Source organism: Drosophila santomea, chromosome 3R, assembly GCF_016746245.2.
Source record: "Drosophila santomea strain STO CAGO 1482 chromosome 3R, Prin_Dsan_1.1, whole genome shotgun sequence".
NCBI lineage: Eukaryota > Metazoa > Arthropoda > Insecta > Diptera > Drosophilidae > Drosophila > Drosophila santomea.
Window position 1 is genome coordinate 563,462 of NC_053019.2, and position 72,089 is coordinate 635,550.

Consider the following 72,089-nt stretch of genomic DNA (forward strand, 5'->3'; position numbering starts at 1 on the left):
ATCAATGCCACGGAAGAATTAGTAAGAGCAACTACGATAGAAGCAAACCGGAATTTGGGAAAACTTACCCAACAAGTCAATATTATTGCAGAAACCATGAAGGAGCACTTTATGGTATATAAGGAGTCAATTAAATTCCTTATGTTATCAAATCAAGTGCGAAACTGGATTGAAGAGGCAGAAAGCCTACAAGCAACAGCGATCTCAATGGTAACGGACATTAGTGAAGGAAGAATTCATCCTACACTAATTGCGCCTAACAAAATGCTGGAGGAGCTCGAAAAAGTTAAGCAAAAATTAGGACGAAAACAAATGCTACCGGGTGGAAATTCAGTTATACAATTACCACTGATCTATAAACTGATGAAGGCACAAGCTATGTTGAAGGATAATGTCCTATTCATTGAAGCAAAATTGCCGATATACAACAATCAGGAAACGGATCTCTTTGAAGTAATCCCAATACCACTGTGGACAAACGGAACAAAGCTTATTCGGAAATTGAATTCTAAATATTTTGCGTTCAATACAGACATAAACGCATATCACCTGTCTGAAATGGAAATTAACCAATGCAGACAAGAGGATTCGACAACATGGCTTTGCGAAAATAATTGGGCATGGAAAAACGCGGATGATCACTCTTGCGAAATATCTCCATTGAAACCAAGCAAGGCACACTCATGCGAAATGATGGAATTCCAAGGCAATTCGTTCATCAAAGAGATAAGTGGATCCAACCGTTGGCTATTTAGACTGTTTCGGAATAAAACAGCTAATATAAGATGCAACGAACAGCATCAAGTTATAAGACTGCCCAATCAAGGCATTATACAACTACCTGCAGGATGCACAATAATTACTCCTCAAAAAGTAATTTCGACAGCGTCTGAAATGTCTATCTTTCCCAGTTTACGAATTATAGATTACAAGGAGACATGGAACGTGGTCCCGCTGAAGCACTTGATTGTCAACAACACTAATGAACTACAAAATCTTCAAATGCGCATCAAGACTCTGAAAAATAACAAAGTAAACATTGATGACTTGATTTTCCACACGGCAAACGGACACTCGGCTCTAGCGTTGACAACGATTATCATAATTATAATGGTCATTTATATCCGGAGGCAACGCATAAATGAGAGACAACTACTGGCCGTACACTTTTCCCCCCCGGAGAATGTCTAAAGATGGGTTTAGACATGATAAGTAGACAAACTATAAATATGTTCTATTTATGGGCTGCAATAAACATGGCAGGGGACAACATAAGTGGCAACCACAGATAAGTACGATTGCAGTGGTCTATTGCCGAAGTGTTAAGAGATATGATCACGCGGGAGGTGATTAGCGCAGTCATAGGTCACAAATATAGATTTAAGATAAATCTCAGCTGCATTGACCAACGCAGACTGCAGCGTCTTACAAGCGCTGCATTATATAATTAGATGATAAGAACCTATGTAAGAATGAATAAAAGGCGATGCCCTCGCAGTAGCGAGTCAGTTAGATTCAAACACCCGAATTGAACTCATTAAGTGTACGCATTAGTTTATAGTGTGAACAACTTGCGACAACGATATGTCGAGCAAGCCGACAATAAAATCATGCTGTGCTATAGGCAGGAGAATATTCGACTGTTCTTCTGTGGACCACTTAGTGCCTGGTATATTAAAGTCACCTAGAACAACTAGTTGGTCCCTATGGGACAGTCTGTTTGAATAATATATTCAGGAAATTCAGAAGACGGCGGAATGTACGAGCACGTAATATAAACATAGCTATCAGAAAATGACAGCTTTACGCATAAGAATTCTAAGTTACGGAACTCATCCAAAAGTACCTCCTCTGACGTGAGGGTAGACCTAACAGCAATTAGGACTCCACTTCCCCGCTTGGAGGGACGATCATGCCTGTATACTGTGTATATACCTGGGAAAACTTCGGAGTTAAGTATCTCCGGTTTTAATCAAGTCTCTGTAAACACAATAATATGGGATGCAAAGGAAAGGCTATTAGAATAAAAATGTATTAGCTTACTACACAAGCCTCTTACATTTTGATAACAGATAGTGAGACTAGATTTTAGTTTTTTGAAGATAAAGAAGTAGAAGTAGTAGAGGAGGATGTTGCTCAAGCAAAGCCAGTAAAACAAATACACTTCGCCGCGCTAGCCTCTTCAAATTCGGATACCCTTAAAAATAGACGGAGATTTGTTTGGACCAAGGAAGCTCAGGAAGCCTTTGAGGGGCTAAAGAAAAAAATGTGCACTGCCCCAGTCTTACACAGCCCGAATTTTGACGCACCTTTTTCCATTCATTGCGATGCAAGCAATTCAGGAGTTGGTGCAGTCCTAATGCAGCAAGACTCGGAAGGAAACAAGGTTCCGATCTCCTTTATGTCTCGGAAGCTGAACAGGTGCCAATCAAATTACACGGTGACTGAAAAGGAGTGTTTGGCAGCCGTGTTGGCAGTAAAAAAATTCAGGGCATATGTAGAGGGTCACCGCTTTCGAAGTAGCAAGTTTAATGGATATGGAGGCCAAAGCATTCAGGGGAATAGAGTACGAGAATTTAAAGTCAGCTGTCTCTTCAGGAACACCAAGATTGTTGGATGTCAGGATCAGCAACGGGTACTTGTATCGCCGCGCGGAACGCGCTGCAGACGAAAAGGTTGGAGATGAGTCTTTGGCTTCCCAAAGATTTAGTTCCCGACTTGCTATAAAGAGCTCATGAAGATCCCATGGCAGCCCACTGCGGAGTAGCTAAAATGTTGGAAAAACTAAGAAGATATTTTTATTGGCCAAATTTAGCAGCAGATGTCAAGCCATTTGTCAACAAGTGTGAGGTGTGTAAAATTACTAAACACCCCAGTCAGATCTTAAGGGCACCCTTAGGAAATACTGGTCATTCAGACAGGATTTTTTAAAGACTTTATGTCGATTTTTTAGGACCATATCCGCGTAGCACAGAAGGGAATATAGGAATATTCATAGTCGTTGATCATGCTTTGAAATTCCCCTTTCTTAAAGCAGTAAAGGAGTTCACAACGGAGGCTATCCTTCCCTTCCTGGAAAAGGAAATCTTCCACTGTTTTGGCGTTCCGGAAACCATCATTTGCGACAATGCGGTACAATTTAAATCAGTGGCTTTCAATTCCCTGTTAGAGAAATATGGCGTGGCGCATTCTTATACTGCTATTTACGCACCGCAAGCCAACGCTTCGGAAAGAGTCAACAGATCCGTTTTAGCTGCTATTAAAGCTTACATAGACCCAAACCAAAAGAACTGGGATACTAGGCTCAGTAGCATCTGTTTCGCGTTGAGATCGAGTTTGCACTCAACCATAAAAAAAACTCCCACAGAATGGTGTTTGGGCAACACATGATAGTAGACGGGAAGTCGTATAGAGTTATTAGAGAACTAGGACTGCTGGAAGATAGAACGGTGCAGTTTGATAAGGACGACTCGAGGGATATAATCATGCGTACTGCCCAGGAGGCGATGGACGTCCAAAGGCAAAGGAACGAGCGGTCCTACAATTTGAGAAGCCGAGAGATATCGTATAGACCTGGACAGGAAATGTACCGACGGAACTTCCAGCAAAGCAATTTTTGCAAAGGGTTCAGCTTAACACTGGCTCCGGTCTTTATAAAATCAACAGTTCGGAAGAAGCTAGGAGCGGCGTATTACGAGATCGAGGATCTCCAGGGGAAAGTTGTAAGCAAATACCATGCTAAAGACCTACGGCAATAGCAAGTATCCGCCCGACAAGCTTGAATCTTCCTTGTGGCAATATCTTACCCCAAGTGAGATTTTGGTAGGGGGGAATTGTAAGGTAGCTTGTCTTCGATCTCGGCCTAAAAGTAGGCACATATTTAGACCGTTCTTAAGGTCGTGGAAAATGTTAATTAGGTCGTCATGTAGAACATTTCTCCAACTGCATTTTTGGAGTTCAGACTCGGGGTCCCGACCCGAAGCGGTAGCCACTGGGCATTAATTGAGTTTAAGCCAGCGAGCAAGAAAGTGCGTCCGGTCTGTCCAAAAAGAAAACACAGTGATCTCTGAAAATCAAAAAAAAAAAGAGAAATTTACAATTCAACCAAAATCCGCAAATTTCGATCCAGACGCAGAATACCCAGTGAATTAGCAGTGAACAATTTATATTTCGTTAATATTAGTGCCAACTCCTAAGTTTTGTGCGTGTGTTGTGGTTAATTTTTTTGTTAAGGGTCTTAAATTACAGGTGGCACCTAGGGATAATTTATTTCAAAATTTAACCAGTGAGGCCACTGAGACCAGTGAGGGATGCACACATTGTCCGACCAGGAGGTCTTCTTCCTGGATTTCATCAGTTAAGCGCAAAAGATTTAATTGAATTTACCAGCTTTACTTTATCTACATTTTATACATATTCTACACATTCTTCTTACACCGCTTTACACCTTAACGACTGCTTGTTAAGCAGAGCGGCAACCAGCCAAGCAGATCAGTAAAGTTATTTCGATCGGAAAATAAATTCCGCCTTATGTTAGGAAATTAATTTAAATTATTTTGTAAGAGAAATATAATTCATATAGGGCAATTCCTTTCTTTTCTTTCCTTTCCTTTCCTTCTCCCTTTATTCCATTTTCCTTCCTCTTCCCACATAAGCAAAAGCCCGCCTAAACTGGCGTGAGAAAATAGAATGAAGTAAAAAGAAGAAAGAGTACCGCAGTAGGAGAGCGGCTCAAAAGAGCAGATCAAAAAGAAATAGCTCTCTTAGAATTAAAAGGCGGTGTAAGCTGATTTCTCTTTCACAGGCAACCACTTGAAGCGCTTCATCGTGGGAAATCCAGAGTGAGTAATATAAATGGTTTTATTTAAATGATAAAGCAGCTGCCGGAAGAAAAATCAAATAATTATCTACTGCGGCGCTACTTTTTTTCCCAACCCATTGTTTATCAATAATAAATTCGAGAAAAAGAGAAATCTAAAATTGAAATAAAAATTGCTCATGTATAAAATTACTCTTGTCCCAATCTCTGTTTTCCCAAACTCTTAAAAGAATAAAAACTAGAAAAAATTAAATTAAATTATCTACCTTACCCATAATGCCCTGCCTAGCATAAATAGTCCTTTTTTTTAAATAAATAAAAACTTTACATTTTTATATATCTGTTGCGATAATATCTACATAAACGCCACAGTCAAAAAATTCTTTTAGCAATTTAAATTTTGATGTTTGAAATTTGTATCTTAGGGTAATCATTTAGGATAAGTTGTCTAATCCTGTTCCAAGCAAAATTTTGTCAAGTTTTAAGTTTATTTTATGTTAAAAATTAAAGTTTTTAATGTTTAAATCCGAGTAATTCTCTCTAGGTGTGCCATGCGTCGTCGGAAGGTGTATATCGTGTAAAATGTAGCATACTTGTAGGGATCACCGATTATGTCAAATGGTTAGCGGTGGTCAAGGTAGGGTGGGCGTCGACAGCTTAACAGCTGCTGTCGTACGAGTGTGCTATGTCCTTGTTTGTCCTTAGTCCTGTCGTCCGTTAGTCCTTTAGTAGTTTTTTTGTGGAGATCATTTCAAAAGCACGCGATATAGATAAGAGTGTGATACGAGACGAGCAAGCAGTCGCGATGCCAAATATTCCCCCCTTTACTCAACCGAGAATTGGTAGCCGGAACCAGCGCGTGCATGATCGCCCAACTGCAATTTACCTACTGCTCGGTTAAGCTATACTCGTAGTTCGCTACACCTAACAGCAGAAGCTTGACTTGACCGACGCACAGCAGTTTGTAAAAGAGATGGTTGAGACACATACCAGCTGCAAATGTCAACGATAAATCTGGGTAAGATTGTAGGAAATATCCAGTATTGATGGCGGTCAAGTTTTGAGACTTCGAATTATTACTGACCGACTATCTGCCTAAAACTTGAATATGTCTCATTTGCGAAGCTGGCATTACTGGCCAGCAATCAAGGTTTTATCCGAACATGTATACAACACCTGATGCACTTGCTTACTGCTTCGCTTAAAGTTTTCCTCCCCCAATAGGCTAAAATTGGGATCAAACCATCCTATAATGACCATAGTAACTGGGTTATTCTTTGGCGCGTGGATTGCATAGCGGTCCTTGAAATTCAATGAAGAGTTCTTCATGTGTTTTTTAACTATTATCTAACACAGAAGTCGTAGCGACTTAAAAGTAGACCACCGAAAGCCGCAGCCAGCGTATGACCGCTGCAATGAATGGACCGGCAATTTAAACTACCAAGCACAGTGCAACCAAATTACGATTTACGAACCAAACTTATCGTCTTAGGCAGAACAGATGGAGACAGATTTGAAAAAGTTTTCCCATTCGTGATTAAAAACGTCATAGAATTCACTTGCGGTAGCGAAGTGGTGTATTGCCAAAAAAGTCGACCTGGGACATTACTAGTCAAAACTAAAGGGGTGTACCAACCCTTTCCATAATTCCACAGTAAATGCATCAGAACGCAACAGGATGAACGCATCCAGGAAGAAGAAACCCTACAGGAACTGACTCCTTAAAAAGTTATCAAGGTGGAAAAGATACTAAGATTTACTGACAACATGCCATCGTAATCAGGTATGATAAAATTTACGTTCAATACCACCATCCTTTCAGCGACCCTGAAAATTGGCTACGGGAGTGCTAAGGCTCGACCCTACATCCCTTAACCCCTTAAATGCAGTTATTGCCACCGACTAAGACAGATCACAAAAGCCTGTAAGAGTCCAGAACTTTGCTCGAACTGCTCTTCACCTTAAAACACCAGCACAACCACATACCAGTAGAAAAATCATGTCGTTTTCTCAAGAAAAAAAAATATAAAAGTCTGAGCGAGTGGATTTTAAAGAAGCCACCAAAATGTACCACACCCGCCATACCCATCAACCCACATCATACGCAAAAATATATTAAACAAAAAACGCATCCAATACAAGCAGCCAAATGGAGAATACTGCAACTTCGCACCAACTCCCGATTGAAAGCGAATAGGATCGAAGCCTACATTCAAAAAATCAACAAAAAAACCCATCAGAATCGAACCACGACATGAGAAGTCAAACAAGAGAGAACGCTATAGTCGAGTTCCCCGACTATCTGATACCCGTTACTCAGCCAGTGGAAGTGCGAAGGAGAGTCTTCAACACTGACAGTTTTTGGCGGTTTGTGGGCGTGGCAAAAAGGTTTTTGGCAAATCGATAGAAATTTACAAGACTAATACAAAAATGAAAAAATATCAACACATTTTTCAAAAGTGTGGGTGTGACAGCTTTGGGCGGTTTGTGGGCGTTAGAGTGGGCGTGGCAAAAAGTTTTTTGACAAATAGATAGAAATTTACAAGACCAATACAAAAATGAAAAAATATTAAAACATTTTCAAAAGTGTGGACGTGGCAGTTTTGGGCGGTTTGTGGGCGTTAGAGTAGGCGTGGCAGAAAGTTTTTTGGCAAATCGATAGAAATTTACAAGACCAATACAAAAATGAAAAAATATCAAAACATTTTTCAAAAGTGTGGGCGTGGCAGTTTTGGGCGGTTTGTGGGCGTTTGAGTGGGCGTGGCAACATGAATCGACAAACTTGCGCTGCGTCTATGTCTCTGGAGTCTGTATGCCTAATCTCAGCTTTCTAGCTTTTGTAGTTCCTGAGATCTCGACGTTCATACGGACAGACAGACGGACAGACGGACGGACAGACGGACATGGCCAGATCGACTCGGCTATTGATCCTGATCAAGAATATATATACTTTATATGGTCGGAAACGCTTATTTTCTGCCTGTTACATACTTTTCAACGAATCTAGTATAGCCTTTTACTCTACGAGTAACGGGTATAACAAGAGAGATCACTATAGACTTTCAGATACCTGTTACTAAACAAGTGGGCGTGCACTAGACATGTCACTGGAAACTGACATGGGCTTATGGGCGAAAGGTAGTGTAGGCGTGCCCAAAAACTGTCAGTGCTAAAATTTCTTCTTCGCACTTTCAAGAGCTGAATAACGGGTATCAGATTGTCGGGGGACTAAACTATGGCATTCTCTCTTGTTTTAAGTTCTGAACATTGATAAGCTGAGAACCCTCCTTTCCGCATATTTGCAATAGTTCATTATTGACCAATAGTATCAATTTCTGAAGACCATACCAATCTTTAAAAGCTTAATTGACTGGCCGCGCATCGCCATAAACATGCCAACTTTGTAAGCACAACATTGTATCTTTTAATACCCCTTACTCGTAGCGTAAAAGGGTATACTAGATTCGTGGAAAAGTATGTAACAGGCAGAATTAGGCGTTTCCGTCCATATAAAGTATATATATTCTTGATCAGGATCAATAGCCGAGTCGATCTGGCCGTGTCCGTCTGTCCGTCCGCCTGTCTGTCCGTCCGTATGAACGCTGAGATCTCAGGAACTACAAAAGATACAATGTTGAGACTCATCATGCAGACTCCAGGGTAATAGACGCAGCGCAAGTTTGTCGATTCATGTTGCCACGCCCACTTTAACGCCCACAAACCGCCTAAAACTGCCACACCCACACTTTTGAAAAATGTTTTGATATTTTTTAATTTTTGTATTTGTCTTGTAAATTTCTATCGATTTGCCTAAAAACTTTTTGCCACGCCCACTATACCGCCCACAAACCGCCCAAAGCTGCCACGCCCACACTTTTGAAAAATGTTTTGATATTTTTTCATTTTTATATTGGTCTTTTAAATTTCTATCGATTTGCCAAAAAACTTTTTGCCACGCCCACTCTAACACCCACAAACCGCCCATAGCTGCTACACCCACACTTTTGAAAAATGTTTTGATATTCATACCCGTTACTCGTAGAGTAAAAGGGTATACTAGATTCGTTGAAAAGTATGTAACAGGCAGAAGGAAGCGTTCCCGACCATATAAAGTATATATATTCTTGATCAGGATCAATAGCCGAGTCGATTTGGCCATGTCCGTCTGTCCGTCCGTCTGTCCGTCCGTCTGTCCGTCCGTATGAACGCTGAGATCTCAGGAACTACAAAAGCTAGAAAGTTGAGATTAAGCATACAGACTCCAGAGACATAGAAGCAGCGCAAGTTTGTCGAATCATGCTGCCACGCCCACTCTACGCACACGCACTTTCACTAGCTGAGTAACGGGTATCAGATAGTCGAGGAACTCGACTATAGCGTTCTTTCTTGTTTTTATTTAAGATCTGTTTTAAGTGGACAATAATTAAATATTGTGGTACATTCACTTAAGGGATACAGTTAGTAGTTGTGTGGTGAACATTTATATGAGGGGAGTGCCAGTTAAGAATGGAGTTTCATTATTCAGCCAGTGTGAGATCCGGTTGGTGTGTTCTTCTCAGGCGCCTGACGGTTTGACCATTGTTCATTGACTACCTTTTGTGACGGCAGATTCCAGCAGATCGGGAGTCTTTAGGGGCTCGCCTGTGGAGTAACAGTCCAGTCCATTGCACTGCCGGTATCCGTGGAGAGCTCTTCCTTTAGGGTTGTTAGAAAGAACTCCTGCTGCAATAAAAGGGGATCCGAGGGACACCAAAAACTTTCGTAGGTTCCTTACAGTTAGCGAATTTCTGGGAGGAAAATAGACTGCTCTGATGGTAATGTCTCCCTTCAGACTGGTGACACTGAGCCCATTCCTCCTGAAACGCTGGTAGCTCCGTATAAAAAAAATGAGTACAGCAGCTCCCCCTCTGGCTTTGCAGCTTTCGAGGCGATGATTAGGTCGACTTTGTGTATCTTGATGTGGTGCTCCACTTCGGTCTTACGTTTTTGCAGGACGTTTGCTTTTCAAACGGAGTTTTACAATTTGGAGTTTTACTTGCATGTCTTGCTGTTTAGTATGATAGCAAGTAGCTGTGTCATTTGCAAGAACATTTTCTCCATCATGCTTTCAAGGCGAAAAACATTGGCTCTAATTGGATGGGTTGTGGGGCTTATGGGGGTCTATTGGGGTGTATGGGGTTAGTCTGCGACTCCTTGGTTGCGATGAGCGGCTAGGATGGGCGAGGGCTTCTTGTTGTTCGCAACAGGCCTGACTTTGGGTGCAGCTTGAGCCTTGGCCTTTTTGTGGTCTGGGCATCCTCTATATGACGCGGGGTGATCGGCTTGGCGATTGGTGATCGCTGGGTATGTCCATATCCTTGATCGATGCGATATATGAAACAGTACAGACAGATTGCTTTAAGAGCGGCAGATGGTCAGAACTGGAGGTACTGTAGTCAGAACGTAAAACTCTGTAGGGGTCATGCAAGTGATTGTAATACACGTTACTCATAGAGAAAAAGGGTATAGCAGAATGAAGCGTTTCCAAACATATAAAGTATATATATTATAGATCAGGATCAATAGCCAAGTCGGTCTGGCCATGTCCGTCCGTCTGCCCGTCCGTATGAGCGTCGAGATCTCAATAACTTTAAAGCAAGAAAATTGAAATTAAGCATGCAGATTCCAAATACATAGACGCAGTGCAAGTTTGTTGACCCATGATACCACGCCCACTTTGACGCCCACAAACCGCAAAAAACTGCTGCGTCCACACTTTTGATATGTTTTGATATTATATCACATTTTTGTTACTCTTGTAAATTGATTTGCCCTCTCTAACGTCCACAAACCGCCAAAAACTGTCAGTGTTGAAATTTCTTCTTCGCACTTCCACGAGCTGACGAAACCGATGTTAAGCGGGCAAGTCACTAGTCTATAGATTTTGTAAGCGATATTAAAACTGCAAAACTTCTTATTTATTTCCAAATCGAAAATAAGAGATAAAATTGGCAAAGTATTAGAAAAATTTGCAGATTTACTGGATCTACTGGATCTACTACTTTACAATGCATTGAAAAAACAAGCATAGTCTAAGCAAATATTATTGCTGGAAGTAATAGTCTCAAGCACCTTATTAAGTATATGAGCCAAAGAAGGAAATAGTATGCAAAATGGTTGACGAGTTGTTGGAGCAAAATATCATAAAATCATTTACATCTGAAAATGCCAGCCCAGTGGTGCTTAACAAGAAATCAAACGGTTGTGATCAAATGTGTGTCTATTACCGCCGCCTAAATAAGCTGATTCTTACACAGGAAAACTCCCCGGTACCAAATATTGAAGAGCGTCTGCAGGAGGTAAAACGATTTAAATACTCTTCTTCCCTGGATTTCAACAGTGGATACTATCAGATTGAGGTAGCACCCAAAAGCAGAAAGTTCACAGCATTAATCACCATAGATGGACTGTTTGAGATAGTTCTTTAACTTTTCTTTAGTTCTTTTTAACGAGAATGAAAAGCGTTGGGATGAACAAATGCGCTTGATCCAGTGGAATATGAGAACCACTAAATGTTCTTGTTTTTAGCTTCTGTTTATTTATGAGCCCGAGATGTTCTTAAGAATATCTTGACAGCCGTAATTCAAAGTCAGGACCAAAAGATGCGAACAGATGTTAAACTGACTAAACTGAGAGCAGACGCCACCGTAACAGGCTATGATCATCAAGCTGCTGCCAAGAAACGTTACAATGACAGACATTCTAAGCCAACCGCTTATAGCCTAGAACCAAGAGCTGGAAAACATCGATGAACATCTATGCTTACCTACATCGATGTTTCGATGTTTTCCTCTTTCAAAGCCTTCTCTATTTCCGAGCGCCGCCAACACCAATATTAATCACAATCTATCAAAATCTGTTAATTTATTTTAGTTTATTTTATTGAATTTATAAAAAAAAACGTGTTTAGTAGGAGGAGCTGGAAGAAACATCGGCGATGGTAAACATCGAGGTTTTTTCTGCTCTAGACTTGGTGATTGTGTGGAACATTACGAAAACTGGAGTCCTGCTGCAAGGGACGTTTTATTATTACCAAGGTGAAGCCGCACGACAGATATCTAGTAGATGATATCCCAAACTATTAAGCGAATCAACGATACTACAAGTCGGTGTACTCGGCCGATAAAATGAAGCGCAGGTGGAAATTACCACCAGATGATCTCTCGAGGACGCAGAGTTTTGACAGGAGAGGCCGGATGTACATAAAACAAGAGAGAACTCTATAGTCGAGTTCCCCGACTATCTGATACCCGTTACTCAGCTAGTGGAAGGGAGAAGGAGAGTCTTAAACACAATTTTTGGCGGTTTGTAGGCGTTATAGTGGGCGTGACAGAAAGTTTTTTGGCAAATCGATAGAAATTTACAAGACCAATATAAAAATGAAAAAATATCAAAACATTTTTCAAAAGTGTGGGCGTAGCAGCTTTGGGCGGTTTGAGGGCGTTAGAGTGGGCGTGGCAAAAAGTTTTTTGGTAAATCGATAGAAAATTACAAGACTAATACAAAACTGAAAAAATTTCAAAACATTTTTCAAAAGTGTGGGCGTGGCAGTTTTGGGCGGTTTGTGGGCGTTAGAGTGGGCGTGGCAACATGAATCGACAAACTTGCGCTGCTTCTATGTCTCTGGAGTCTGTCTGCTTAATCTCAATTTTCTAGCTTTTGTAGTTCCTGAGATCTCGACGTTCATACGGACGGACAGACGGAAGGACAGACGGACATGGCCAGATCGACTCGGCTATTGACCCTGATCAAAAATAAATATACATTATATGGACGGAAACACTTCCTTCTGCCTGTTACATACTTTTCAACGAATCTAGTATACCCTTTTACTCTACGAGTAACGGGTATAAACATATATAGTTCTAGACATACACTTTAAAAAAAACAACAAAACAAGAAGTTTATGTTGTAGCAAAACAAATATGATGGTTTATACAAATTATGCCTACAAATGACCATTTCACAGAAGTTTAATTAAATGTTTGAAATATTCAGGTGTGGGGATTTTAAAGCTGTCTGTAAGGTTTGAATTTCGGTTTCTTGTTCTATGTGTTTGGAAGACGATGAAGTCGTTTAGGATATGGGGAATTGATATGGTGTCACTATAAAGCACGTTCTAACAGCCGAGTGAGGCTCGGGAACGTAGAACTTACGAGTACATACTATCGGGGACATTTGACAATAACAATACTTCTGGTGGTCCTTGTCTCTCCAGTTTCTCAATTCAATTATCTGAAATTTCATTTCTACCTTTCTATTGGCTTTGGACTTTATGTTTTCAGATTTTATGTTCTAAATGGTGTTCATGTTTTTTTATACCCGTTACTCGTAGAGTAAAAGCGTATACTAGATTCGTTAAAAAGTATGTAACAGGCAGAAGGAAGCGTTTCCGACCATAAACGTCGAGATCTTAAGAACTATAAAGGCTAGAAAGTTGAGAAACTTTTTGCCACTCCCACTCTAACGCCCACAAATCGCCCAAAACTACCACGTCTACACTTAAAAAAAAAAATGTTGATATTCTTTCACTTTTTCGTCCGACTTGTAAATTTCTCTCGATTTTCCAAATATCCTTTTGCCACGCCCACTAACCGAAAAAAACAGTCCGTTTTGAAATTTCTCCTTCGCACTTTCACTAGCTGAGTAACGGGTATCAGATAGTCGGGTAACTCGACTATAGCGTTTTTTTTTCATTTCAATGATCAAGCGCCCCCAACATCGATGCATTGCCTAACATCGGGGTCAACAAATCATTGACCTGTATCGGAAAACAACGACCAAATATTTAAATATTTATGTTATGTTCAGCAAATTTATTAAATTTAACTTTTTTCTTTGGAGTGTGTTTCTTTCTTTGATGTAATTACATAGTTGCTTAAAATTAAAACAACTTTTGTTTTCTAAGCAGGCTTTTAAAGAAATACCAAGAGAGAACGCTATAGTCGAGTTCCCCGAGTTCCCTTCAGCTAGTGGAAGGGAGAAGGAGAGTCTTGAACACAGTTTTTGGCGGTTTGTAGGCGTTATAGTGGGCGTGGCAAAAAGTTTTTGCCAAATCGATAGAAATTTACAAAACTAATACAAAAATGAAAAAATATCAAAACATTTTTTAAAAGTGTGGGCGTAGCAGCTTTGGGCGGTTTGTAGGCGTTAGAGTGGGCGTGGCAAAAAGTTTTTTGGCAAATCAATAGAAATTTACAAGACCAATACAAAAATGAAAAAATATCAAAACATTTCTCTAAAGTGTGGGCGTGGTCGTTTTTGGCGGTTTGTGGGCGTTAGAGTGGGCGTGGCAACATAAATCGACAAACCTGCGCTGCTTCAATGTCTCTAGAGTCTTTGTGCCTAATCTCGACTTCCTAGCTTCTGTAGTTCCTGAGATATCGACGTTCATACGGACGGACAGACGGTCGGACAGACGGACGGACAAACGGACATGGCCAGATCGACTCGGCTATTGATCCTGATCAATAATATATATACTTTATATGGTCGGAAACGCTTCTCTCTGGCTGTTACATAATTTTCAACAAATCTAGTATACCATTTTATTCTACGAGTAACGGTAACGGGTAAAATAGAATAAAAGTAGAATTTTAAATTATAAACATTTTAGTCGTTACACTCAAATAATATGCTTAAATATTTTTAACATACATGTAAAAATTATTAGATTCAAAATGATCTCCACTATCAAAGAAAATGGAAACAAAAATAAATGTATTGGTCTTTTTCGCTTTTAAAATAATATGCACAATCAAGATTGTATTCTTATGTATATTTCTCACTTATCGTAAATTTGATAAGCAGTAACATTGCACCCCACATTCCTACTTCCACGCCGACACTTAAAAACTTGTTTACTCTTTCTTGTTTTCCGTTTGGATGTCTGACGTGGTTCAAAGACCCAAAAAAAGGTATGTATAACTGAAAATATTTAAGAATTGCAGTTGTTACGCCAGTGCAGTGTTCCGTGTTCATTTATTGTAGTAATGGTTAAGTGGCAATTTGTCTGACTCATGCTGAAATGTAAAAGGCCGCTTCAAATGCAAGGCAAACCAAACTAGTTAGAATTCTGGTAACCAACAGTATTTTCGTCGTGAGCTCTTTATATTGAATATTTTTCTTGGAATTTTACCGAATTCGTACGATATTATTAAGAGCTTTACCGCATTGTGTTCTCTGTCCATCCTTGAGGTGCTCCGGAAACCGCTTTGGCTAATTCAGTAATCTGACTACTAACTGGACCCAGGACTGGTTTCCAGACTGACCCTAGCGCTTCACTTTTCCTTTCGTATGGAAGTCAAGGTCACATAATTACGACTGAAGCGGTATCTAGCTGGAGAATTGGATAACAGCATCGCCAAACTCGAAACTGGTTTTATGTGGACCACTTACATGCAAGCTAGAAGCTAATGGAGTGGGTAAGGAAAAGAAATCATTAATTTCGTTTCATTATTTATATTATACTATTGCCTCTATAAAATCGGCAACAGAGGCACAACGCCGCGTCGGTTTCGAACCGGTTTGCATTTAGCAACTTTTGATGCGGGACAGTCAGTGTACGGACTTTTTCACCTGCGTTCAGCTGGAGGAACCATTGTTTGTCTGCAGTATGTTCGCTTTATTATTTTTAACACACAATCCGATTTTCAGGATTTATTTTAAATGATTCGTAATTTCATTTTGTAAATTATACAGGATCCAGCGCAACATTTTTACGAATATACTTAGCCCATAAGTAATGGAAGCAAAAATACGCCATAAGCTATGAGCAACGCACTATAAAATCAGGGTAAAGCTTTATAAATGCTAGGCAAGGTTCAATGAAATTTTAGTTAAGTATGCTTTTAGATAGTGTGTAATGAATTTGTTACAACCATTTTCCAGGTGCTAGGGAAATGTTATCTAAAAAACAATAGAGAACGCCATAGTGAAGGGTTTTTGACAAACCGATGGAAATTGAACAGATGAATAATAAAATAAAACAAGAGAGAACGTATAGTCGAGTTCCCCGACTATCTGATACCCGTTACTCAGCTAGTGGAAGTACGAAGGAGAGTCTTCAACACTGACAGTTTTTGACGGTTTGTGGGCGTTAGAGTGGGCGTGGCAAAAACTTTTTTGGCAAATCGATAGAAATTTACAAGACCACAACAAACATGAAAAAATACCAAATTATTTTTCAAAAGTGTGGGCGTGCCCGTTTTGGGCGGTTTGTGGGCGTTAGAGTGGGCGTGGCAACATAGATATCGAGAAATATCGACGTTCATACGGACGGACAGACGGACATGGCCAGATCGACTCGGCTATTGATCCTGATCAAGAATATATATACTTTATATGGTCGGAAACGCTTCTTTCTGCCTGTTACATACTTATCAACGTATCTAGTATACCCTTTTACTCTACGAGTAACGGGTATAAATTTATCAACACATTTTTCAAAAGTGTGAGCGTGACATATTTGGGAGGCTTGTGTGTGTTGGAGTGGGCGTGGCAAAAACCTTTTTGACATACTGAAAGAAATAAGCAAAAAATTAAAACATTTTTCAATAATTTGGGCGCTGAGGCTTGTGGGCGTAGCCACATTAAGAACCAAACTTGCGATCCGTCTTTGTCTCTGGTATCTGCACGCCTAATGTCAACTTTCTAGCTTTTATAGTTCCTAAGATCTCGTCGACCATGGATCACCGACATGGCCAGATCGACTTGTCTACTACGCCTTTTTCATACCTGTTACATACCTTTCAGCGAATCTACTCTCTACTATCTACTCTCTTACTCTACGCATGTAAAAACAAAGTGTTTTAATTGGACTTGCAGCTCCTCTTTTTCTCTGGAATTAGCTTAGTCAATATTTCTTTTAAAACTGTGAGCATATGTAACATTTAAGCATTCAAATACATATTTTAAATAAATTTGACTGATTTTATCTCATGAAGATACAAAGCTTCATTCGCATAATACACATATCAAATAACTTTTGAGGATATTTATTTACGTGTATAAAGCTCATGCACTTGTGAGCAAAAAATTTTTTATTGATTTACTATGTAAAACTAATATTTTGCCGGAAAGAAATCGAAAGAAATTTACAAGACTAACAAATATGTAAAAATATAAAAAGATTTTTCCAAAGTGTGGGCGTGGGAGTTTTGGGCGGCTTGTAGGCCGTGGGGTGAAAAAAAGTTTTTCTGCAGATCGATAGAAACTTACAACACAAATAAACAAATGAAAAAATATTAAAACATTTTTCAAAAGTGTGGGCGTGGCAGTTTTGGGCAGTTTGTGGGCGTGGCAAAATGAATCGACAAACTTTTGCTGCGTCTTTGTCACCTGAGTCTGGATGCTGAATCTCAACATTCTAGATCTCGACGTTCATACGGACGGACAGACGGACAGACAGACGTACGAACAGACGGACATGGCCAGATCGACTCGGCTTTTGATCCTGATCAAGAATATATATACTTTATATGGTCGGAAATGCTTCCTTCTGCCTGTTACATACTTTTCAACTCTACGAGTAACGGGTATAAAAATGTAGATTATTGTAAATATTGGCGTATTTCTCAATTTCTTCCCACAAATTTCATTCAATTTATAAATGTGGAAACATTTATGAAACTTAATAAAAACTTTAACAAATAACTCGTTCTGAACGGCATAAGGCAGGCGCTATTAATATGGCGTCCATTTTTCTATAACATTTTTTGGCACATTCTTGCCGGACTTCGGACCAAGCTACATATGTTCACGTGGCGTATGCGCGACTTACCAATTTTACCAGGGTACAGTGGGCTCTTGACGAACCCAACCTTGCTAAAGTTTCTAATTTAAGAGCGCAGTTGGCTCCCAAAGAGCACCTAAGCCGTCGCTTTATCGCCCAAAGAGTCGGTAACCACCTGTGCACACCTTGGGTTTTTGACATTAACGATCGTTGCGGATCGGGCTGTCGGTGGACCCAGCGGGGCAGGGGAGCAACGACGGTGCTCCGCCAGCTATAAAAGAGGCACATTTAGTGCGCGCTGCTTTTTGAAGTAAACTCAGTGTTATTTAAACAGCGTAGTTGGCCAGTGTGAGAGCTGTCTGTGCCTGTTCGAGACCAAACCCAGCAACAACCAGCTAGACAGCGACGACCCGGTACTGCAGCCCAGCGAATTAGGTAAATCAAGTGAGTCCGGGTCAAGAGAATAAACCGGAAAGTCGGGATCCGCAGAATGTGCTGCTTTCAAAAAGACTAAACAGCTGTGTTGGGCATTAGACATTTACAAGAAACATTTCAGTTCTGAGACCCTGTTTCGCGATGTTGTGCGCATTTCAGTGCGGTTTCATCGATGCCAGCGCAGCAAACTTTAACTGAACTAAATTGAATAACAAACCTGCTCAAAACTCGAATCAGCAGCCAAAAGTCGATGGTGCGTCTTACATAAAATACCTGTTCGCCCCTCATGCATTTTGGATGTAAGCAGCCCTACATAAGAGTCTTCGAAAATTAACTAGTGAACTTCGCTTTAAAAAGTACATACAGCTGTGTAACCAGATAAAATGTGCTGCCTACGCCACCAGCATAAGCATATCTGGTGTGTTTTCCCCACAGTGAAAACCACTTACTTAGATTTTAATCTTGTGAGAAAACGGATTAAGTTTTCGAACGATATATTTAGCCACACTGCTCAATCAATACCGCAGATGCACATATGCACCGCAAGGTTATATATGTATATAGTGTCTCTGCTTGACGGGCAAAAAGTAGGGAGGTGATAACAGTTTGCATGTTATAAATTTGAAGATATTATTTCCGCGAATTGACATGATAAAGTAGTTTACGTTCACTTGGGTAATATTTTTGATGACATTTATGGCGAAGACCAAATCTTGTTTGTATTTAAGTTTTCCCTTTTATTTGTTCAGTAAATCATTATTTACAACAACGTACAGCCTTTTTGTAAACCGGCTACTTACAAGGCATAGGGGTATACTAAATTCATATTTAATTTAATTTAAACTATGAAAGCAAATAAAATGCCTCTTTGTTGAATATCCCTTAACCCGTTACTTAGCTGAGTATTTCAAAATTTTGTTGGCTTAGCTTTTTAAGTTGGCAAAGAAAATAGTAAAATTAAAAATAAAAAACAACATTTTTTAAAGATGAGCGAACAAATTGATAATTGACAATAGACAACTCTTAAAATAAACAAGACAGAAGTTCCTAGACTATCAGATTCCCTTTACTCAGATAATGACGTGCGAACGACAAAGTTCACCATTCTTTTGCCATACCCATGAAAAATGGAAAAAAAAATGTAATATGTATAAATAAATGACTAAAGGATGGGCGTGTCTGTAAGCGTTGGGGTAGACGTGGCCAAAATAGAATATCGATAGAAATTTTAAACATTAATAATAAAAAGAAATAGTAGAAGTACTACCATTAAACTCTTCGAGTAAAGGGTACAAACAAATTTATCAAAGTGTTGGCGTGACAGTTTTGGTCGGCTTGTGGCAGTGGATACAAATTTGCACAGCGTAGGCGCCAGAATCTGTATATCTGATCTCAGTCTCTTGATTTTCCCGAGATCTCGACTTTCTTTCGGGAGGACAGAAGTAGACGGCTAGATCGGTTAGGCTTGTGAGCCTGAACAACTTATCAGGTCGGAATTGCTACCTTCTACCTGTTCGTACTTTTTAACACACCTAATATTTCCTTTTACTTTACGAGTACTCGGTATCTTGTAGACATTGAATTGTGACATAAATGAATATAATCCTGTAGCTGATATATATAATATATATATGTATATATACATATATTTATACTAGATAATTTTGCATCCACTTTACCGCTTTAAGAAACACAAACTTTTTGAATCGGTTTTGGTCAATGCCAACTCTATGCAAGCCGACATTGTAGAATCGCACATTTTTATACCCGTACTCGGAAAATAAAAGGTTATATGATCTGGTTGAAAATATATATGAAAATGTTTAAATTTTATTGAATCGAACTAAGTCCCGTCAGTTGACTAAGGACAACGCTAAGAATAAAAATCTTGGATAAATAGTTTCCACGTCTTTACTTCTTTGATCTCAGCTTAAGACTAAACTTTTGTGACTAAAATCTTACTTGTACTGTTTATATTATTTCGGGATCAAGGTCACTCGCTTGGAATATTGATTGTACACCATAATTACATTGCGTGCACACTTTGCTTATTCTTAAACAGTACTAGGTATGTGAATTGTCACTTCCCGCCCCCTTAAAGGCTGGTATTACAGGGTCCAATACAGGCAGCTGTTTACTGATTATTATACTAGATTGGTTGAAAAGTATGTAACAGGCAGAAGGAAGCGTTTCCAACCATATAAAGTATATATATATTCTTGGTCAGGATTAATAGCCGAGTCGATCTGGCCATGTGCGTCTGTCCGTATGAACGTCGAGATTAAGCATGCAGACTCCAAATGTTGGCACTCCCACTCTAACGCTTACAAAAACTTCCACGCCCAAAATTTTTAAAAAATGTATTGACATTTTTTCATTTCTTTTTTAGTATTGTTAATTTCTATCAATCTGTAGAAAAACTTTGCCACGCTCACCCTAACGCCAACAATCCGCCGAAAACTGCCACGCTCACACTTTTAAAAAATCTTTTTATATTTTTTCACATTTTTATTATTTATTTCTCCGGGTATCAGATAGTCGGGGAACTCGACTATAGCGTTCTCTCTTGTTTTTGTTGGCAATCTTAGCTGAAGTTTTGATTCGATGTTGTTTTAGTTGAGTAATTTTGGGTTAAAAAGTCCAAGAAGGGAAATTTGCATGCCCACCTCTATGTCTTCTATGTATTCAATATATTGCATGAGTGTGTCAATACTATTGCGGGTATTTTCGTAGTTATTTTCTGCAGTCATACACAAACTCTACGGTATCATTTATTTTGTTGTTTATTTTTACCCTATCATTTTCACCAAGTGTGCTGAAAATAAAATTAAAAGATGAACTTATGTCGAATAGTCCACATTTCTGCCTATTTTGCTGATGAATAGTTAAACCATTTAATTCTATCAGTAGTTTATTGATCAAATACTTTATTCTAGGCGTGTCTGTGATTTTGCTACCAAAAGATTTAGTGATAACATCGATTTCCGTTAAATTAATTCTTAGACAGTGATATTCATATGCTACCGGTATTAGACTTACGTTACTTGAGAATAGTAAATAGTCAAGGTTGGTTATTTGATTTTCTTGAGTGTGGCCCGTGGTAAATATTAGAAACCCCATCATTATACCCAAGGTTCCAGTGGAAGTTTAACGGTTACCTTATGTTTCTTAAATTGAGTTTCGTAGTATTTGGCTCCCATTTTTCGATTAGTAATTTTGTAATCTTTATCTTTATCTTTATTTTTCTTTTTTTTTACATAACTTTAAATGGATTTTTCAATTTTCCGTTTTGAATTGGACCTTTTCTGTATTTATTATAGCCGTTACTCGTAGAGTAAAAGGGTAGCCGAGTCGATTTGGCCATGTCCGTCTGTCCGTCCGTCTGTCCGTTTGTCCGTCTGTCTGTCCGTATGAGGACAAAAGCTAGAAAGTTGAGATTAAGCATACAGACTCCAGGGACATAGACGCAGCGCAAGTTTGTCGAACCATGCTGCCACGCCCACTCTAACGCCCAAAAACCGCCCAAAACTGCCACGCCCATACTTTTGAAAATTTTTTTAATATTTTGTCATTTTTGTATTGGTGTTATAAATTTCTATCGACTTGTCAAAAAACTTTTTGCCACGCCCACTCTAACGCCCACAAACCGCCCAAAACTGCCACGCCCACACTTTTGAAAAAAATTTTCGATATTTTTTCACATATTTGTTAGTCTTGTAAATTTCTCTCGGTTTGCCAAAAATCTCTTTGCCACGCCCAGTCTAACGCCTACAAACCGAAAAAATCTGTCAGTTTTTAAAATTTCCCCACCAGCTGAGTAATGGGTATCAGATAGCCGGGAAACTCGACTATTGTGTTTTTTCTTGTTTCATTTATTGTCTTTCACTTATCGTCTTTCGACGTCTGCTACACAATTCTTCAGCAGTTTTATTTTACTTGTCCATTGTTTTAATTTTTTCAAGTGTAGCGAATTTAGAATAAATTTCAATGCTACTGATGTAATGTTTTCCCTCAGATGAATAAATATCTACTACAAACTTTTCTCGGCAATGTTCAAGGTTAGGTGTGATTTTAAAAGGCACTTTGTTCTGTTTTAGCCAAATTGAATGTTGCATTCCTTTATTATATTCTTAATAATATTAACCAATGCGAGCTGGACATCCCTCTGTCTGTGCACCTGTATTGACTTGAAAGTGAAAGATGAGATTAGGCATCTACGTTGTGCTAGTTAGTTTCCAAAACGTTACCACGCCCACACACCGCCAAAAATCGACCATGTCGGCGATCTTGAAAAAAATAATCAACTTTCTATGTTTTATTGTTCTCGAGATCTTAGCGTTCATACCGATGGACGGACAGACGGACATGGCTAACTAGACTCGGTTGTTGATCAAGAATATCAAGAATATACTATACTTCATATCGCAACCGCTTCAATCTGCCTGTTACATACTTTTCAACGAATCTTAAACTTTTGATCTCCAACAGCTAAACAACTCCTTACCATACGAGTAACGGGTATAAAAACATTTTATTTATAAAATAAATATAGTTTACTGGCTTATCTTCTTACAGATATTTACTAACATCTATATTTACAAACATCTATAAAAATGTGTGGTAAGTATTAGCTTTGAAATATTTTTAAATAAAAGCATTGAATCGTATTACATATATATTAAAAAGGAAGGATAATTGATGAATATTTGGTGAAATTGCAAATAAAATTGAATTTTTAAAAATTTTCAGAAGAAAAGCAGTTATATAAAAACAAGAGTCGAGTTCCCCGACTATCTGATACCCGTTACTCAGCTAGTGGAAGAGCGATAAGAAGTCTTTAGCACCGACAGATTTTGGCGGTTTGTGGGCAGGGCAAAAAGTTTTTTGGTTTTGTATCCTGATCAAGAATATATATACTTTATATGGTCGGAAACGCTTCCTTCTGCCTGTTACGAATCAACGAATCTATTATACCCTTTTACTCTACGAGTAACGGGTATAATGAAAAAATCAACCAAATTGAGCGGTTAGTAGGCAATAGAAAGGGCGTGGCCAAAATTTGTTGCGTATTCTGATATAAATTGGCAAGATTAATGAGATTAATGATTTCAAAAGTATTTTCGTGTCAGTTATAAAAGTTTTGTGGGCGTATCAGTGGGCGTGACAGCATCAACAAACAAACTTGTGCTGCGTCTATGTTATATTTCATTTTTTTGTTAGTTCTGTAAATTTATATCGATTTGCAGAAAAACTTTTTGGCACGCCCACTGTAACGACTACAAACCACCGCCACGTCCACACTTTTGAAAAATGGTTTGATATTTTCGGGTGTCAGTGTGGAATATTCTCCTTCGCACTTCCACTAGCTGAGTAACGAATATCAGATAGTAGGGGAGCTCGACTATAGCGTTCTCTCTTGTCTTAATTGTGTGCGTGCTTTCTTTTAGCAGTTTGTATGGGTGAATGTATAGGTTTAAATGGTGTGGTTTAAAATTTGTTTGGCCAAGACATATTCTAACATGAACAAAAATATAAATGTTTTTCATGACTTTGGAATTGCACTTAGTTCAGCTATACCCCTATAATTATTTGTGTCAGCGAAATTCGTTTTCTTTCAAATATTAGAATAAATGGAGTAACTAAGAAATATAGCTTTTGAGAATACTCCGATGGATAAGAAGATGACGCATAAAATACAAAGTATTTAATAAAACCGTTCAAATAAGATAGCAATGATAGATCCGACTATGAGAGTAGGGAAATTTTGAACACAAGCCTGTGAGCGAAATCAACATTTAAATTGGCTAAGCCAGAGATCAATGAGACCATGAATAAACTTATTGTTTAAAATATTGTGATAGTGAAGGGAAAATTTAATGAGATATGGTTTCTGTTGTGGAATGTAGCTCAGATTTTCGGCGTCATTACTTCGTTACATAAGGTGTAATCAGCAGCTGGGCTTTGCAACCGGTGTTAGTTAAAATACTTATTAATTTTCGCTTTTTAATGATTGATTCCGATGGCGCACAAAGATTAGTACATTAGTACATCGGTCAGTCTTATAAAGCCGTCACAAAAACATTGATATGCCAGCATTAAGGGCAGTTCTAATCCAGGTATATAGCAGCACTGTGCACTTTATCAGCACAACGTTATCACAGTAATAGTAGGCTGTCGAGATGTGATTTTACCATTGAAAAAGGCATCAATTTGGGCAGCCAACATTCATGGTTCAGGGTAATTTAAATGATTATATAAGCGTCGGTAATCGGATCAAATTAAATGTAAAAAAAAATCTATAATTTTATGAATAAGTGAAGCGCGACAAACAAGAATCGAGTAATTGCTATACAACAACACTATTGGTTCTGCGGCAAACTCATGCACAAGAATAAAGCAAACACAATAAAGATATATGTTACCGACAGAAAACTCGACAAAACTAAGTCAATGAGGCTTACATTGAGAAATCCGGATGTAAAGGTTAATCAAAATAAAATTGGTTTTTCAAATACAAAAAAGTATTTATTTTTTCAGTACGCCTTACAAGAATAACATATTATATTAATTTGTTTTCCTATTTATAACATCAGGAATATTTGCGTACTTGAATTATCTGACACCCAAGTCCCGCCAGGAGGTGCTAGACCTTCTGGTCACGGGCTTGAAGAGATTGGAATACCGAGGCTACGACTCTACTGGAGTGGCAATTGACTCACCGGATAATGAAAACATCGTGATGGTCAAGCGAACGGGAAAGGTCAAAGTGCTTGAAGAAGCGATTCAAGAGCGTAAGTTCGGTAAAAAACTGTAAACAAAAATAAACATTTTTTTACAGACTTCAGCGGAGGAGAATACAGCAAACCCGTTCTGACCCACGTCGGCATTGCCCACACCCGCTGGGCCACCCATGGTGTTCCTTGCGAGAGGAACTCCCACCCACACCGATCGGACGACGGAAATGGTTTCGTCGTAGTACATAATGGCATCATCACCAACTACAATGATGTAAAGACCTTTCTCGCGAAACGAGGTTACGAGTTCGAGTCGGACACGGATACAGAAGTATTTGCCAAGCTAGTACACCACCTGTGGAAAACCCATCCCACCTACTCCTTCCGCGAGTTGGTCGAGCAAGCCATCCTTCAAGTGGAGGGCGCCTTTGCTATTGCCGTAAAGTCCAAGTACTTTCCCGGAGAGTGTGTGGCGTCGCGGCGTAGTTCGCCTTTGCTAGTGGGAATCAAGACAAAAACACGCCTAGCTACTGATCACATTCCTATTCTTTACGGAAAAGGTAAGCGTATGGCTTACCATAGGTAAAACCTATGGTTTCTCGACTATCACAGTCTTTCCACAGTCAGATTCTTCACCAGTCATTCCCTTCTCTTCTTTCTTTTTGTTATTAACTGTCTGTCTATACGTCGTTTTTGACCGATTGCTTTCTATAACAACCACCATTCTTCTGTTGCCACTCCACTCTGACGGTCCTTCTCTTCCTGCCTGCTGCACCTGTGTTGAACTCGGCGTCGATGTCGTACCGTAGATGAGAAGAAGCTCAGCCCCGATCAAGGTAGTCCACCTGACCAACCCATATGCTTTTCAAATCGATAACATGTGGCTGGAGCTTTGTGCACACTAACACTTATAATGATTCTTCACCTTTCTTTGACTAACACATTTAAACCTTGCGTTTGAACATAGTTTCAAAAATAATTAACGTAACACTTACACTTTGTTTCATTTGCCTACATTTTTATAGATGCCGACTCTGGAAAACCTCAAGGTATTTACAACTTAATATCTCTTAATATCAATTTAAAACGATACTTTCTTCCTTGGTTTGGACGGTTAATCGTGATAAAGAGCAACTCACTGTTCTCACACCTGAAATTTCAATTTGGTTTAAATGAAAAATTACTTCGATTTCATTTTGAACATGTATCTTGATACACTCTGAAACCAGAAAAGCCCTTTTATACAATATCAGCTTAAAAACAAGAGAGAACGCTATAGTCGAGTTCCCCGACTATCTGATACTCTTTACTCAGCTAGTGGAAGTGCGATGGAGAGTCTTCGACACTGACAGTTTTTGGCAATTTGTGGGCGTTAGGGTGGGCGTGGCAAAAAGGTTTTTGGCAAATCGATAGAAATTTACAAGACTAATACAAAAATGAAAAAATATCAAAACATTTTGCAAAAGTGTGGGCGTGGCAGTTTTGGGCGGTTTGTGGGCGTTAGAGTGGGTGTGGCAAAAAGTTTTTTGGCAAATAGATAGAAATTTACAAGACCAATACAAAAATGAAAAAATATCAAAACATTTTGCAAAAGTGTGGGCGTGGCAGTTTTGGGCGGTTAGTGGGCGTTAGAGTGGGCGTGGCAGCATGATTCGACAAACTTGCGCTGCTTCTATGTCTCTGGAGTCTGTATGCTTAATCTCAACTTTCTAGCTTTTGTAGTTCCTGAGATCTCAGCGTTCATACGGACGGACAGACGGACAGACGGACATGGTCAAATCGACTCGGCTATTGATCCTGATCAAGAATATATATACTTTATATGGTCGGAAACGGTTCCTTCTGCCTGTTATATACTTTTCAACGAATCTAGTATACCCTTTTACGCTATGAATCATGCTACCACGCCCACTCTAACGCCCACAAACCGCACAAAACTGCCAGGCCCACACTTTTGAAAAATGTTTTGATATTTTTTCATTTTTGTATGTCTTGTAAATTTCTATCGATTTACCAAAAAACTTTTTGCCACACCCACTCTAACGCCCACAAACCGCCCAAAGCTGCCACGCCCACACTTTTGAAAAATGTTTTGATATTTTTTCATTTTTGTATGTCTTGTAAATTTCTATCGACTTGCAAGAAAACTTTTTGCCACGCCCACTCTAACGCCCACAAACCGCCAAAAACTGTCAGTGTTGAGGACTCTCCTTCGCACTTCCACTAGCTGAGTAACGGGTATCAGATAGTCGGGGAACTCGACTATAGCGTTCTCTCTTGTTTTTTTATTTAATTTTCTATTATACCCATTAACTCCACTCTCAAATACGCACCTGCTATCGCTTACAACGGATGTCATTGCATTTTTCTTTCTGTTCCTATCGCCACGGTGAAACTATAAATGTGCACCTAATGCTATCAACGCCACCTAAAACCGACCCTCTATTTTCGACTGTACATTCAACGAAATATGAATGCCACATAACCAAAATGCAAAATTAACGAGCTAGATATTCGCCCACATGGACAATCCCGTGAACTGCCAGTGCTACCCCGTTCGGAAAGCACTTCTGAGTTCATGCCCTTGGAAGAGAAGGAAGTTGAGTACTTCTTCGCGTCGGATGCCTCAGCCGTCATAGAGCACACTAACAGGGTCATCTATTTGGAGGTAAGATAGTTCAATCTATCTATTATTAGCAATAACATATTAGGTTAAAAACAACACATTCGGTAGGCTTGTTTTAAATTTACTTTTTCATCCGGTAATACTTTTTCAACGACCTGCAGTACATGCCTCTAGCCCTAGCTGTTTAGTTTTTCTTTTATTATAAGCCTAACAATAATTTTTTAAATGTTTATTACAAACAATACTTAGCAGTTTTTTAAAATGTATTCTAAAACAAGAGAGAACGCTTTAGTCGAGTTCCCCGACTATCTGATAGCCGTTACTTAGCTAGTGGAAGTGCGAAGGAGAGTCTTCAACACTGACAGTTTTTGGCGGTTTGTGGGCGTTAGAGTGGGCGTGGCAAAAAGTTTTTTGGCAATTCGATAGAAATTTACAAGACCACAACAAACATGAAAAAATACCAAATTATTTTTCAAAAGTGTGGGCGTGGCAGTTTTGGGCGGTTTGTGGGCGTTAGAATGGGCGTGGCAACATAAATCAACAAACTTGCGCTGCTTCAATGTCTCTGGAGTCTGTATGCCTAATCTCAACTTTCTAGCTTCCTGTAGTTCCTGATCTACGACGTTCATACGGACGGACAGACGGACATGGCCAGATCGACTCGGCTATTGATCCTGATCAAAAATATATATACTTTATATTGTCGGAAACGCTTCTTTCTGTCTGTTACATACTTTTCAACGAATCTAGTATTCCCTTTTACACTACGAGTATTAGATAGTCGGGGAACTCGACTATAGCGTTCTCTCTTGTTTTACTTTTAGAGAACTGGCCTGCGAGTAGTTGTTTGCAAACTCGCTATGGTAAATAACGCTATTTATATAGCTCTCCCCAAAATTGGTAAAACGAATTTGACAATGTCATTATATTGCAGACTGTCCAACCAATCTTCTGAATGTCTTTCAAACGGATCATTGTATTTTCACAGAGAAGGTTTTAAACTATGCGTATTTTTAACAAAAAATGTTCCATTATTTTTTTTTTAGTTGAAGTTCAATCTTTTTCAGTTTTTACTTTCACAGTTTTATTTCTTTCCTTACCCCGGGGCACTATTAATTGCACATGCTAAATCTCAATTTTTTGATCAAAGTTGCTATTTATCCTGAAAGAATATATATACTTTATATGGCCGGAAAAGCTTTCTTCTACCTCTTTACTTTTTTTCAAGTAACGGGTATAAAAACCAGTTAAAAATTGGTTTAGTGACTATGTACGCGTAACCGTACAATTGCAATTCACTAGCATATGCAACCTAAATCACAACTTACCATTTTTTTTAGTGTCCGAGAGCTGGACGTTCGTTTAAGAATATATAGTTTCAAAAAGCTCGAAATAGCTTTGTTTTACCTATTACACACTATTGAAGAAATGTAGTATATTCTTTGACTCTTTTTTGGTGGTAGGACGACGATGTTGCTGCTGTTCGGGATGGTACATTGAGTATCCATCGCCTGAAGAAGAGCCTGGATGATCCGCATGCTCGTGAAATCACTACCCTAAAGATGGAAATTCAACAGATCATGAAGGGAAACTATGACTATTTTATGCAAAAGGAGATTTTCGAGCAGCCCGACTCCGTGGTGAATACAATGCGCGGTCGCGTCCGCTTCGATGGGAACGCCATAGTGCTCGGCGGAATTAAGGACTACATTCCTGAAATCAAACGCTGTCGACGCCTGATGTTGATAGGATGTGGCACATCCTACCACAGCGCTGTTGCCACTAGACAGCTTTTAGAAGAGCTCACGGAGCTCCCCGTGATGGTTGAGCTTGCTTCCGATTTCTTAGACCGGAACACGCCTATTTTCAGAGACGACGTCTGCTTCTTCATATCGCAGTCTGGAGAGACTGCCGACACCCTAATGGCCTTGCGCTACTGTAAGCAGCGCGGAGCTCTGATTGTGGGAATTACGAATACCGTAGGTAGCAGCATCTGTCGCGAATCGCATTGTGGAGTGCACATAAACGCTGGGCCAGAGATAGGCGTAGCCTCGACCAAGGCCTACACCTCCCAGTTCATTTCTTTGGTGATGTTCGCTCTAGTTATGTCCGAGGATCGGCTGTCACTGCAGCAGCGACGGCTTGAAATTCTGCAGGCGTTGTCCAATCTCGCGGATCAAATCCGAGCCGTTCTGCAGCTGGACTCCAAGGTTCAAGAACTGGCCAAAGACCTTTACCAACACAAGTCACTTCTGATAATGGGTAGAGGCTACAACTTTGCCACCTGCCTGGAAGGTGCATTGGTAAGAAACTTTTGTTTTAATACTTCCCTATTTCTAAGGCTTTATTTTACTCTTTTCAGAAAGTCAAGGAGTTGACTTACATGCACAGCGAGGGCATCATGGCCGGTGAATTGAAGCACGGCCCACTGGCTCTTGTAGACGACTCCATGCCCGTGCTGATGATTGTCTTGCGGGACCCCGTTTACGTAAAGTGCATGAACGCCTTACAACAGGTAACATCCCGCAAGGGCTGCCCGATTATTATCTGCGAGGAGGGAGACGAGGAGACCAAGGCTTTCTCCTCTCGCCATCTAGAGATTCCTCGCACCGTCGACTGCCTGCAAGGAATTCTCACCGTTATACCAATGCAACTGCTGTCTTATCATATTGCCGTGCTCCGCGGATGCGACGTTGACTGTCCCAGAAACCTGGCAAAGTCCGTCACAGTTGAGTAAACACTTAGATATTTGGAACCACATTAAGTCGAGTTCCGACTTTGTACCTATACATGAAATTCTCCAAAACTTACAAAACAATGCATATCTTCAAAATACCATTATTATAAAATATATTCACTTTATCCAGACTAAACTTTCGTTGAATAAAATGAATTTTGTTTACAAAATAGTAGCTTCAAAATGTATTTGATAAACTGTTTTTATGCCCTTTACCAGAAGTCTCATAATAAATTAAAAGAGAACGCTATAGTCGAGTTCTCCGACTATCTTATACTCTTTACTCAGCTAGTGGAAGTGCGATGGAGACTCTTCAACACTAACAGTTTTTGGCGTTTTGTAGGCGTAAGAGTGGGCGTGGCAAAAACGTTTTTTGGCAAATCGATAAATATTTACAAGATAAACAAAACTGTGAAAGAATATCACAACATTTTTTAAAAGTGCGTGGCAGTTTTGGGCGGTTTGTGGGCGTTAGAGTGGGCATGGGCAAAAAGTTTTTTGACAAATCGAGAGAAATTTATTCTACGAGTAACGGGTATAAAAACAAAAGAAATACCTGTTATTCAGCTTGTGGGAATCATGTCTTATTTAAAAGGTTAAGTAGATTACTCATAGAGTAAAAGGATAAACACACTAGATTTGTTGAAAAATGTGTGACACGTAGAAGTTATACTTATGTATATACGAGTATATATATACATGTATATTTGTATATATATTCTAGATCAGAATCACCAGCCGAGTCTATCTAACCACGTCCGCCTGTCCGTACTTTTAACGGAATCTGTCACGCCCACAATTTTCAAATATGACACAAAATATTTTTAATTTCTGGAGGAACACGACTTTAGTGTTCTGTCTTGTTGTGGTTCGATCCCTTTTGTATAATATATTACTTGCAATATAATAAAATGTAAACAGAAAGCATAAACACGAACTAGGTTGTCGCAAGTATCTGATTTTGTATGTTGCAAACTTCTTTTTTTTTCGCTCGAGTTCAACGGCCACACCTCCCGCCCAACCGACCGAGGTGCACTGCCGTGTATCGAACGGTTCGATTCGCAAGTGCTTAGACGCGATATAGAAAACAGTAAAGAAACGAGGAAATATAAAAATATTTCTAAGATCAAATTATGTGTTAAAAAAGTTTGTATTGATCGCTATAAGAGCGGCAGAAATATAGGATTATAGATAATAGGATAAAGTCTATTATAGTCAGAACATAATACTCTATAGGGGTAATGCAACTTATAGGAGGATCTACAATGATTTAACATTAGGGGTACATATGTGTCTAGTGAATTTGCTTGGAACAGAGAAGTTTTGCCGACTAATCAAGTCGGGACTATCATTTTCACCACGAATAAGATTACAAATAAAGACTGTTCCAAGCATCCTTATACGGTTAGGTATGGAAGGTAGTATTGGTCTACTGGAATAAGAAGGTTTGCATCCCAATATAGGCGCCGTAAGGCAAAAAGGTTGATACGGATTGGATAGCGGACAAATTATTTAGATATTCCGGGAATTCAGCTTTACTCATATATTATTAAAAAGTATCTCCTCTAACGTGGGGGTAGACCTAACCGTAATTAGGACTCCACCTAGAATCCGCCTGCCGGATGACTATGCCTGTATATTGTGTACATACCTGAGAAAAACTCAGAGATTAGTATCTCCGGCTTTAACCGAGTCTCTGTTAACACAATGACATGGGATACAACGGAAAGGTTATATAATACAAATAATCTGCTTGCTACGCAAGCATCTTGCCTTTTGATAGGAAATAGTGAAAGGAGGATGGCGCAGTGGTCTGCACACTGTAAAACGGGCACTATTATCTGGTCGAAATGAAAAGCAAATGCCTTTTTATACCCGTTACTCGTAGAGTAAAAGGGTATACTAGATTCGTTGAAAAGTATGTAACAGGCAGAAGGAAGCGTTTCCGACCATGTAAAGTATATATATTCTTGATCAGGATCAATAGCCGAGTCGATTTGGCCATGTCCGTCTGTCCGTCCGTCTGTCTGTCCGTATGAACGTCGAGATCTCAGGAACTACAAAAGCTAGAAAGTTGAGATTAGGCATACGGACTCCAGGGACATAGACGCAGCGCAAGTTTGTGCTGCCACGCCCACTCTAACGCCCACAAACCGCACAAAACTGCCACGCCCACACTTTTGAAAAATGTTTAAATATTTTTTTATTTCTGTATTGGTCTTGTAAATTTCTATCGATTTGTTAAAAAACTTTTTGCCACGCCCACTCTAACGCCCACAAACCGCCCAAAGCTGCCACGCCCACAGTTTTGAAAAATGTTTTGACATTTTTGTATCAGTTTTGTAAATTTCTATCGACTTGCAAGAAAACTTTTTGCCACGCCCACTCTAACGTCAGTGTTGAAGACTCTCCTTCGCACTTTCACTAGCTGAGTAACGGGTATCAGATAGTCGGGGAACTCGACTATATCGTTCTTTCTTGTTTCATATTAAATCAGATCTTTTTTACTAATGGAAAAAAGTAGTTTACTCAGTGGTCTGTTGATGTTTATTCCTCATCAGCACAAAATCATTCTGCCACTTAGTTATTTTATAAAAAAAATAATTTCTGACTACACCTCATATTTGACAAACAAAATGTTGCCGTCGCCGACAACAATTTACGATTTGGTAAAGGGTCGATAAGTACGTCGCCAAAAGCTATCGCGATGGTTGCCATACTGTTCGTGGAACGCATCAGGCAGATAAAAATCCTTATAAAATATAAAAGAATTCATTAATTAATTTAAAAGAGGGCCAAAAGTGTTCTTTGTAAAAATTGTTATTTAATTTAATTACTTAAATGGTCAAAGTGCAGTAAAAAGTTAATTGTGAACATCGGAATTAAAACTGTGAAAAAGGTGGCAGCTCAAGATTTTCTCAAGCCCTCCAATTTCTGCCTTTTCTTGGCTTCAAAGCCAGAAAAGCCAGAAACATTCCGAAAGCAAAACGATAGCAAATATTTTGCGAAAACCAGAGCACCTAAAAACGAAATCGTACGATTTGGCCCAAATCGAAATCGAAAAAATTTTACGATTACCGGAGCATGCCTGAATACATCAGATGATGTTTGACCAGTGCACTGCAGTGCAGACAAATCGTTATTTTTAGCAATCCCTGATTGGACTTACACATTAAACATTAGATTCGTTAAAAAGTATGTAATAGACTAAAAACAAGCGTTTCTGGTCATATTAATTATATACATGTCGCATTACGAAATTATTTTGACCACAGTATGTTTCTATCACATTATTACCATAGTTTGACCACTGCGCTTGCAAGACGCAGCTGCGCAATAAGTTTGGTTTATTGAGAACTTCTTCTATAATTTGACTACGACGCATAATATGACTGGCGCCAAAGTAACGAAATAAGTGAGGCGACGGCGTTGTCGCGCTGTCGCCAAGTGTAGTCCAGCTAGCGTGTATAAAGCATAGATCAGTAGAAAATGCGAGCAGTTGCATAAAGACGATTGCGCGCGCCGGTTGGAATTCGCTTCACTTGAGAGGTTTATGTGTCAACATGGAAGATCAGGCGCAAGAAAATGACAACGCTGCGACATCAGAAGTGGGATCTGCTTTGCCTACAAATATCCCCCATGCATACCTGGCAGCTTTACAAGTGCAAAACAACAACCTAATGGAGATCATCAAAAATATGCAGACACCGAAGGCATCGGCAACTGATGAAAAGGGAAAACATATAACTCTCCCAAAGTTTCATCCTGAGGGAGCTGGTGCAGATGCCTCAGCTTGGTGTACAACAGTGGATCTCATTTTTGCTGATAAAATGCCCGAAGGTAGCAGCCTGATGATAACTTTGAGCAAGGCGCTAGAGGGAAGTGCATCACAATGGCTGTCCCAAATATGCTTTGCTGGCATCACATGGCCACAATTTAAAGAACTCTTCGTTCAACGCTTCGTTGGCATCGAAACGTCTGCTGCCACACTGATGAAAATTTTGAACGGGCGACCAAAGTCTGGAGAAAGTTACACCGAATATGGAAGCCGAATCGTCACCTTACTTATGTCCAAATTTAAATCTATTGATCTGGAGGAAAGTGCGGTTTCACTTACTCTGGCTCACATGGCACAAATTGATGACAAATTGTCGCGCTGGATTTTACAAACAATATTAAAACTCGAAATGACATGCAACAACAACTACAAGCGCGCACTTTTAAAAAACGGAACCTTGATGACGACGCATCTACAACAGGCCCAGAGCGTAAAAAGTCTAAGTATCTCTCTCAAGTGAAATGCAATTATTGTGGAAAGATCGGACATAAATATGCTGAATGTCGTGCTCGGCAGAGGCCACAAAATCAAGGAAAAAGTCACAACGGAAGTTCAACGCAAGGATCAAAAGACCGGTCAACAGTCAAATGTTTCAAATGCGACGAGCTTGGGCACTTCGCATCCGCCTGTCCAAAAGGACGATCACGAGGAAACGAGCAAGTAACCGAGAGACGTGTTGACATCTGTACTGTAGGTCCACCATCAGGAATAGTAAGAAGTTCAACCGGTGAGTCTGTTCCATTTTGCTTCGACTCTGGCGCTGAATGTTCCTTAGTTAAGGAAAGTGTCGCCGATAAATTTAGTGGCAAAAGAATTAATAACATTGTTAAATTGAACGGCATATGTAATGATTCAATATATAGCACTCAACAACTATTATGTAATATAAATATTGATCAATGTTATTTTGAGATTTTGATACATGTTATTATGGATAAGTATTTGAAATATGACGTACTAATTGGCCGTGAAATTTTAGGCCAGGGCTTTGGCGTAACCATGGACGCTGACAAATTTCATATTTACACAACCAAAAGAGTAGAATCGTTAGTAATTACCAATTATGAAGAACTAATAGGATCAAATCGTGAACTTGATGATCTTGATAAGGCAGCCTTAAAAAAAATTCTAAAATGTTTTTCAGATTGGTTTATTGATGGAATACCAAAGACTAGGGTCACCACAGGGCAGTTGGAAATTAGATTAATAGATCAGCAAAAGACAGTACAACGGCGGCCATATAGGCTTAGTGAAGAAGAGAAAATCAAAGTGCGGGGTAAAGTTGATGAACTACTAAAAGCTAAGATTATTCGGCCAAGCTGTTCACCTTTCGCTAGTCCCATGATGCTAGTTAAAAAAAAAAATGGCACCGATCGACTGTGTGTGGACTATCGCATGCTAAATGAAAACACAGTTGCTGACAAGTATCCATTGCCCCTCATCTCAGACCAAATTGCTAGGCTTCGGGGTGCTAAATATTTTTCGTGCATAGATATGGCAAGCGGTTTTTACCAAATTCCAGTCCATGAGGACTCAATTGAACGAACAGCATTTGTAACGCCAGAGGGTCAATACGAGTTCTTGACAATGCCGTTTGGTTTGAAAAACGCACCATCTGTGTTCCAGCGGGCTATAATGAAGGCCCTAGGAGCTTTAGCTTACACTTATGCAATTGTTTATATTGATGATGTTCTCATAATAGCAGAAAGCAAAGAAGATGCGCTAGTTAGATTGCAGAGAGTATTGGAGACATTAAGTAAGGCTGGATTCTCATTTAATGTCACTAAGTGTTCCTTTCTCACCACAAAAATAGAGTATCTCGGATTTTAAATAAGCAACGGAGAAGTCAGGCCAAATTTACGAAAAATTCAAGCTTTAAAAGCATTACCATCACCCCAAAATGTCTCACAGCTAAGACAATTCATTGGTTTAGCCACATATTTTCGGCAATTTGTGTTACATTTCTCCCAAACGCTTAAACCTCTGTATCTTCTCACGTCTAAGAAAAACACTGACTTTGTTTGGTTACCAGTGCATGAACAGGTGCGAATAAAAATAATAACTATATTGACCCAGACGCCAGTTTTAATCATATTCGATCCGCAATACCCAATAGAGCTCCATACTGACGCAAGTTGTATTGGGTATGGAGCGATCCTGTTACATAAAATTGACAATAAACCTCATGTTGTAGAGTATTACAGTAAGTGTACGTCTCCCGCCGAATCTAAATACCACTCATACGAACTGGAGACGTTAGCAGTGGTAAATGCTATAAAACACTTCCGACATTATTTGCAGGGACGTAAATTTGTAGTTTATACTGACTGTAATTCTTTAAAGGCCAGCCGCACAAAACTAGATTTAACACCGAGGGTGCATAGATGGTGGGCGTTTTTGCAGGCATTTGATTTCGAAATAGAGTATAGAAAAGGAGAGCGAATGGCGCATGTGGATTTTCTCTCTCGAAATCCAGTGCTTGAACAACCCAAAAGTATAAATAAGATTTCAGTGTTACGAATCAATTTGACCGAGGTATCTGATAACTGGTTGGTTTCAGAGCAACAGCGAGATACTGAGATACAAGAAATAATTGTAAAGTTAAAGAATAATGAGTTACCAGGAAATCTGGATAAAACATATGAATTGCGAAAGGGAATACTACATAGAAAAATACAGCGAAATAGTAAGAACAAATGTTTGCCGGTAATACCAAGGGGTTTTCGATGGGCCGTCATAAATCACGTCCATGAATCCATTATGCATCTTGGATGGAAAAAGACGCTGGACAAAGTCTATGGTTATTACTGGTTCGAAAATATGTCTAAATTCGTTCGTAGATTTGTAGAAAATTGCATTACATGTAAAGTTTCTAAGCCACCAGTGGGAAAAGTGCAGGCTGAGCTGCATCCTATTCCTAAAATAGAAATACCGTGGCATACGATACATATCGACATCACAGGCAAATTGAGTGGCAAAAATGATTTGAAGGAATATGTCATCGTCCTTATAGATGCCTTCACCAAATTTGTTTATTTTTACCACACACTAAATATAGATTCTGATAGCTGCATCAAGGCTGTAAAATCCGCCGTTTCCTTGTTTGGTTTACCCACTCGAATTATAGCAGATCAAGGACGTAGTTTCGTAAGTAAAAGCTTTCGCGATTTTTGCTCCTCTCAAAAAATTAATCTACATTTAATTGCTACGGGTGCAAGTAGAGCAAACGGTCATGTAGAACGTGTCATGAGTACCCTGAAAGGTATGCTAACGGCTGTCGAGTTAGTCAGAGATCATGGCAGGATGCGCTGGCTGAAGTGCAGCTAGCAATGAATTGCACGATTAATCGTGTGACTAAGTTTAGCCCTTTGGAATTATTGATAGGTAAAGAAGCTCGACCTTTTGGCTTGTTGACGCTAAACGAAGAAAACAATGATGAGGTAGACAAAGAAAATTTGAGAAAGGAGGCTAAAAAGAACATGAAAACTCAAGCAGAATACGATAAAGATAGGTTTGATAAAAATAAGGCTTAGATAGTACATTTCAAAGTGGGTGATCATGTTTTGCTTAAAAACGAAGAACGTCATCAAATTAAACTCGATCCTAAATTTAAAGGGCCATTTGAGATAATTGAAGTATTGGATGGAGATAGATATACGCTAAAATCTTTAACATGTAAACGAACATATAAGTATTCTCATGAATGTTTAAGAGCAATACCAAATAATCAGATACACGATGAGTTATGTAAAGATAGGGACAGCGCAATAGAAGTTGTGTCTGTTGCCCAATAGAGAAACTGAAGACCGCACCATAGCAGAAGAGACTTGTTATGGCGGGGGTCGTATGTGTTAAAGGAACTACACAGATGATAGGTAAATTATGTGTTAAAGGAACTACACAGATGATAAGTAAATTATGTGTTAAAGGAACTACACAAAAGATAAGTTAATTATTTGTAAAAGGAACTACAAAATTTGTTTGGCTTAAAAGATTAAGAGAAAAATGTGTTAAAGGAATTACACGAATGGAATGATTTCTTAAATTTAAATTATGTTATGAAAATTTAAATAATTTAGTTATGTTATGATAAGAATGAAGTTGAAACTAATTTGAATCAGAAATAAATTGAATGGAAATAATTCTTTGAAATATCCAGAGAGTCTTTGAATACTGAAGTATTGTCACCTATGTGGTAGATTTAATACAACACACGAGGACGTGTATTATGTCAGGAAGGCCGTGTCGCATTACGAAATTATTTTGACCACAGTATGTTTCTGTCACATTATTACCATAGTTTGACCACTGCGCTTGCAAGACGCAGCTGCGCAATAAGTTTGGTTTATTGAGAACTTCTTCTATAATTTGACTACGACGCATAATATGACTGGCGCCAAAGTACCGAAATGAGTGAGGCGACGGCGTTGTCGCGCTGTCGCCAAGTGTAGTCCAGCTAGCGTGTATAAAGCATAGATCAGTAGAAAATGCGAGCAGTTGCATAAAGACGATTGCGCGCGCCGGTTGGAATTCGCTTCACTTGAGAGGTTTATGTGTCAACATGGAAGATCAGGCGCAAGAAAATGACAACGCTGCGACATACATATATTCTTAATCAGGATCAATAGCCGATTCGAACTGGCCATTTCCGTCTGTCCGAATGAACGCCTTGATCTCAGGAATTATAACAGCTATAGTGTTGAGATAAAGCATACAGTTTCCACAGACATAGACGCAGCGCAAGATTCTAAATGTTGCCACGACCAATCATACGCCCACAAACCGCCCAAAATTGTCAGTGCTGAAATAGCTGAGTAACGGATAGTCGAAGATAGTCGAAGAACCCTACTATAGCGTTATTTAACATTATTTTAATTATACCCGTTACTCGTAGAGTAAAAGAGTATACTAGATTCGTTGAAAAGTATGTAACAGGCAGAAGGAAGCGTTTCCGACCATATAAAGTATATATATTCTTGATCAGGATCAATAGTCGAGTCGATCTGGCCATGTCCGTCTGTCCGTCCGTCTGTCTGTCCGTCTGTCCGTCTGTCTGTCTGTCCGTCCGTATGAACGCTGAGATCTCAGGAACTACAAAAGCTAGAAAGTTTAGATTGGGCATACAGACTCCAGAGACATAGACGCAGCGCAAGTTTGTCGATTCATGTTGCCACGCCCACTCTAACGCCCACAAACCGCCCAATACTGCCACGCCCACACTTTTGAAAAATGTTTTGATATTTTTTCATTTTTGTATTGGTCTTGTAAATTTCTATCAATTTGCCAAAAACCGTTTTGCCACGCCCACTCTAACGCCCACAAACCGCCCAAAGCTGCCACGCCCACACTTTTGAAAAATGTTTAGATATTTTTTCATTTTTGTATTAGTCGTCTAAATTTCTATCGATTTGCCAAAAAACTTTTTGCCACGCCCACTCTAACGCCCACAAACCTGCACTTCTACTAGCTGAGTAACGGGTATCAGATAGTCGGGGAACTCGACTATAGCGTTCTCTCTTGTTTTATATTTAATACTACAAAAAAGTGTACACGCAAAAGTATGCTTACATCTCTTTGAAGTGACATGGAATGCAAGATTATGCAATTACCGTTCAGTGGTTCTGCACTAATCTTCTTTAGATTGTCCATTCTCTAAGTATTGCACAATTGAAATGGAAATTGGCCTTTAAACTCAGGAGAATTGCAAATTGGAACAAAAAGGCAAAACAAATTTCTGTTGATGATCGAAAGATCCATCTTAGATGGAAAATCGTATTGGGGAATTTGTGCCATAGTTGGATGTGCCCACTCCTTTATCCAAAAACTTATAAACAATTACAAGAGAGAACGCTATAGTCGAGTTCCCCGACTATCTGATACCCGTTACTTAGCTAGTGGAAGTGCAAAGGAGAGTTTTCAACACTGACAGTTTTTGGCGGTTTGTGGGCGTGGCAAAAAGTTTACAAAGACTAATACAAAAATGAAAAAATTTCAAAACATTTTTCAAAAGTGTGGGCGGATTGTGGGCGTTAGAGTGGGCGTGGCAACATGAATCAACAAACTTGCGCTGCGTCTATGTCTCTGAAGTCTGTATGCTTAGTCTCAACTTTTTAGCTTTTGTAGTTCCTGAGATCTCAGCGTTCATACGGACGGACAGACGGACATGGCCAGATCGACTCGGCTATTGATCCTGATCAAGAATATATATACTTTATATGGCCGGAAACGCTTCCTTCTGCCTGTTACATACTTTTTAACGAATCTAGTATACCCTTTTACTCTACGAGTAACGGGTATAACTATTTACACCGTGCTCTCTAACGCCCACAAGCCGGCCGAATCTGTCACGCCCACACTAAAAAAGTTCAAGCAGCACTCAAAAGGAGGAACGTCGAGATCTCAGGAACTACAAAAGCTAGAAAGTTGAGATTAAGCATACTGACTGCAGAGATATAGACGCAGCGCAAGTTTGTCGATTCATGTTGCCACGCCCACACTAACGCCCACAAACCGCTCAAAACTGCCACGCCCACACTTTTGAAAAATATTTTCATATTTTTTCATTTTTGTATTAGTCTTGTAAATTTCTATCGAATTGCCAAACAACTTTTTGCCACGCCCACTCTAACGCCCACAAACCAAGTTTGTCAATTCATGTTGCCACGCCCACACTAACGCCCACAAACCGCTCAAAACTGCCACGCCCACACTTTTGAAAAATGTTTTCATATTTTTTCATTTTTGTATTAGTCTTGTAAATTTCTATCGATTTGCCAAACAACTTTTGGCCACGCCCACTCTAACGCCCACAAACCGCACAAAGATGCCACGCCCACACTTTTGAAAAATGTTTTGATATTTTTTCATTTTTGTATTGGTCTTGTTATTTTCTATCGATTTGCAAAAAAACTTTTTGCCACGCCGACTCTAACGCCCACAATCCACCAAAAACCGTCAGTGCTGAAGACTTTCCTTCGCACTTCCATTAGCTGAGTAACGTGATACTGATCTAATATACATATATACACATTATATGGTCGAAAACGCTTCCTTTTACCTCTTACATACTTTTCAACGAATCAAGTATACCCTTTTACTCTACGAGTAACGGGGTTTTTTTTTTTTTTTTTTTAATTCCATCTACGAGAGCTGAATTTCTCGTATTAGTTTCAGTAATGGATGTAAGTTTTTCGACCGATCTGGTGATTGGCCGGGTACATTATTAATAAAATCTGTCCTTACAACATCAAAACTGATTAACTAACTGACATTAACTAAATGTTTCCAAATACAAACATTTACTGAAGAAACTTTAAAAAAGTTTGCTAAAACAAGTTTCACTGTCAATAAAACTTTCTTTTAATATGAGCGCTCAAAAATATTAATGTGCTTCCATGAATCTTTGACCACTTATTAAGAAAAGAATGTTGTGTCGAATATAATGATGTTTCACAGAGGAAAGATTATAGCAAATACGTTAAAGATGCTCTTGTCCCGTTAAGTAATATCAATCGGCCCGAAGATTACTGAGTGGAGGAATATAGGTTTTATTATTAAGCGCATGGTCATGGTGCATAGTCAAGCCAATGTTTGTGTTTTAATTCACGAATTTATTAACGCCCACAAGCCGCGCAAAACTTTCACGCCCACACTTTTGAAAATAGTTTTGATATTTTTTCATTTTTTTATAAGTATTGTAAATTTTTCGATCTGCAAAAAAACTTTTGGCAACGCCTACCCTAACGCCCACAAACCAACCAAAACTGCCACGCCCACACTTTTAAAAAATCGTATTATTGTTTTTGCACATTTTTGTTAGTCTTGTAAATTCCTCTCAATTTAAAAAAGAAAATTTTTTTGCCACGCCTACTCCAACGCCCACAAGCCGCCAAAAGCTGTCAGTGCTGAAAGTCTTTCCCACAAACTGCTAAGAACGGTCAGTTTTCTCGACTATAGCGTTCTCTCTTGTTTTTGTATGCTTTGTATGCAAAACTCGAAAAAAAGTTGGCAGTAGCATGAAATTTGAAAGTTACTTCCATTTTGTGTACTGGACCACAGATTACCATATTTGCGAATATTTCGTAAACGGTATCTAAAAGAAAAAGGGATAAAAAGATACATAAGTATACTTAAAAATCTCTACTCTAAAAAAAAAGTATGTCCATATGTTGGTTTTGAACTGGGCGGCCTTTCTTAGCGGCATACTAGAAGTGGTTAAGCTATAAGGCAAGCCATAGATCGATTGCCATTTAAAATGACCGCCGATTTCTAAGCGTAGTAGTTTTGTTTACTTCACAGAGAAAATAACAAGGGAATGGAGCTAGATTAAAACAAGAGAGAACACTATAGTCGAGTTCCCCGACTATCTGATACCCGTTACTCAGCTAGTGGAAGTGCGAAGGAGAGTCTTCAACACTGACAGTTTTTGGCGGTTTGTGGGCGTGGCAATAAGTTTACAAAGACTAATACAAAAATGAAAAAATTTCAAAACATTTTTCAAAAGTGTGGGCGGATTGTGGGCGTTAGAGTGGGCGTGGCAACATGAACCAACAAACTTGCGCTGCGTTTATGTCTCTGAAGTCTGTATGCTTAGTCTCAACTTTTTAGCTTTTGTAGTCCCTGAGATCTCAGCGTTCATACGGACGGACAGACGGACATGGCCATATAGATTCGGCTATCGATCCTAATCAAGAATATATATACTTCATACGCTTTCATCTGCCTGTTACATACTTTTTAACGAGTCTTGTATATCCTTTCACCCTACGAGTAACGGGTATAGAAACGTAGGTTTTATATATACGCGCGGCTGCTATTCCAACGTCGGTTGCTTCTCTAGACTTCTGTTAATGTTAAAAGACTTCTGTTAAAGGGGCGCGCCCCGGCTGCTCAAAGGGGTGCACCCCGGGACGGCTTGAAAGGGTGCTTTTAATAAGACCCTTAATTAGGCGCCCAAAGCTAAGCTTAAGCTTCTCATAGTTTACCCATCAGAAGCATACTTTCAGGATGTTCTAACATAATTGATTCAGTCGCCAATACAAGCCCTTGTTTTATTTATTTATTAAAAAGTTTGGATACATGTAAAATTAAATTATTGTACTGCTACCTTCAGGCAGCCTAAACAATTATATCTTTAAGGAATAGGACATAGTAATACTATTGTATTAGACATAAAGTTAACAATTTTTAAATTATTTTCGATGATTCATTTTTTATCTTTTTAAATATTTATTGACAACTAATACAAGGAATATTTATTACGACATGGTTCTAAAAGATAGATCCTGTGGGTGCCAATACAAGTCCGGGCCTTCGGATAAGTATCCTACGTAACATGAAATGTCTCGATCTCTCCAACAAAGAGCCATCTTTCATAACAAAACGCCTAATCATTTTGTAAATTCAGAGTGCTTTCCAGTTAAGGTTGAAAGAGCGACGTATGGCAAAGGGCAATGGGGTGTACGCTTTGTCGAAGGATCAAATTCCTCGACCCTCTGACGCAATATATATCATTTTTTCTCCCTTCGATTTCATTTTTAATAAGTTAAGCATTAATGTGCGTATTATTTATTTTATAATTTCTTTCGTTATCAAAAAATTAAAAATGAAAAATGATCAGTTCCATGATAAGGCGCACTGCGACGCTTTGTTTCAGTATTTACAAACAGAGCAACATTCAAGTGTACGTGTGACATGAGCTCCCACTCATAACCGAAACAGCTTATGTGCGATGTCGGCAGTCTTACGCTGAACAAGCGCAAATATATACATGCAAAAATTGTAAGTGACATTCAACTTCGACCGTTTTAGTGAAGCAGGACAATTTATCCTTTACAAATGCAATATAAACTATAAAAACAAAATTCTGTGTAACTCTTAAAGTGGATGGCAACATAGCGACCGTGACAAGTGCTCGGACAATCCACTCACATGTAATGCACTCCATGTCACATGGATCGATTGGCAAATCGATAGAAATTTACAAGACTAATACAAAAATGAAAAAATATCAAAACATTTTTCAAAAGTGTGGGCGTGGCAGTTTTGGGCGGTTTGTGGGCGTTAGAGTGGGCGTGGCAACCTGAACCGACAAACTTGCGCTGCTTCTATGTCTCTGGAGTCTGTATGTTTAGTATCAACTTTCTAGCTTTTGTAGTTCCTGAGATCTCCACGTTCATACGGACGGACAGACGGACATGGCCAGATCGACTCGGCTATTGATCCTGATCAAGAATATATATACTTTATATGGTCGGAAACGCTTCCTTCTGCCTGTTACATACTTTTCAACGAATCCAATATACCCTTTTACTCTACGAGTAACGGGTATAATGAAAAAAATTAAAAACAAGAGAGAACGCTATAGTCGAGTTCCCCGACTATCTGATACCCGTTACTCAGCTGGTGGAAGTGCGAAGGAGAGTCTAAACACTGACAGTTTTTGGCAATTTGTGGGCGTTAGGGTGGGCGTGGCAAAAAGTTTTTTTGCAAATCGATAGAAATTTACAAGACTAATACAAAAATGAAAAAATATCAAAACATTTTTCAAAAGTGTGGGCGTGGCAGCTTTGGGCGGTTTGTGGGCGTGCCAAAAAGTTTTTTGGCAAATCGATAGAAAATAACAAGACTAATACAAAAATGAAAAAATATCAAAACATTTTTCAAAAGTGTGGGCGTGGCAAATTTGGGCGGTTTGTGGGCGTTAGAGTGGGCGTGGCAACATGAACCAACAAACTTGCGCTGCTTCTATGTCTTGGGAGTCTGTATGCTTAATCTCAACTTTCTAGCTTTTGTAGTTCCTAAAATCTCGACGTTCATACGGACAGACAGACGGACAGACGGACGGACAGACGGACATGGAAAGATCGACTCGGCTATTGATCCTGATCAAGAATATATATACTTTATATGGTCGGAAACGCTTCCTTCTGCCTGTTACATACTTTTCAACGAATCTAGTATACCCTTTTACTGTACGAGTAACGGGTATAAAGAGAGAGCGCTATAGTCGAGTTCCCCGATTATCAGATACCCGTTGCAAATAAAAACAAGAGGGAACGCTATAGTCGAGTTCCCCGACTATCTGATACCCGTTACTCAGCTAGTGGAAGGGAGAAGGAGTCTTAAACACAGTTTTTGGCGGTTTGTAGGCGTTATAGTGGGCGTGGCAGAAAGTTTTTTGGCAAATCGATAGAAATTTACAATACCAACACAAAAATGAAAAAATATCAAAACATTTTTCAAAAGTGTGGGCGTAGCAGCTTTGGGCGGTTTGTGGGCGTTTGAGTGGGCGTGGCAAAAAGTTTTTTGGTAAATCGATAGAAAATAACAAGACTAATACAAAAATGAAAAAATATCAAAACATTTTTCAAAAGTGTGGGCGTGGCAGTTTTGGGCGGTTTGAGTGGCGTGGCAACATGAATCGACAAACTTGCGCTGCGTCTATGTCTCTGGAGTCTGTATGCTTAATCTCAACTTTCTATCTTTTGTAGTTCCTGAGATCACAGCGTTCATACGGACGGACAGACAGACGGACAGACGGACATGGTCATATCGACTCGGCTATTGGTCCTGATCAAGAATATATATACTTTATATGGTCGGAAACGCTTCCTTCTGCCTGTTACATACTTTTCAACGAATCTAGTATACCCTTTTACTCTACGAGTAACGGGTATAACAAGAGAAAACGCTATAGTCGAGTTCCCCGACTATCTGATACCCGTTAATCAGCTGGTGGAAGTGCAAAAAAGAAGTTTCCATACTGACAGTTTTTGGCGGTTTGAGGGCGTTAGAGTGGGTGTGGCACTTTAATGTTAAAACCTATCCCATTAAAATATTGTACTGGAATATTATATTGGAATATTCATATACTTTACAAAAACTTAAAAACACATTTTTATTAAAAAGATCATAGGAATGTGACGCGCCACACGCGAAACTTGTCGAAATAGTCTCTCAGATATAAAGCTATATGCATGAAACTTTTTCTTTTAAATTTTAATCGATTTGCCAAAAAACGTCCACCTTAACGACCACAAAAAGTCCAAAACGCCACTTGGGAAAAATTAAGATTTTGTTAATTTTTTCCAATATTTACCAATATATCAGAAAATGTTAAAATTTCTCGTTCCCACTTCCACTAGCTGTGTAACCGGTATCTGATAGCGGGGAACTTTATAAAATTTTATAAAATTTAAACTAACTACATAAAAATAGGACTGGAAATATTATCCCCAACATTAGCAAATTTGAAAATAAGCAATGCGTTAATAGCTACGAACGTGCCATATAATGTATGTATACAAAAAATCTATAAACCTAAAAATCTTTAACATACGTAGATCTGAGATTTTGATTGTTATGCCCAGACATACAAAATCGATTGCCTTGAACCAAAAAACTATTTGTAGATGTGTCAAGAAACACGCGCTAGAATCTGCCTGTAAATCTGAAAACAGCAGTTAATGAAACATTAAATATTTGCCTTGTAGCCCACCTAATTCTTTAAAAACCGGTTTCTATGCCAATAATCCCAATGACTAGTCAGACAACAATCGCACACAATCTGTTGTGATAATGAACAACGAGCGACAACCTACTGCGTTATTTATAGCTAGATTAACTTAAAAAACAGTTCTTCTAATTCATCGCAACTTTGTTACTTAATTGACGAAGTTTACTCATTTGCGAATATTGCTAGGACGACGATATTTAAGTTGGCAAGAAATGGGTTTTCACTGAACTAATGGATGGGTAGTGGGAGTGCGATAGGAGTAGCCAGAAGTTGCTGTCGTCGAGATGGGTGGATGTGTTACCGATGTGGTGGTCCCTATTGTGATCCCTGCAGTGGTACTGGCTGGTAGCTCGGGATGTAAAGTAGGGATCGGCGTTTCGACAGAACCCTCTGTTGTTGTCGAGTAAAAAAGTTGAGTAGTCCTACTAGATTCATCCGGAGCAAAGTCTGTGTTTACCTCGGTGGTATGGTGTGTCACGGGCTGTTCGGTGGTGCTAGTGGCGCTTGTGGGACCGAAAAACTTTACAGACTTATTGAAACCAATACGGAAGCTCCCGGAAGAAGATTTGGCCTGTAGCACGCTGTTTAACAGTTGAATTTTTGAAGATATAAGGCTGGAGATGAGCTGGGTGGTGTCAGGCGATGCTCCCACTGTATTCTGGTAACTGCCACTGGAGTAGCCTGAAGAGAAACCAGTAACACTTAAGTTTGTAATTTATGCCAAACGACAAATAATATACCTCCGCTGGGAGCAAAAACCTTAATAAGGACAGGCTTTCCTTCTGCCATGATGGCCCCACTGAACGCGATAAGAACACAAATCGATATAGTTCTCAGCATGCTGTTGGCGACTACTTTTTGACTAGTAGCCACAAATCTGCGTTCGCTTTTATAGCGTTCTTTGAAAGAGTTAGTTGTTATTGTTGCCTTTTGATGGCTCCAGCTGAATGATATTTGTACGACAAGCACTTCGCTTTATGTTAGACCTCAAGTGGTTAGCATATGTACATACCGGTGCGTCTAGATGAGGCCACCGCTGCTATAAGGTGGTAAGTATAAGGTAAGCGAGCGAGGAGTTATAATTTATTGCTAATGCTTTTAGTTTTTTGTCTGAAACAACAATCAAACAGCTATATTGGGTTTTATAACATTTAACTTGAAACTTATTTTAAATTTTATTCTCAAGTTTTCAATGGATGTTATTTGTGGATTTTTTTTCAAGTTTTCTTATTATTACATAAATAAACTACATCACTTTACTAAGTAATAATTGAAATTGAAAAAAACGCGAACGCTTAAGTGGAAATAATCAGCTTGGCACCTTTGTGGAGTAAATGGATATACTAGATTTGTTGAAAAGTATGTAACAGGTAGAAGAAACCGTTTCAGACTCTATAAAGTATATATCCTCTTGATCAGGGTCACGTGTCGGGTCTGACCATAACATCGAAAAAAATTTAAAACAAGAGAGAACGCAATAGTCGAACGCTGCGCTTTCACATAGACGTCCGCTAGACTAATAGTGACGCTGACAATAAAGGCTAACTACTGTCAGGGTTTGCAAATTCATTCCAGTTATATGACACCCCGAAAATATTAGTTTCGACCTTCGTAGGTTGATGGAGAAGCATAGTACAACAAAATCAAGTATGCAGAATGAAAGCTTTGTCAATTGTTCCTAAATTGAGATCTTCTTATCTCTGATTGCATCTTTCGTTTTCAATCAGCAGTAAAATAACAAACACAAAATCCCGATTTTCGGCATGCCTGCAACTGTATCAAAATTATACGACACATTTCGATTATTACGGCTAGAGAGAAAGATTTGATTTCAAATAATTTTTTGGCCGAACACGTTGTGTTATCACATCCGGATGGATACGGTGTGAAGCGTAGGTCTTAAAGGAAACCAAAGTTGTCAGACCGCGATAAACGTCGTATTATCGTAAAAGCTAGCAATTCGATTTTCACGGGCTTCACACTTGCGAATAGTTGCAGTGAGCCTGTGCCACGAATGACTGTTTGGCGCACGCTGCAGTCATCGGAGTGCATTGTGGGAGGAGTCTTAAAGAAGGCGCCGTTCTTAAAACCGCACCACACAACTGCTTGTCTTCAATTTGTTGAAAAAAAATTGTAGAGAAGCTGGGCCTTGGTAGGCAATTTTGACTGTATTTTCATTTTACATCTTTGGTTAATAGATTTCATTTGAATAATTTTTTCTGATGAACAAAAAATTTAATCTGGACGGCTCAGATGGATTTCGACCGCATTGGAGGGACTTACGAAAGGGTCCACCTATGTTCCCTAAGAGGAATTTCGGTGGCGGATCCGCAACGATTTGGCTTTCACAAGCTCCCGAATGAATAGTATATTGCAGTATTGAAAAAGAGTCTTCTGCCATTTTTGGAGCAAAATGGGAAAACAAATCATGTTTTTATGCAAGATATATGCATTAATACACCGGAGCAGAGAAGCGATTACTTAAGCGGACCATTGATTTTGACAGCACCTTAAAATCTCAAAATATCATTATGTAAGTTTATATTATATTCCGCATGTGTCGAAACTATCAACCTATAAAACAAGAAGGCAATTCGGTCATTATTTCTTTTTTTAATATGATCCATCCTCTGGCTTGAAATGAAAGTTTTCAAACTAAGAGGAGCTGCAATTAAATGTTTCTAAACTGTCTTTCCCTACGGCTGAGGGTTACCAGTTTCAGTAGAATAGAGTAGAGTATGCAATCTGATCAAATTGAATAAGACGGTTAGGATAACTGTACCCGTTACACGTAGAGTAAAAGGGTATACTAGATTCGTTGAAAAGTATGTAACAGGCAGAAGGAAGCTATATGTATATGTATAAGAAGTATACATGTATATTCTTGATCATGTTCAATAGCCGAGTCGATCGAGCCATGTCTGTCTGTCCGTCCGACAGTCTGTCCGTATGAACGTGGAGATCTCAGGAACTATAAAAGCTAGAAAGTTGCGCTTTAGCATGCAGACTCCAGTGACACAGACGCAGCGCAAGGTTGTCGATTCATGTTGCCACGCCCAATCTAACGCCCACAAATCGCCCAAGACTGCCACGCCCACACTTATGAAAAACTTTTTACCGCGACCACCCTAACCCCCACAAACCGACCGAAACTGTTACGCCCAGACTTTTAAAAAATGTTTTGATATTTTTTCACATTTTTGTTAGTCTTGTAAAGTTTTCTCGATTTGCCAAAAATCTTTTTGTCACGCCCACTCTAACGCCCAAAAACCGCCAAAAACGGTCAGTGTTGTCAACGGTCAGTAACGGGTATCCGATAGTTGCGTAACTCGACTATAGCGTTCTCTTGTTTTTATACCCGTTACTCGTAGAGTAAAAGGGTATACTAGATTCGTTGAAAAGTATGTAACAGGCAGAAGGAAGCGTTTCCGACCATATAAAGTATATATATTCTTGATCAGGATCAGTAGCCGAGTCGATCTGGACATGTCCGTCTGTCCGTCCGTCTGTCTGTCCGTCTGTCCGTCTGTCCGTCTGTCCGTCTGTCCGTATGAACGTCGAGATCTCAGGAACTACAAAAGCTAGAAAGTTGAGATTGAGTATACAGACTCCAGGGACATAGACGCAGCGCAAGTTTGTCGATTTAGGTTGCCACGCCCACTCTAACGCCCACAAACCGCCCAAAACTGCCACGCCCACATTTTTGAAAAATGTTTTAATATTTTTTCATTTTTGTATTGGTCTTGTAAATTTCTATCGATTTGCCAAAAAACTTTTGGCCACGCCCACTCTAACGCCCACAAACCGCCAAAAACTGTCCTTCGCTCTTACACTAGCTGAGTAACGGGTATCAGATAGTCGGGGAACTCGACTATAGCGTTCTCTCTTGTTTTTATTTTACTATTTGTTTATAAATGAAACCGGCAGTGTTACTGTTTGATTTATTTATTGGTTAGTTTCAGATTATGTCGACACCCATGCGTATGTAGGTTTTTACTGAGAGGCAAAATGTGACTAAATCTAAGCTTTAAATCGTCCGACGATTATGCTAGCTTAATACAGTTAGAAGTTAGAAATTATGTAAAAGTACTGGGCAAGCTCGCGCAGAGGTGGGATGATTGCATTGATTTCGCTGATAAGCGAACAAAGATAAAGAAAGATAAAGGGTGCCTTATTCGGTCGATGCTTCAGAAGCTTTGACGGATAAAGTTCTCGAGAAGCACAAACAGCAGGATTGTCTTCCGTGCGAACAAGGTTCCAGCAGTTGCGGGGATCGTTCAGGATCTTAGCCGTTCGGTTGCAGACGTAGGTGTTCCAACGTCGTGAGGAAGCTGAAAGCCATTGTAGCACAATTTCTGAATCTGTCCAGCAGCTTATGCTGAAAAGAGGAATTGTTAGTGACGTTTTGACAAGAATAAGCAATCAAGATAGAAGTAAGGCAGCATTTAGCTCCAATCGTGGAATCGATACGGGCTTGATAGGGGCCACACGAGTTTTGGCGGCAACAAGGGTGACTCGAAAACTACATCCAACTAGGCTGCATTGGCGAATATACCGTGGGACTTGGCTTTGTTTAAGTGCTGTCAAAACCTCTACCAAAGCTCTCCAGCGCGTGCATAGAGTTTCAGAAATCGGGTCGTCACATTGGACACTTGTCCACCTTTGGAAGATGAGATTGAGCAGAACTGTGACCGGTTTTACCAGTCCAAGCGGATCATAAATTCTTGATAATTGCGACCAGACTTCTCTTTTCGTGAAAGAAATGGTTGCATCGAAGTCCTTTAGATTGATATACAGGACGTTTTTTCCTGGATTTCATTGGATTCCAAAAATTTTGACTGGTAAATCCTAGGCTGATTTGTTGAGGAGCTGGATGGGCTCAAAACATCTATCTTCTTCAGGCAATGATTTCAGATGACGCCAACTATTGGAACTCCATTTGCGTAGTTTGAATTTGCCTTTATGCAAGAGTCCGATAAGCTCGTCCTTTAGAATCTTAAGGTCCTCAAAGGTGTGTCATCCTGTTGGAATATCGTCCACATAGGCATCGTTCAGAAGCGCGTGGAGAGCCGGCGAAAATGAAGCAGGGGTTCATTCTCTGTCTTGCGCCAACCAATGCGCTAATTGGTGTGCGGCTTGAAGATTTTAATTCCGCAAAACATCTTCTCGATATCTGAATAACAACCTGCAAAAATCCAACCAAAAACAGTATTGAGAGCGATAGGAAAGTCGTTACCAAAGTATTTCCGTTCTCCCGTGTATAGAGACCAGGCTGATCCGCTCCAACGATGACATCGATTGCTCGTGATGTGCAGAACGAAGGAAGCTCGTAGATTTGCTTACACGTAGAAGATGAGGTGTCAATACCTTGGGCTGGGAGTGATTACTTCATCGAATTGAGTATAAACAAGACCACTTCGATAGTTTAGCCCGAATAACGAGAACGCAGCTAACGAGATATGTACGCGTCCGCGGGTAAAGCCCGCACTGTTGGCGGCAAGACCGAGAATAGAAATTCGTGCGTGCGTTCGACGCAGGCCTATTCGCTGAACAAATGATTACGATGACAAGGTTATTGTAGATCCAGTGTCCAAGAGCAGCCTGCAGGTTGTAGTATTGTCTGAGAACTTGCCACCGGAATATTGTCCAGGGTATGATGCGTGATGTTGTTTTCTGCAGGAGACTCGCTACCCAAGTGATGACCGCTACGAGCTAGCGGTTAATTGTGGAAAATGTAGATCCCGGCTGTCACCACTCGGTGTTAACGTAGCTTCCAGGTTGAATTGGCTGCGCCGAGCCATGAATTAAAGTATGATGCTTGCGGCGCACAGTGGCGCATTAGATACAAATGCTATACTAAATTCAAATTTTTGATGACAACAGATCGTTGCGATATTGCATTCGACAGGTATTAGTTCAAAAGGGTTGAATCCAAAAAATAATTCAAATCAGTTCAGTATTTTAGAAGTTACACGTGTTCAAAGTTAAATCTCTTTTGGGTTGCAAAAATAGCAGGTAATTTTTGTAGAAAATTCAACTTTGTTGGAGTATATAAATCGATTCCCTACCATTCCCTGGTTTTGGAGTATGAGGTGTTGTTCTTGAATATGTTCTTAATCAGAATCAAAAGAGATCGGGTCCCCAAACGTCCCACCCCGAATTTTCCAGGCAAAAGATACTTTCAACTCTGCGTAAAAAACGCGCGGCTTAGTGCAAATTCTGCTACAAGCGCAGTCGCTGTGCAGTATGAAATTGTATGGCGGGCATACATTTTTTTCTGTATTGGCGGCTTGTTTTTCAATCCCTGACTTTGTAATGATTTTAAATGAATGTATAATGATTAACTATTCTTCAAAAATATTAAATTAAATAAAATTGAATGATGATTTTAAATTATTTGTAAAAAAAAAGGTAAAAATATATAAAAAATTGACAAAATACAAAATAAAAAAAAAATCAATTTTTTTTCTTAAAATTTTTTTTTTTGTTTTGGTTTTTAAAACATTAAATATGTACCATATTAGCATTTTCAGAGAAAAAAAAGAAAAGTATTTGTCGAATTTGGATACAAATTGAGAAAACTGCCTAAAAAAAAAATAATTTTTGAGTATAAAATCTACTATTTATCACACCATATTGTATGACCACTTAATCGAAAGGTATTAAAATGACCTTTCATTTAAAAAAAAAATTTAAAAATTATGAAAATATCTCAACTGGGGCAAGAGTTATGATTTTTGTATGTCGCGAGGTACAGTTGCCCACCATATGACCTGGACTGAATTGAAACAAAGCTTCCTTGCTTTGTGGAATTCCCGTCGAGATTCAATGTCGACTGCTTTGAACTGAGGACATTTAAATGTTGGTGGTTCTGTTGGCACGATGTGAACTTTGGCTCCTTCCGTCGTGGATGGGCGCCTACCGATATTTGAATTTATAGCACTCGGAAAGGTCATAAAACTGTTTAAGAATGACCGAAAAATTTTCGATTGTTTGTTATATCGCTCGTCCAGCCGATCTCATGATTTCCGTTAGTTATACCCGTTACTCGTAGAGTCAAAGGGTATACTAGATTCGTTGAAAAGTATGTAACAGGCAGAAGGAAGCGTTTCCGACCATATAAAGTATATATATTCTTAATCAGGATCAAAAGCCTAGTCGATCTGACCATGTCCGTCTGTCCGTCCGAATGAACGTCGAAATCTCAGGAATTACAAAAGCTAGAAAGTTGAGATTAAGCATACTGACTGCAGAGAAATAGACGCAGCGCAAGTTTATCGATTCAAGTTGCCACGCCCACTCTAACGCCCACAAACCGCTCAAAACAGCCACGCCCACACTTTTGCAAAAATGTTTTGATATTTTTTCATTTTTGTATTGGTCTTGTAAATTTCTAACTATTTGCCAAAAAACTTTTTTCCACGCCCACTCTAACGCCCAAAAACCGCCAAAACCTGTCAGTGTTGAAGGCTCTCCTTCGCACTTCCACTAGCTGAGTAACGGGTATCAGATAGTCGGGGAACTCGACTATAGCGTTCTCTTTTGTTTTCATTAGTAACTGGAATATGTTCTACTAATGCTAGCGCGTCTCCGTCAAGGTACGATTTTAGACAATAAATCGTTGGCAATCCAACGCCCACACTTTTTAAAAATGTTTTGATATTTTTATACCCGTTACTCGTAGAGTAAAATGGTATACTAGATTCGTTGAAAAGTATGTAACAGGCAGAAGGAAGTGTTTCCGACCATATAACGTATATATATTCTTGATCGGGACCAATAGCCGAGTCGATCTGGCCATGTCCGTCTGTCCGTCTGTCTGTCCGTCCGTATGAACGCTGTGATCTCAGGAACTATAAAAGCTAAAAAGTTGAGATTAAGCATACAGACTCCAGAGACATAGACGCAGCGCAAGTTTGTCGATTCATGTTGACACGCCCACTCTAAAAATGTTTTGAAAAATGTTTTAATATTTTCTCATTTTTGTATTAATCTTGTCATTTTCTATAGTTTTACCAAAAAACTTTTTGCCACGCCCACTCTAACGCCCACAAACCGCCCAAAGCTGCTACGTCCACACTTTTGAAAAATGTTTTGATATTTTTTCATTTTTGTATTAATCTTGTCATTTTCTATAGTTTTCCCAAAAACCTTTTTGCCACGCTCACTCTAACGCCCACAAACCGCCCAAAGCTGCTACGCCCACACTTTTGAAAAATGTTTTGATATTTTTTTAATTTTTGTATTAATCTTGTCATTTTCTATAGTTTTACCAAAAAACTTTCTGCCACGCCCACTATAACGCCTACAAACCGCCAAAACTGTGTTTAAGACTCTCCTTCTCCCTTCAACTAGTTGAGTAACGGGTATCAGATAGTCGATGAACTCGACTATAGCGTTCTCTCTTGTTTCATTTTTGTATTGGTCTTGTAAATTTCTATCGATTTGCCAAATAACTTTCTACTCTGACGCCTACAAACCGCCAAAAACGGTGTTTAAGACTCTCCTTCTCCCTTCCACTAGCTGAGTAACGGGTATCAGATAGTCGGGGAACTCGACTATAGCGTTCTCTCTTGTTTTTATACTGCAATTAAATCATTTTTCAACTCTTGTGTTCCGATGTACTATCCGTCTACCTCTAACAAACCTCCTTGGTTTAATAAAGAGTTGACACATCTAAGAAATGTTAAGTCCAGACTTTATACAAAATTTAACAAGAGAGAACGCTAGTTCCCCAACTATCTGATACCCGTTACCTAGCTAGTAGATGTGCAAAGAAGAAATTTCAACACTGATAGTTTTTGGCGGTTTGTGGACGTTAGAGTGGGCGTGGCAAAAAGTTTTTTGGCAAATTGATAGAATTTTACAAGACTAATACAGTAGCTGGAATATACGGGAACGACGGTTTTTAAACGGTTTTATGATTATATGATTTTTTATATATACGTATACACGACCCTATAACCAGTTTGTTTGATATTTCTAAATATTTCTCAACTAATAATCCAACCACCAATTACCTGCCCAGAAAATTGAGGACACAGTAAGGTGCATAGCTTTGAACAGAAATCTCACCCCACCTTGCGATCATCCTTATGACTGCTTGAGCGCGCAGGTACACCCCCTTCCAAGATTGCTTGTGCGCGAAGAAGTGCAATTGTAATTTTGCCGATTCGGTATATGCTATGGGGATCCCTCTCTAAAAAATAAACTTTTGCAAATTGGGTTGAAAAGTCCTTTCCAATGGTATGCTTTTCACGATTCTGAAATTAAAACAAGAGAGAACGCTATAGTCGAGTTCCCCGACTATCTGATACCCGTTACTCAGCTGGTGGAAGTGCGAATGAGAGTCTTAAACACTGAGAGTTTTTGCCAATTTGTGGGCGTTAGGGTGGGCGTGGCAAAAAGTTTTTTTGCAAATCGATAGAAATTTATAAGACTAATACAAAAATGAAAAAATATCAAAACATTTTTCAAAAGTGTGGGCGTGGCAGTTTTGGGCGGTTTGTGGGCGTTAGAGGGGGCGTGGCAAAAAGTTTTTTGGCAAATCGATAGAAATTTACAAGACCAATACAAAAATGAAAAAATATCAAAACATTTTTCAAAAGTGTGGGCGTGGCAGTTTTGGGCGGTTTGTGGGCGTTAGAGTGGGCGTGGCAAAAAGTTTTTTGGCAAATCGATAGAAATTTACAAGACCAATTCAAAAATGAAAAGATATCAAAACATTTTTCAAAAGTGTGGGCGTGGCAGTTTTGGGCGGTTTGTGGGCGTTAGAGTGGGCATGGCAACATGAATCGACAAACTTGCGCTGCGTCTATGTCTCTGGAGTCTGTATGCTTAATCCTAACTTTCTAGCTTTTGTAGTTCCTGAGATCACAGCGTTCATACGGACGGACAGACAGACGGACAGACGGACATGGTCATATCGACTCGGCTATTGGTCCTGATCAAGAATATATATACTTTATATGGTCGGAAACCCTTCCTTCTGCCTGTTACATACTTTTCAACGAATATAGTATACCCTTTTACTCCACGAGTAACGGGTATAAATACGACTTTTCATAAAAACTCTCAAAATTACAATTGCACTTCTTCGCGCACAAGCAATCTTGGAAGGGGGTGTACCTGCGCGCACAAGCAGTCATAAGGATGATCGCAAGGTGGGGGTGAGATTTCTGTTCAAGGCTATGCACCTTACTGTGTCCTCAATTTTCTGGGAAGGTAACTGGTGGTTGGATTATTAGTTGAGAAATATTTAGAAATATCAAACAAACTGGTTATAGGGTCGTGTATACGTATATATAACAAATCATATAATCATAAAACCGTTAAAAATCCGTCGTTCGCGTATATTCCAGCTACTTTCAGCTAAAAGCTATGGAGCCGTTGAGAAGAAAACCTAAACAATCTGAAGTCATAGCGACTTTCAGCTTAAGGCTACCCACGTTTTAAATGTATGCATTGCAAAATGTTACTTATAAAGTAACAATGACTAGTAGTCACCAATAATTTTATGATCCCTGACTGCGGTCATCCAAAATAATTCCCTACAGAGATATGTATTTCAGATTATCTGTGATCTGTCTCCATTTTCATTATGCTAGGAGACCCCATAAAATCAAATATTTATGACTCTTTGAACCTATTATCGAGAAAGTCAAGCGGCTATTTACCTGCATCCAAACCCATAGCTCGCGCCCTCCTTTTCTGACTTCCCCATTGCAGTCTGTGAAGGCTCCTTAAATCTAGAACCAATCAGGTGGATTCTAAGAGTAGACACCCCTGTAGATGTCAAACTCTCTAATCCTCGTGTATAAAAATGGATCCCCTTAAATTGCTCAGGATCAGTTCTTATAATACCTCAGCACTGCATACCAATGGGCCTTACTGTAGAGTTTGTCGACTCAGTAAATGGAATAAATGTTCCATTAACTCAAGACTCTGATGTCGAAATAATTGAAGGCTCGAAGGAAGATTATGTGGAGGCTATCGACAATTTGCGTCTCTTGAGTGGAGCGATTTTCCTTTTGGAGCGACAACGCAGGACGTTTTAAATGATTTTATACGAGGCAATGGAGACGACCAAGAAATGCAATGTGCACAGCAATTCGATATGGATATACTGCACACAGATCCTATAATCTATGAGTTTCCTGATGATGATCATATCTTTGATCAATTCATCGAGCCAAGTCAACCCAACATTTATTTACGAATAATGAAGGACGAAGATGACCATTCATTACTAGACGTTTTATTTGATCTAGGTTTTTAATTTGTCTATATTATACAGAAATTTTTTAAATAAAACTATTTTACAAAATTCAATTTTCAAACTTGTTTTATCTTTATTTGATAACTTTCCATGGATTTACGCATACTCTTTAATTCTGCATCGTGCATCAGCAAGAGATGAGCATTGTAATTATATCGCAACCAGAATTTTCGTTCACTGGGACAGAAAAAGCAACAATAATAAGAAGATTTAGATTTTTGATAGCTGAAGTTATGCACTTTTAAGGTGTGTTTTTTTAAACCGCTGCGTGAAGCAAACGATTTTGTTTCCGAACACAACTCACAATACAACTTTGTTATTCTGAGAGTAAAAATTGAATCTGAGTTTTCGAGAAAAGTGCTGTCTTATATAAGGTTTGTAGTAACTTTTTACTTCATATGAAGTTATATATTTATACAAAATGAAATAGATATACTCAAGTATATAAAAATATTCTACATAGGCTTAACTGAGTTTATGTATATAAAGAGCATAACAGATATATTGGTATCTCTTTCACGTAGTATTTTGTTCTTGTAATATATATATATATATATATGTAGTGCTGAACAGTATAAAAGTCTCGTAATTGTAAGTAAATGCATTAGTATAATACGAATAGTTACAAGAGCATAACGAATCAAATCTCACGTTGGTCAGAAATGGTATGCATATAGGACATTAATAAATAAATCCTGTTCAAATTTTATTGAATTTCTAGGATTTCCTAGAGACTCTGAATGAATCGAAGCCTGTGATTGGTTATACAAAAACTGAAGATCTATGTATTGGATTTGAGTATAAGATCACTGGTTGTAAGCTGAAAAAGACACCTTATGGAACTAAGGTAGCTCTTTATTTAGCATACAAGGACAAAAAAGATGTTTGGATTTTTCTACCTAAGAGTTATGTAAACAAATTCTGTACTAAGACACCTTTTAGGAAATTAAATGAGAATGGTATTACCCATATGGTATATAAGGGGAAGGATGTAAATAGATATAGTTCTGCACGAATTGAATTTTTATCAGTAAATAAATAAGTAAATGAAATTTTCCAATATAAAGGTTTGAGTTTTCTAAATCCAACATCAGTCTTTAAAAAACCCTAAAAGAACCTTAACGAAAATGGACTACAAACAAATTGAGCTCTTCTTGATGCAGTTCGAAGACATGATATTTGAGGAGCACGTAACGCAGCTTATATATTTGAAGAGCACTCTGGAGGACTTAGAGGATAAAGAACTGATCCATTCTAAATATGGATTCCACTACAAGCTTTGTCCCTGGAGTAATGATGACGCTTCGGAAGGACCCGATACGTGCCAGTGTCATAGGCTTCCAATTTTAAGAGACGAGGCCTTCAATATTATGTTAAAATATTATAAGCTAAACAAACGACTTAATAAATAAACTACATTGATTTTCTTAAATATCTTGCATTTTATTTTTTAAAATTAGACTTAAGCATTTTAAGTATTAATTTATCGTTATATGAAAAGTCATTTCTCTTAAAATTTGTTAATAAATATTTTAGCGTTTTCTTTTTACATTTAAAAAGACCATACATTATGCAATAATGACCACACGTATTAGAAAAATATCCTTGTAGTTGTTGCTTGTTATAGCAATATTTATTTGCGTTAGATTTTAAAAATGTCACGAATTCCTTGTTTTGGGGAAATTGTCCATAGGAATCAAAAAATTCTGCTGATTTGCGACTTTCGAAATAGAATGCAATCCAATGAGTTCCTGGTTGATCTGAAGTGTCGGTGTTTGCAATAATTAAAGCCGGATACTTTGAAATAGTTTTTGGAAGCTGGTCTGAAGGGAAAACTCCTTTAGAAATTGATTTTGTGTATATATGTTTTGTAAGCAAATTGTGAATTTGTAAAGTATTCATTTTAAAAAAGGGTTCGAATATTTCTATGCTTATCAATATCAATCATGGAATCGTATTCACAATATACCAGACAAGTAACGGCTTCACTAAGAGGTTCTGAAAATCTTCCTTCGATTCTTATTGTGCCTTGCGACATCAAATTTGAACATATGGTGGTATTTGACTGATCAGCAGTTAAATCAAAGGCTAATATAAAACTGTTCGTATCAAATATTTCCTTGGTAATTTGAAGACCCCGATCATAATGTTTTATTCCGCTTGATCTGAATAGCATATTATAGCCTCTTGAGCTTTGAACGTTTTCAGAGTTCGAGTAGTCAAATTCCAGAGCTTGCGAAGGAACTTGAACTCCATTCACCATTAGATTAAAGCGTTGCATTTTAAAATGTTAAAAATTAAATGGATCTAGTCCTCTGTTGCCTGAGTATGAACGGTTTTTAATCATACAAAAAGCTAGAAAATTTGGTAATTGTCCAATTACAGCATTGTCTATTGATAGCGTATTGTTTCCTGGGTAAATTGTAAACGATTTTACTTCTACTTTACTGAATGGGTAAAATGACAAGAAGTTTCGTTTGATTAAATATATCACCATGAATTTTTCCAAATAGTTCTAACCTATTACTACTTTGAAATATATTTTTCAGAGTTTCATTAGAGCTCGGATAAACGTATTTTCCTGATGTTAATCGTCCGAAATTTGGAAAATAACCATGCGAGGCCAAGTGGCTTTCCGTAGTTTAAAACTGTTTGCATATATGCTCTATAATGATAATTATTATCACTCTGCGAAACTAATATGTTATTTAAATATACTGATGAACTTCTAAATATTGAATGTAAGATACTGTTTACTACACCGACAGCATTTCCTTCAATGACGCTGTTATCATTTTTTTTTCAATTGCACCACAAGTCGTAAATAAACACTTGATAGATCTCGATATGTTTCACCATTTCCCAAACAAACAAATTCGATTGAGGAGGCACCATCCAAGGATGCAATTGGATTATAAGAAACCTCTTCGGTTCGTAGAATTGAACTTTGCGTGGGGTGTGGTGCAAACAAATCTAATTCGCCTTTCATACATTCTATATGGTTACTCATTTTGTGTTAGAAAAATATCCGTAATATTTAATTTCCTTGATGATTTTTTTCTTTTATGTGACGGTTGGGTATGTTTACGTTGTCGTTTAGATGTTAAATGATTTCGTTTTTTTCTACCACCTCGCTTTTTATTTCTTTTTCCACTGCCATTTTGAAACCGTGTCATTTTATTTATTGCTTTATTTGATAGGTTTTGTAAAGCAATTTTACTCTGTTCTTGAATAATATTTCTTAATGGCTTTCTACCAAATTCATTAATTACAGCTTTTCCAGTCTCTGCAGCTTGATTTTTTATAGCATTTAAACCCGAAATGAAAAGTGGTTTTATGTAATTAAGAAGTCCACTAAAAAAGTTTCCGATTCCTCGCCCTTGTTGAATAATTCGCGGGGTTACATATAGGGTTCCTATATTGGACAAACCTGCTCCACACTGATTTACATAATAATCCTGATAAGATTTCACCATGATGACTATTAGTATTCTAAGTAAGCATTATTTGGGTATGAGTTATTTATAGGTTTGACCTTCTCCTTTTTCTAAAGTGAAGAGTAACAAAAATCGGCACTGCGGATGTTCACACTATAAACTGATGCGTACACTTAATGAGTTCAATTCGGGTGTTTGAATCTAACTGACTCGCTACTGCGAGGGCATCGCCTTTTATTCATTCTTACATAGGTTCTTATCATCTAATTATATAATGCAGCGCTTGTAAGACGCTGCAGTCTGCGTTGGTCAATGCAGCTGAGATTTATTCTTAAATCTATGTTTGAGGCCTATGATCGCGCTAGTCACCTCCGCGTGGTCATATCTCTTAACTCTTCGGCAATAGACCACTGCAATCGTACTTATCTGTTGTTGCCACTTATGCTGTCCCGTGACATGTTTATTGCAGCCCATAAATAGAACATATTTATAGTTTGTCTACTTATCATGTCTAAACACATCTTTAGACAGCGGAAGTCTCGAAAGGTACTTTAAATCCACTTGAATCAGTAATTAATATTGAGATTTCATTTGGAGACCATATATCCAAAGGATAATATTCAATATTTTTAAACTGAATATTTTTTTCTTTTCCGTTATAATGCATTACACGAAGACATCGGGGTCTCATACTACCAACAGACCTGGGTTTAATTATGTCAGTGTAAATAAAAATCAATCCACATTCAGATATTTTCGATTCGACAGCGACGTTTTTATATCTAAATGTTTCAGCATTTACTAAACTTACAAACTCTGCTTCTTCAGATAAATTTGGTTCTTTTGCTGCTGTTTTGCTAATAGATACATATCAGATACATATCTGTAATGCCTACTTCCCAGTCATCATTCATGTCTTCGGGGATATTTACAATGTTTGTAAATGCACACTTTACATTATCAGGAAATACATTCAATGAGTCATTACTGAGCAATGTAACAAAGAAATCATTTACATAATTCATTTTTATATTTAAATTTCTGCTATTTGTAAGATATCCAATTAAGTTTGTTTTTCCCTATTTGCACTAAATTTTTTCTAGTTGATCTTCGCAATTTTTCACGACCTGTTATATAATTTAAATTTTTATATGGTAATGTTTCCGTTGCTTTAAGTTTATTTAACTTTTCTCTTAACCTGCGTTGTTTTTCAGTAAGCTTTACTTTTAGTACTGCCTGTTTTTTTATATCTTCTTTATCGTCTGAAAACGAAGTGTTGCTTATCTTTCGTTTATTGCTAATTATACCCGTTACTCGTAGAGTAAAAGGGTATACTAGATTCGTTGAAAAGTATGTAACAGGCAGAAGGAAGTGTTTCCGACCATATAAAGTATATATATTTTTGATCAGGATCAATAGCCGAGTCGATCTGGCCATGTCCGTCTGTCCGTCCGTCTGTCCGTATGAACGCTGAGATCTCAGGAACTACAAAAGCTAGAAAGTTGAGATTAAGCATACAGACTCCAGAGACATAGAAGCAGCGCAAGTTTGTCGATTCATGTTGCCACGCCCACTCTAACGCCCACAAACCGCCCAAAACTGCCACGCCCACACTTTTGAAAAATGTTTTGAAATTTTTTCATTTTTGTATTAGTCTTGTAATTTTCTATCGATTTACCAAAAAACTTTTTGCCACGCCCACTCTAACGCCCTCAAACCGCCCAAACCTGCTACGCCCACACTTTTAAAAATGTTTTGAAATTTTTTCATTATACCCGTTACTCGTAGAGTAAAAGGGTATACTAGATTCGTTGAAAAGTATGTAACAGGCAGAAGGAAGCGTTTCCGACCATATAAAGTATATATATTCTTGATCAGGATCAGTAGCCGAGTCGATTGCCATGTCCGTCTGTCCGTCGTCGTCTGTCCGTCGTCCGTCTGTCCGTCTGTCCGTCTGTCCGTCCGTCTGTCCGTATGAACGCTGAGATCTCAGGAACTACAAAAGCTAGAAAGTTGAGATTAAGCTTACAGACTCCAGGGAGATAGACGCAGCGTTTGTCGATTCAAGTTGCCACGCCCACTCTAACGCCCACAAACCGCCTAAAACTGCCACCCCAACACTTTTGAAAAATGTTTTGATATTTTTCATTTTTGTATTAGTTTGTATTTTCTATCGATTTACCAAAAAACTTTTTGCCACCCACTCTAACGCCCACAACCCCAAAGCTGCTACGCCCACACTGTTGGAAAATGTTTTGATATTTTTTCATTTTTGTGTTGGTTTTGTAAATTTCTATCGATTTGCCAAAAAACTTTCTGCCACGCCCACTCTAACGCCCACAAACCGCCCAAAGCTGCCACGCCCACACTTTTGAAAAATGTTTTGATATTTTTTCATTTTTGTATTAGTCTTCAAATTTCTATCGATTTGCCAAAAAACTTTTTGCCACGCCCACTCTAACGCCCACAAACCGCCCAAAGCTGCCACGCCCACACTTTTGAAAATGTTTAGATATTTTTTCATTTTTGTATTAGTCGTCTAAATTTCTATCGATTTGCCAAAAAACTTTTTGCCACGCCCACTCTAACGCCCACAAACCTGCACTTCTACTAGCTGAGTAACGGGTATCAGATAGTCGGGGAACTCGACTATAGCGTTCTCTCTTGTTTATAAATATATTTTATTTATATATTTTAATTCGTTTTTAAAATTTTTCACAGTAAAAGGTTTGAGTCCACACAAACAATTAAAACGGTTAGACGTGATATCCCGAACAAGTTCGACCGAATTTATATTATAAGAATGCAGTGCTGAGGTATTATAAGAACTGATCCTGAGCAATTTAAGGGGATCCATTTTTATACACGAGGATTAGAGAGTTTGACATCTACAGGGGTGTCTACTCTTAGAATCCACCTGATTGGTTCTAGATTTAAGGAGCCTTCACAGACTGCAGACTGCACAGACTGCAATGGGGAAGTCAGAAAAGGAGGGCGAGCTATGGGTTTGGATGCAGGTAAATAGCCGCTTGACTTTCTCGATAATACACTGGTAGGCACAATTATTTTGACAAAACGTTCTTTCGTGTTTCTCAGTACTCTTTGATCTGAGCTTGAACTAAAATTCTTGCTACTTTTTTTATATGCTATTATTAATATGCTATTTATGAACTTTTGCGCACTCTTTGAACGCTGCTGATAAAAGAGTACTGAGGAACACGAAAGAACGTTTTGTCAAAATAATTGTGCCTACCAGTGTAGGTTTCAAAGAGTCATAAATATTTGATTTTATGGGGTCTCCTAGCATAATGAAAATGGAGACAGATCACAGATAATCTGAAATACATATCTCTGTAGGTAATTATTTTGGATGACCGCAGTCAGGGATCATAAAATTATTGGTGACTACTAGTCATTGTTACTTTATAAGTAACATTATGCTATGGGGATCCCTCTCTAAAAAAAAAACTTTTGAAAATTGGGTGTCATTGGAAAGGATTTTTCAAGCCCTTTCCAATGGTATGCTTTTCACGATTCTGAAATTAAAAATACGACTTTTCATAAAAACTCTCAAAATTACAATTGCACTTCTTCGCGCACAAGCAATCTTGGATTTTTCAAGCCCTTTCCAATGGTATGCTTTTCACGATTCTGAAATTAAAAATACGACTTTTCATAAAAACTCTCAAAATTACAATTGCACTTCTTCGCGCACAAGCAATCTTGGAAGGGGGTGTACCTGCGCGCACAAGCAGTCATAAGGATGATCGCAAGGTGGGGGTGAGATTTCTGTTCAAGGCTATGCACCTTACTGTGTCCTCAATTTTCTGGGCAGGTAATTGGTGGTTGGATTATTAGTTGAGAAATATTTAGAAATATCAAACAAACTGGTTATAGGGTCGTGTATACGTATATGTATATAAAAAAATCATATAATCATAAAACCGTTAAAAAACCGTCGTTCCCGTATATTCCAGATACTTAATACAAAAATGAAAAAATATCAAAACATTTTTCAAAAGTGTGGGCGTGGCAGCTTTGGGCGGTTTGTGGGCGTTAGAGTGGGCGTGGCAAAAAGTTGTTTAGCAAATCGATAAAAATTTACAAGAGTAATACAGAAATGAAAAAATATCAAAACATTTTTTAAAAGTGTGGGCATGGCAGTTTTGGGCAGTTTGTGGGCGTTAGAGTGGGCGTGGCAACATGAATCGACAAACTTGCGCTGCTTTTATGTCTCTGGAGTCTGTATGCTTAATCTCAACTTTCTAGCTTTTGTAGTTCCTGAGATCTCAGCGTTCATACGGACGGACAGACGGACAGACGGACAGACGGACATGGCCAGATCGACTCGGCTATTGATCCTGATCAAGAATATATATACTTTATATGGTCCGAAACGCTTCCTTCTGCCTGTTACATACTTTTCAACGAATCTAGTAAACCCTTTTACTCTACGAGTAACGGGTATAAAAATACCGGTTCTCAATCTATATTTTCTAAATATGTAAGTGCTCGGTTAAATTTTACCGTGCTTAATGCTCAGTGTTAGAAGAATTATTAAAACCGTTGTAAGTTCCAGTTCGCACAGGATCCCAAACAGTTTTATAATTTCGTTAGCACTAAGCGCAAAACAACCAGCTACCCTTCCTCGTTATTTTTTGAAAATACTACGGTAACATCTGATCAGGCAATAGCCGATCTATTTGCCATGTTTTTTCAAACCACATATTCTACGTTACCTCATTCCGAACGGCCTTACTCTTACGCGGTATCAAAGTCGAATTTAATATTCTGTCCCACTCTAAACGAAATCTCACTGCTTTATGATCTTCAGCGAGTTAAGCCTGTCTATTCGCCAGGTCCCGACGGAATTCCTGGCTGTGTGCTTAGATTCTGTGCGGAAGCCTTGTTGAAACCTCTACTGAAATTGTTCAACTTATCTTCAACTTATCAAAGCATTCGACTCTGTTAATCATTCACTTTTATTAAAAAAAACTTGATTTATTAGGATTCCCTGTTGATCTCCTAAATTGGATTCTAAGTTATCTGAATGGCAGGACGCAACGGGTCCTTTTTGAAAAATTCTCGTTCTTGTATTCTCCGAGTCACATCCGGTGTCCCACAAGAGAGCCACCTAGGTCCGCTCCTTTTTACCTTATTTATTAACGACCTTCCCTTAATACTAATGTAGGCTGATGATGTAAAATTATGCTTGCAATATAAGGACATTTCTCGCCATTTGGACTTACAATCCGATCTAGATTGCTTTCAAACCTGGTGCCGTGATAACGTATTAAACTTAAATGGCTCTAAGTGTCAAGTTATGACCTTTTGTCGTGCCAACTTACACTCTAAGTGGGAGTTCTTTGGACAGAATAACATGTTGATGATGTGCTTGGTTTTATAAAACGGTGGTCAAAGGAATTTGATGATCCTTACATGACCAAAACCTTATTTACATCTCTAGTCCGTCCGATCCTAGAGTATGGATCACCTGTTTGGAGTCCACAATATGAAGTTTACTCGGACCGAATTGAATCGGTTCAAAAGAACTTTTTACTTTTTGCCTTACGGCGCCTTAATTGGGATGCAAACCGTAGATTACCTCCTTATTCGAATAGATTAATGTTAATTAACTTACCCTCCTTAGCTAACCGTAGAACGATGCTTGGAACAGTCTTTATTTTTAACCTTATTCGTGATGAAGTTGATAGTCCCGACTTGGTTGGTCGGCTAAACTTCACTGTTCCAAGCAGATTTACTAGAAATTACGTACCGTTAATTTTAAATCAATGTAGATCTAATTATGAGTTGCATGATCCCTACAGAGTATTATTTTCTGACTATAATAGATTCTATCCTATTTTCTCTAATTCGGACTCTCTGCAGTACTTAAAGCGATCTATACTAACGTATTTAACAAATTCTTAGATCTTACTAGTATATATATACATATATATATTTCCTCGTTCTTTACTGTCTTCTATATCGCGTCTATCTTCCCGCGATTCCCGTACGATACACGGCAGCGCCCCTCGGTCGGGTTGGGCGGGAGGTGTGGCCGTGGGACTCGCGCGCAAAAAAAAAAAAAAGGGAGAACGCTATAGTCGAGTTCCCCGACTATCTGATACCCGTTACTCAGCTAGTGGAAGTGCGAAGGAAACCCTTCAACACTGACAGTTTTTTGCGGTTTGTGGGCGTAAGAGTGGGCGTGGGAAAAAGTTTTCGATAAAAATTTACAGGACCAACACAAAAATAAAAAAATTTAAAAACACTTTTCTAAAGTGTGGACGTAAAAGGGTATACTAGATTCGTAAATACAAAAATGAAAAAATATCAAAACATTTTTCAAAAGTGTGGGCGTGGCACTTTTGGGCGGTTTGTGGGCGTTAGAGTGGGCGTGGCAAAAAGTTTTTTTGCTAATCGATAGAAATTTAAAAGACTAATCCAAAAATAAAAAATTTTAAAACATTTTTCAAAAGTGTGGGCGTGGCAGCTTTGGGCGCTTTGTGGGCGTGCCAAAAAGTTTTTTGGCAAATCGATAGAAATTTACAGGACCAACACAAAAATAAAAACGCACACAAACTTCCAAAATCTGCCATTGTTGAAGACTCTCCTTCGCACATCCACTAGCTGAGTAACGGGTATCAGATAGTCGGGGAACTCGACTATAGCGTTCTCTCTTGTTTTTTTTCTCCGATGCACCACAAGTCGTAAATAAACGGTTGATAGATCTCGATATGCTACACCATTTCCCAAAATAACCACCGTCTAAGAATGCAATTAAATAGAACTGTGAAATCAAACTCGCTTTTCATACATTCTATATGGTTAGTTATTTTGGCTTAGAAGAAATAAATCAAAATAAATCAAATAATATTTGATTGTCGTTAAGATATTCATAGGTCTGAACTTCTCCTTCTTCTAAACTGGAGAGTAACCAAAAATCACAGCAACGAATGTTTTAACGGGCGATTTATACCCACTCAAATCAGTAATAAATATTGAGATATATCCGTACTGCCTAGTTCGCGGTCATCATACATGTCTTCGGGTATATTTAAAATGATTCTAAACGTACATTATATATATTCATTCATACATTATACATAATATACATTACTGAGCAATGTAATAAAAATATAATATAAATAAGTCATTATACCCCTTACCAGGCCCGGCGACAGGGAGTACGGGGCCCGGGGGGAAACACCTATGTTATGATATTTTTTCAGTTTTGTATTTATCTTTCAAAAATCTATCGGTATGCCAAAAATTGGTTCGCCACGTCCACTTTAACACACACACCCCTGCACAAACCGCCCAAAGTTTTGAAAAATGTGTTGACATTTTTTCCTTTATAATAAGTCTTGTAAATATTAATTTATTTGCCAAACAACTTTTGGCCACGCCCACCCTATCGCCCACAAACTAACAAAAACTGTCACGCCCACACTTTTGAAGCATTTTACAATTTTTTGTTGTTTTTGCCTATTTCTATCAATGTGCCAGAAAAATGTGAAAATTACTGTCTCGCGCTTCCCCTAGCTGAGTAACGGGTAAATGATAGTCGGGACGCTCGACTCTTGTTTTTACTTTGTTTTATACCAAAAACGTAAAAGATGTATAAAAGTGTAAATACGTTTTTTCTCATTTATATATATTTTTTATGGGTGGTATGCAATCCCTTTAGTTTTTACGCTTCTTTTTTATTGATATAGAACTCTTTTGCAATTTTTGTTTTATAACAAACTCACATAGTGCTTTTCATAAACAAAATATTAAAATATGCAGTTTTTATATTCGTCCTTCCGAATATTCCAATGTTTAGGCCTGCTTACCTTTTTCATTGTAAAACAAGAAAGGCCGTTATAGTCGATTTCCCCGACTATATGATACCCGTTACACAGCTAGTGGAAGTGCGAAAGAGATATCGACATCCATACGGACAGACATGGGCTAGATGACTAGTGCGATTGATCCTGATCCAAAATATATTTACTTTATATGGTCCTTCTACCTGTTACATAATTTTCAACGAATCTACTATACCGTAAAGCTAGTAAGTTTAGTTTATGTTTGCATTCAACACTCATAAATCTGCCTACCCTAAATTGCCCTAAAACACATTTCGCCTGTACATTCAGAAAAACGGACTAAAAACTTTTTTCTTGATTTTTGAAAAATGTTCTTAATTGTATGATGATTTGTTATAGGACGAGAGTTTCTTAATTTTAGGGTCCTTTTTTCCTCGTTTAAGGGTAGATAGACTTTGAACTAGGACACAATGCTCTGAAATGTATGGCGATTTTATTTACATTTAGGGGAGAATTCCACTAAAGTTAGGGTGCAAAATTTAGAAAAATAGCTCAAATTGTGAGTAATTTGAAAGCCCTTAATATTAAAATATATTTTCAAAATTATTCCCAAATAAAACGATGTATTTTTGTATATATATTTTTATTAGATGTATTTGTTTTTATTTAAATTTCATAATAATAATTGTATAAATACATAAATATATATTACATAAAAATATTTAATCATAGGGTTTACTTAAAAATAAAACTTATTCCTAATATATATTTTATTAATTTATATTTGTGTTATTGTTAGAGGAAATTGTGCGAATACGAAAGAAAACTTACAGAAAGATATTACTTAAATTGTTTGCCGTTTCTCCAGAATTTCTCATCGTAGTTGGTCCCACTTCTATAAATTACGCATTAAGACGGAAAGAAAAGGTAAAAGAGAATAAAACAAGAGAGAACGCTATAGTCGAGTTCCCCGACTATCTGATACCCGTTACTCAGCTGGTGGAAGTGCGAAGGAGAGTCTTAAACACTGACAGTTTTTGGCAATTTGTGGGCGTTAGGGTGGGCGTGGCAAAAAGTTTTTTTGCAAATCGATAGAAATATACAAGACTAATACAAAAATGAAAAAATATCAAAACATTTTTCAAAAGTGTGGGCGTGGCAGCTTTGGGCGGTTTGTGGGCGTTAGAGTGGGCGTGGCAAAAAGTATTTTGGCAAATCGATAGAAATTTAAAAGACCAATATAAAAATGAAAAAATATCAAAACATTTTTCAAAAGTGTGGGCGTGGCAGCTTTGAGCGGTTTGTGGGCGTTAGAGTGGGCGTGGCAAAAAGTTTTTTAACAAATCGATAGAAATTTAGAAGACCAATACAAAAATTAAAAAATATTAAAACATTTTTTAACAGTGTGGGCGTGGCAGTTTTGGGCGGTTTGTGGGCGTTAGAGTGGGCGTGGCAACATGAATCGACAAACTTGCGCTGCTTCTATGTCTTGGGAGTCTGTATGCTTAATCTCAACTTTCTAGCTTATGTAGTTCCTGAGATCTTGACGTTCATACGGACAGACGGACAGACGGACGGACAGACGAACAGACGGACGGACAGACGGACATGGCCAGATCGACTCGGCTATTGATCCTGATCAAGAATATATATACTTTATATGGTCGGAAACGCTTCCTTCTGCCTGTTACATACTTTTCAACGAATCTAGTATACCCTTTTACTCTACGAGTAACGGGTATAAATATAACCTTAAGTTATTATACATTCTAAATCACATTATTGTTTTATTATTTATGTATTGATATACATAAAATGTCAAGATTTCTTGTACTTACCAGAAAAAATGTTAGGGAGGCTTTGCATCCCATCCTCCATTTGGAGGATGCAAAAATAAGATTCCCGAAAGTTCGAAGAGAACGGAGAACATATGTATCTATTGCTCCCTCTATGTGCTCTTTGAGAATAAAGTGAAATGCAAAACAATAACAATAGAGACTTTCAATTCATTCGATTTTTTTTTGCTTTTATTAATGTCCGAAAATCTTTAGTTTTAAAGCAAAATACCCGACGATTTAGAAAAGTTTTGGGATTAAATACATGCAATTCGACCTTAATTTTAGGGTAGGTGCTCAGTCCTGCTGAAAAGAAAATTCACCACAATCTGCGAGTCTTGGTATTGATGGCAGCAAACTTTCTTCCAAAATATTAATATATTTTCCAGCATTAACCTTCCTTTCAATAAAATGCAGCTTCCCTAATCCTTTGGCAGACATACATCCCCATACCATAGTGCATGCAGGAAACTTTACAGTCCTTTTAAGGCAGTCTTTATGGTATGTTTCTGTCTTTGTATGGATGATTCGTTTCCTCATATCGCCGAAACTAACATCAAATTTAGCTTCATCGCTAAATATGATGGTGTCTCATTGCCTCATTGACATCCTTTCCCGAGCCCATTGCAAACGCTTTTTATTTTGAAGAAGCGTAAGCAAGGGTTTTTCCTTGGCCTACAAGTCAGATAAGATATTTGGTATTATACACAAGTCAGATAAGTTATTTGGTATAATACATAAATAAAAACAAAACATACTTTATAGAAACCATATCCAATATTTTTTAACTGCAGTCGCGTCCATTCTCTCTTGACAGTTTTGCCAATTTTCTACGACCACTCTGAAGCCACATTTCCTAGGAATTGGCGACGATCAACCTTCACAGTTCTCTTTTGTCACGGGGTGTTATTGCTCAAGTTCGGCCTATATTCGCGATATTATTTTCAATACTCCCAGTTTTCTTGAATAATTAGATCACCCCATGAACCGACGATTTTGAAAAATTTAATTGTTTGCTTATTTCACTAATTGTCTTCCCAGATTTGAAATAATCTCTAATCAAAACTCTGATTTCGGTGCAAATAGGCTTACCACGTACCATCGTTGCTCAACTTTTACTGATCTGCAGTAATTATAAATATTTTGCATTCTGCATTGTGTTATTATTCGCAGATTATGACTAGGTAGTGATTCCGTTACATTAGTTGCTTTTGCTTTGTTCTTCTTTTAAGATAACGGTAAGC

At 38.5% G+C, this 72,089-nt stretch overlaps 2 protein-coding genes across 9 annotated transcripts; one reads left to right on the forward strand and one right to left on the reverse strand.

The window, feature by feature from the left end:
* The first annotated feature begins 17,892 nt into the window (after positions 1–17,892).
* On the forward strand, positions 17,893–30,298 carry LOC120451856 (glutamine--fructose-6-phosphate aminotransferase [isomerizing] 2). Of its 8 annotated transcripts, none has more exons than XM_039635849.2 (9): positions 17,893–18,026; positions 22,602–22,646; positions 24,620–24,817; positions 24,865–25,320; positions 25,570–25,596; positions 25,786–25,809; positions 27,271–27,428; positions 28,850–29,689; positions 29,749–30,298. In XM_039635849.2, exons 2-9 carry the CDS (start codon positions 22,640–22,642, stop codon positions 30,121–30,123), a joined length of 2,085 nt encoding a protein of 694 aa, XP_039491783.1. In that variant the 5' UTR covers positions 17,893–18,026; positions 22,602–22,639; the 3' UTR covers positions 30,124–30,298. The 8 variants fall into 8 exon arrangements, with proteins under 8 accessions (XP_039491783.1, XP_039491788.1, XP_039491786.1 ...); XM_039635854.1 differs by having other exon boundaries at positions 27,307–27,428; XM_039635850.2 differs by having other exon boundaries at positions 17,896–18,035.
* Positions 30,299–46,196: 15,898 nt separating this feature from the next.
* On the reverse strand, positions 46,197–47,548 carry LOC120452348. Its single transcript, XM_039636521.1, has 3 exons — positions 47,491–47,548; positions 47,219–47,421; positions 46,197–47,159 (listed from the first exon to the last, which is right to left on the reverse strand). The coding sequence occupies exons 2-3, from the start codon at positions 47,316–47,318 to the stop codon at positions 46,699–46,701; spliced, it is 561 nt and encodes a 186-aa protein (XP_039492455.1). The 5' UTR covers positions 47,319–47,421; positions 47,491–47,548; the 3' UTR covers positions 46,197–46,698.
* Positions 47,549–72,089: the final 24,541 nt, after the last annotated feature.

Excerpts from the sequence above, each read along its gene's own strand:
- LOC120451856 (XM_039635849.2), top strand. Across the intron at positions 24,818-24,864 it reads TGAAGAAGCGATTCAAGAGC|ACTTCAGCGGAGGAGAATAC; the intron begins GTAAGTTCGGTA and ends ATTTTTTTACAG. Across the intron at positions 25,321-25,569 it reads TCCTATTCTTTACGGAAAAG|ATGAGAAGAAGCTCAGCCCC; the intron begins GTAAGCGTATGG and ends GTCGTACCGTAG.
- LOC120452348 (XM_039636521.1), bottom strand. The coding sequence starts at position 47,318 with ATGCTGAGAACTATATCGATTTGTGTTCTTATCGCGTTCAGTGGGGCC. Across the intron at positions 47,160-47,218 it reads GGTTTTTGCTCCCAGCGGAG|GCTACTCCAGTGGCAGTTAC; the intron begins GTATATTATTTG and ends GTTTCTCTTCAG.